General features: G+C 31.8%; 3 protein-coding genes across 18 annotated transcripts; all 3 read right to left on the bottom strand.

Moving 5' to 3' along the window:
* Nucleotides 1-13,620: 13,620 nt before the first annotated feature.
* On the bottom strand, nt 13,621-14,532 carry LOC124360978. The gene has a single exon (XM_046815014.1). It carries the CDS (start codon nt 14,530-14,532, stop codon nt 13,621-13,623), a length of 912 nt encoding a protein of 303 aa, XP_046670970.1.
* Nucleotides 14,533-26,817: 12,285 nt separating this feature from the next.
* LOC124361421 lies at nt 26,818-27,466 on the bottom strand. Its single transcript, XM_046815471.1, has one exon. It carries the CDS (start codon nt 27,396-27,398, stop codon nt 27,012-27,014), a length of 387 nt encoding a protein of 128 aa, XP_046671427.1. The 5' UTR covers nt 27,399-27,466; the 3' UTR covers nt 26,818-27,011.
* A 29,405-nt stretch (nt 27,467-56,871) lies between these two features.
* On the bottom strand, nt 56,872-70,518 carry LOC124359096. 16 transcript variants are annotated; one of them, XR_006922110.1, is made up of 5 exons: nt 70,235-70,518; nt 62,446-62,544; nt 60,077-60,235; nt 58,989-59,218; nt 56,872-57,172 (listed from the first exon to the last, which is right to left on the bottom strand). XR_006922110.1 is itself a non-coding variant. In XM_046811535.1 (4 exons), exons 2-4 carry the CDS (start codon nt 62,528-62,530, stop codon nt 57,097-57,099), a joined length of 426 nt encoding a protein of 141 aa, XP_046667491.1. In that variant the 5' UTR covers nt 62,531-62,544; nt 70,235-70,518; the 3' UTR covers nt 56,872-57,096. The 16 variants fall into 16 exon arrangements, 9 of the variants coding, with proteins under 9 accessions (XP_046667491.1, XP_046667496.1, XP_046667489.1 ...); XR_006922109.1 differs by lacking the exon at nt 70,235-70,518 and adding an exon at nt 67,438-67,539; XR_006922108.1 differs by lacking the exon at nt 70,235-70,518 and adding an exon at nt 64,194-66,551.
* Between the last annotated feature and the right edge of the window lie 1,571 nt (nt 70,519-72,089).

The raw sequence follows: 72,089 nt of genomic DNA, 5'->3' as shown, positions 1-72,089 counted from the left end.
AACATTTTTGAAAAAATGTTGTTACATTTAAGGGTTTAAAAATATCCTAGTACATGTTATTATAACAACCACGTCTATATTTCCATTCCTCAACAATTAATGTATGAACTCAAATTTCTGTTGTATGTAATACGAGCTCGATTTTATGTACTATCTCGAGGGATGTTTTTTCTCTTTTCGCCAAAAAAGAGGAGTAGCTGCAAAGGCGTCACTAATTACGCAATAACGGCCAGGAGAAATTCTGATCGATAGGTTATTACTTATCATTAACAAATGCTTCCATGGCACATGAAATGTAGCGACACGAAAGTGCACTTAACAACGACGCACCGTCAAGACTGTTGCAACACGATACACTTACAGTAATTGACCGCTCGACGTTAACCAAGCACTGATGAGAGGGTTTTCTGCCATGGGATAATTCTTGATATTTATAGAATAAAGATTGTTTTATACACTGTAGGCAGTAGATCACAAAGCGTTTATTTCCAGGTGCTGGTCGGTATGATATTAAAGTAATAATATCCTAGAGCTCTTACAGTACTAATAAAATTATAAAAAAAACAAATAGATTTTTAAAACGTACTAAAACTTTAACATATCGTTGATTGAATTGTTTAGACTCTACCCTGTGGTACATTTTGTTTAATGTCCAAATAAAAAAAAAATTTAAAAGGCAATCCCAAATTGTTTCACATAAAAATTGCGACGCTTAAGTAGTTACTTCAGGAATGTGTAATGTAGAAATAATAATCATAGTATTTATAATAGGATAGTTATTTACTTAAGAAACAATAGAAATTTCCTAGTTATGCATTAATTGTTTGTGATTTAAAAACAACTTTAACTATGCATTTATTTGAAGGTTGCTGAACAGTTTAATAATTAAACTATTCGTTTTGTACTTCCTGTTCTAATGAATTACAGGAACGTCATAAGCCCATTTCAGAATAATTGGATTTTAAGTTAAAGAACAATGTGTTATAGCTCTGGAGCCTGAAAATGAAACCAGTCACGGGTTTTTGTTAATACCCGTGAAATGAAGAGGATTAGGAAGAAAAATCAGTCGGTAATAATATTTGTAATATTTGTTAAAGCACTTATGATGTAGAAATAATCTAGTTTAAGTATATATTTTTTTTAATATACTTGGATCGAGATGCCTACAAGCCACAAATGCTGCTTTGGGTAAAAAGTGTGTACTTTCGGTACTTTTAATCCGGTAAACTTAAACTTCTTCCGGTTGGGGTTATTCTTAGTACCCTAGTAGCGTTTACCGATCCAGAAATAATATGCACAAATACGTTGCCCTGCAAAGTCTACTAAAGTTAGAAAGCGTCTAATTCCGGTCATTGCGCTCGAATTCCGATTTCAGTTATTTCCGGAGCCGTAGTAGAGTCTGAAAGATTTACTTTTTTCAAAAAGCGTACAGTTATTATGATTCAATTCTAAGACATTTTGGTGGCATGAGAACACATTACGGTGTTGCCCCAATCAAGATTATACACACATATAATAGGCCTGAAATATTTTTTGTTCAATAAAGCGTTTAATAAATATAATATTTACAACTTCCAGTCATTGAAGTATACTTCCGGTGCCGTAGTAGCGTTTCAAATAGTGCATTGCTTAAGAAAATATGTAATATTTTAGTTTGAAAAGTTTACTTTAGTCAAAAGGTGGCTTTCCTTTTATTGAAATTTACTCCTGGTCTAAGGGGTTTTTTGGTGCTGTAGTGGCGTTTGCCTTGATGTCCTGACCAAGCAAATACATACATACATATGGGCTGAAAAGTCAAATATCGTCAAAAAGCTTCTGGCCATTGTATCTCATTCCAGTCTAAGGTATTTACAGTTCCAGTAGTCTGTTTATGGCATAATACACATATGGGACAACAAAAATATCACATTTATAGGACAATGAGGATTTGAAAAAGAAATAATAATATTTTAGAGGTTGCAACCGTAATAATTCCCTATGTATGGTTAGTTTTCATGAAAATGACTTCTAACTATGCAATGAGGAATATGTGAGTAAAATGTTTAGAACAGCAGGAAGTTGCAAAATGTTTTATCAGTTAATCATGTTAGAGAAAATTATTATTATGATTCAGTAGACGCTACGCTGGAAATAAGGAACTTGAGTATAATTTCTAATTTAATAATACTCTGATGGGGCCAGAGCCAAGATGAATTGTGAGGAGCAGGTGAACTGTCGTACGATGTAGGTCAGCCTCACCGAGATGATTCACTGTGATCATCTGTTACATTAAAGCTTTGATAACACAACGCACCCCTGGAGGCGCAATTTATCCCCAACACCAGTCATCTTTGTGCTCGTAGCCTATATTCTCAGTTGCTAAGTAGTTTTAATAATATTCTTTGTGATACTCAGGTTACTTCTTACCATTAGTTTGTATAAGTACAAATATTGCGATTTTTTTCTTATATAGAGAATGTGATGAAAGCAGATTTAAATCAATTAAAAGAGATTAACTACACATATAAAGCTAGTACCTGAGAGACAATTTAAATTGTCATATGCGCACGCTCTTGCTTTTCATGAAATCAAAAGAGACATTTACCTCAGCCATGTCAAGTTTTCAAAAGAAAGATTCTCAGCCATGTCAGGTTTGGTGAAAGTAAAAATGGGAGAGTATAGGGGTCATTTATATTATACAATAGCATTCCTCAAACAAATTTTATACAAACACAATGTTTATGAATTTTAAATTTTTAAGTAAATCGGACCATTAATTAACCACTATGATACGTTATCAACGTTACGAATTATTTTTATCACTTGCTTCGCTAAGGTTTTTCTCTTAGCGCCCACCACAGTCGATTTATTAAGTTACTTTGCTCAGAAATAAGCTATAGTGGACTTTTTATCCTCTGAAACATAATTGGTTAAAAACCATTTTTTTTTTTGTAAAAAGTCGTCATTGGATTGTCCAAAAGAAGTAAAGCATATGCACAAGTAGTCTCCTGAGAGTTACTTACCATACACACTCTGGCATTGGCTTTCAACGGTATTTTTACTTAATAATTTTTTGACAGTGACTCTTGGAGTTGTTTATATGTAATCAACGAGTGACTTGCTCACCTCTAAAAAACCGACCCTAAGTTTCGAATGGAAGTGAGATTTTAATTTGACAGAAAATTAGTTGTGCGTCTATCCAAAGATGTTTTGGAATCCTTGCAATACAGGCGTTGACAGCAAAAGCCTTTTCTCTCACAAGCCTTAGTAACGTGCAAAATCGGATTTTTCCAAACAAAATAAAATTATCTTTTTTTGGAAGTAAGTATATTTTTATGTAATTCATTAACATTCTTCACCCAATTAATTAATAATAATTGTATCAGGATCTGGGACAGACCTAGAGCGGTCACATCGACAAATGTTTGGGCGTTTGCTCAGTTTTCCTCAACATTTATGTCTTACAGAAACTAGCAAAATTCTGCTCGTTGTATGTATTAAAACAGCTTAATTTAGCCTAATAAATCAAAATTTGGTTTGCGGTTTGAGACTATGAAACAGTTCTTCTAAATGCAATATTTATAGAGTATTTAGAACATAAAATATAGGTGTCGAAATCATTCCGCAATTTACACCCAGAGAGTCGTATAAATTTTCTTCAAGCAGCTTGGATACTTGTCCTTACCTTACTGATTATACAAACGTTCGGGGCAGAGACGTCCACCAATATGAGGCCAGAGCCACGGACAGCTTCAGAACCGAACAGAATAGAAAGACTGTACTCGAAAATTTGCTGTCTCAAGTTGTAACCAAAATATTCAGTAAGTTCCCTGAAGACCTTAAACGAATCAATAAACTCGAACAATTGAAATCTCGACTCTTTTTGTTTTCAAAGACATCTTACTACCTTTATGAGTTTACGATAGGCTTCTGCGATGAAGATTAGCACCTTGTAATTATTTCGTTTTTCCTTTTCTGATACAATAATTATAATACAAAATACAAATGTATCGTAAGTTTCACACATTAACGTGTGGAATTAACTGTGCGTATGATAAAATGAGGTGGGCTAGATTTCAATATCGCATCCAATATCTAATAACCAGTATTGCAAAATGTGTGTGAAACAATTTTGTAAATTCTTTTATACAATACAGAATTATTATTATTATTATTATATATTGGTAGAAAATATAGTTTACCCGGATAGGTATCAGATGTTTATACTCGGTCCTGCAAGCTGCGGTTTCTGAAGGATTAAACGAGAATCCGTTTATTTTATTACATCATACATCAACCAACTGAATAGCGTAGAAATAAAACCTAGTATATTTACCTTATAGCGTTTTAAACAGTCATATAACGTGATTTAGTCCATGAAAAATAAGGAAAGAGAGTTTTAAAACCTCATAAGTTCAGTACGGTAAACTAGTGGAATTTCTAAACATTAGGGCTACAGTACTAGACTACGTAGAGTGACATATAAGGGTTTAGTCTACTTTTCAATTTATCACCTCACTTCTATCATGCAAGACTACACAAAACACTTTTAAACACTTTACTTACGTAAAGAGGACGCTTTTTTATTGTAGGCGTTAAACAAAACTGGATTTCTGAATTTGTGTTTGTTTACTAATAGTAGATATATATTCATGGAAACCGGTAAAATGATGGAATTGTAGAATTTTGACCAATGCTTTACACAACGAAATAAGTTACATTTAGGACTGCATTAAAAACTAGGTGGAATATTGCGAAATATATTTTTTTAAGTTTGTTATTGACGATGGCATAGTTCTGTTTTTTTTTTTTTAATTTTTATATGTATTGTTACCTCCCCCACATGACGAAGTGAATAGATTCCAATCCTCGAAACGTTGTGTTGTACCTTATTATAATCTATATTGGTGGTAAATGTCCTAAATCATTTTATAAATTGTTTGTTTATTAGTTATTCAGATTTTTTTTATAAGAGACTCTTGTAGTAAAATGACCTTGTGTGGCAGAAGTTTCAATATCAGTATAAATGGGCTGGAATCATCTTATTTTCAGAAATGCATGTTCTTCTGAAGGCGATTAAGTTGTCCACCTTCCTACATGTTGAGGTCTTTAACATATAAAAAAGTGTATGTTTTTGGTCTTATAGCCCATCATAGATTGTTCTATCTACATTTAAATCTCATTTCCAACCTTTCGCAGTTAATTTAGTAAAAAGAATAAATCAAATGAAACAAGTAGTATGTTTAAAACAAGTAATATAAGTTTCAATTTATTGTGGTAATAAAGTGAGTGTTTTAATATAAATGTGTTTGTACGTACGACAGATAAAGTGTATTCTAACTGACCCTAAAACACCGTTAAAGACTAATGTAAACGCACCCTTTTACCCTCTCTCTGTTACTGTATTCAGAGAGTTTTATGCACCAATACAATCGAGATAATGGGGAGAACAAGAATGAACGTGATCGCTGCCGGGGCACGTTCCCAGGGTGTTAATCACGTCGGCGAAGCTACGTGCTCAAGAGTCGGTTGGTCTATCTTGGAACAATCTGACTCCACTATCTGATCCAATTCTCCGCTACTCCTCCTTCTCTTGGTTCTACTTGGTAAGGACGTAGAGGGCGCGGTTTATTAACTGGATAACACAATATAGTTTCTGGTGTAGAGTTTCTCTAAACTAGACGCATATCATAATAGTAAATAGTCCATCCAGCTCAGTCTGGAGAAATAGGTAATTTTGTTTACAACTGAAACATTACTAATTCATTCTTATGGGTTTACATGTAATCATTAACTTGAAAACAGTTAGAGTATGTATTATAAGCATATACGTTTTAGTGTTTTCTTTTATCACTAAAACCGTTCGGTCGGCTGATTTTTCTACAACAATTTGTACTCAAATGGATTGATGAACACATTCATACAAAATAGAGATTTAGACTACAAGGATGAGATTTACTCTTTCGAGCATGTCTCCTGGTTTCACCTAAATCCTTGCATTCATAATCTATCAAAAGCTTGCTATGAAAAGCTCCTTTCTACCAGATTTACATTGAGAACATCTAAGAAACTCTTTCTCCATTTTTAAATACAGAATATCGTTCACTTTGATGTGGTGAAAATTTCCAAGTTGAGGTTAAAGCAATATGAGGAATTATAAAGTAGTAGCAGTATAAAGTTCTGATTATAATTTAAACAGGAAAATCGTTATTTACCTCATGCTTAATTCTTCAAACATTATCTTTACCACTGAAATAGCACGTCAGCTATTTCAACTGTAATATCAATAAGGAACTATGACGGTCTCAGTATGTTATTTTCACAACAACGTTGGGACAAATAGATTAAATTCGCCTCCCGAAAATCCCATGCTTGTATACTCATGTTGATCGGTTGAAAATCGGATGGCTGACATACTTGGACCTTTTAGCAAATTGCAATTTGACTGATTAGCAAATAATGTTAGTTAGGCAGCGAAAAAATACCTAATAAATCATTTAAAACAAGTTATAGTACAGTATTTATTGGTTACGGTAATAAGTCCTGCTATAGACGATGGAAGATACGTAATTACTAGAAGTTACTTACAGAACAAAGAAGAAAGGATCCCAGAGAAAGAACAAAATACGACTCGATTGATTTATCCGTTTAAACATGGTGTGTTGGTTAGGCAACGAATGCACGACTGGTCAGCCATCGCGTGTACTATAATGGGCTCTCTCTATCCAGTAATCTCTCAGATATTGTCATATGTTTCCGTCACACTTTTTTGAATCGTCCCTATAAACATCAACATCTCAACATCTTCTTGGGAAGTTAGTAATTGAATATGACTTTTTATGAAGTTTCCAGTGTAGAGCTATCATGAGGATGAGGAATTCTGGAGTTGAGTATGTATTATGACCACAATGTATGTTCCAGGAATCCTGAAGCTAGGTAACCTACATCTTTACAACCCTAAGAATATTATTTGGTTAGGGAATAAACGGTAGCGAGATTCGGCCCAGTACCAGATACTCTAAGATGAAAAGAAGGCTGTGTTTTGACAGAAAATAAACTCTGACTAGAAATACAGAGAGGTTTAACTGATCTCAGAGTCGCTAATGGAAATTTTTGGGTTAATGTAAATTTACCCAATGATGATAATCTAAGAGGTAACACTGTTTAAAAATTTGTAGTAATGACATCAAGGTGGCTTGGATTTGTTGGTTCCTCTTTTGACCAATATGGATACTAAGAAGTAAGAAAACAAAAAGTTTTAGAGATCTCAGTATTTTCCAACGCACCAAAAAGAAGACTACGAAAAGAGTATTTCCCTTTGTATAATTACCTAAAATCTCTAAACTTTAGTGCAAAATATAATATCGCGTTTTTTAAGTTACTTATTCGAGAAATGGGAAACGTAAAATATACCCATCCCTTACATAAGCGTAGGCCTAAACGAGATTTGGAAAAGTACTTAACGTTCAATGTACATTTTCTGAATTTACTGTGTTATTTATTACGAAACGTATGAATTATTTAACGAATAATTCATTTTTGGGAATACATTTATTTTGCCTTACCGAATACGTATGGTATTCCATCTTAATATTGGATTTAATAGGTTTGTACTATAAATATCAAATAAGTGTTTTATGACTGAATAAATTAACAAACCTTAATGCTTTAATCTTGTTCGATGATTCTTTTATCTGTAAAACACCTTGCATTATCCTATCGATTTTATAAAAAAGATCTCAATAGTCTATTCATTAAAGATATATGTAAAAATGTGTTGCTACAGTTCGAGTAAAGAACAAAACTTTACAAATATGTTTCCATTTCGAATGAACAAAAGCAACGCCTATTTACTGAAGGGAGCCGTGAAAAATATAGGTACAATGGTACAAAGGAATTAATTAGAGTACCAGCCTGTCTGCTTCGATACCGACAGAGACAGCTCAGAGCTCTCTACTCTTACCTTGGTTTTTCCCGATAATTTTTTGTACCAATGATGTGTTTGCAGACCTGATCGTTTATTTTAAATCTATTAGATTTAATCATATTATCAATTAAGTTCTATATGCTGTAGTAACTTCCAAATAAAAAAGCCAAATTATAAATTAAAGAATCAAAGGGATGAAAATTTTCCGTATTAATCTCTCTAAGTTCGTCCTTGCCTTTGATGTAGTTCTTTAGAGTGTCTTTTGATATTAAGAGATGAGATCTTTTTAATTTTAACGGATAACATTTAGTGGCACGTGGCCTTTCTTACTTTTGATCTTTGCTAGATTAGCTGGTATAAACAATAATGTATGTATAAGAAAGGTGCAGCAAAACTGAAAGTGAATATTAAAACCACTCACCTATTGCTTTGCATAAAGGATGAAGTGGGACAGAAATAATTACCCTCATTCCAGGCCTTTCTAGAACAAGGAGCGGCCCATAAATGAATCAATTGTAAATAAGAGGTGCATAAATTGGTCATGTATGCTAAATAGTTCCTGTTCTAAATTCATAACATTGACACGTTGAACCAGGTCAACATGGTAGATTAACGCTAATATCATAGTTTGCCTTCAAAAAAACTGTCCAAGCTGCATTTTCAGTTATGTTTCACCATGATTTTGAATATTTCATTTATGATGGGAGTTTACGTTTACTGAAGTATTAATAAAGAGCATAAAACTATAAAATAACAGCACACTATACATTTTTATAACTTTCAATTTATTGCAAATACTTTTATTATATTTCAACAGATTTTAAATGACAGCGTATATAAGGACAATACCACAAAATAAAAAATCTTTTTTAAACAGGAGTGACTAATCACAAAATAGTTTAGCTATATAGGTGATCTATGCTACTTTAAATTGTTTCACTACTATTATTATTAGAAATTATATTTAGTCTATAAGAAGATTGTAGATTTTAAGCTGATTAAGTAACAAATATGTTAGCAAAATGTTTTATAGTCATTCATGAGTTAGGTTATTAAACCAATCCAGTAACATATGTTTTTAATTATTTTATATGAACGATTCCTTATTTCTCATAAGTTTTGAAATAATTGACGTTATATTCTTGTCTCAAAAATAGTTTAAGTGTGCTCATCCTACATTTTGACAGTAACATCATCATTCTTCAAAAACAATCAGATTTTTCCTGTTGCTCATTATGTATCAAAAGCCACATTTCCACGCCGACTGTGATCGAATATTTTTGGGTTATAATTTAATGTTTTTTTTCTATTTATTAAATAGGAAGTATGCCAAATATGATGCAATTACATAAATTTGCTGTTCTACATTTCAAATCGAAAGATGCTGATGAACTTCCTCACGGAATAAATCTTTGCTATAATTTATCACTTTTGCTGCAGGTCTTTAAAGGAATATTTGCCTGCCAGGCCATGCTATTATAGTTCTTTTGAAAGTTTCGGCACATTGTTCAAGGGTTTTCTTTTTTTGTGAAGACAAAGACTTTTTGTTTACTTTGGTTACAAAATATCACTTATTTGAACAATACAAACACCGTGTTAAAACAGGAATTAGGTTTTCAAGATCAGAACGTTCACATTCACAATACGATATCTCGTTATTATATGCTGTATAATTAACTACCGACTTCAACTCAACGTAATAGATAAAACATTATATAATAGTTCTCTACTACCAGACATAGAGCAAGACGTTACAACTCACTATATAATAGCTTATTACTACGTGATGTATAATTAACTACCGAGTTCCGCTCATCGTAATATCTAAAGCCTTCTATAACAGATCTCTACTACCAAACATAAAAGCAAGACATTAGAACTCACCGTTCAATAATTTTTTACTAAATGCTGTATAATTAATAATAATAAATAATAATAATAATGATTTATTTTCTCAAAATACATTACAGAATTGTACAGAAACCATGTTTACATCCAATATTACCATAATATCTACTAATGTACAATAGAAATACAAATATAAAATATACGTTCTAATAGAGAAAATAACTAACCTCCAAGGCAAAGCCTGTGTGGAGGAAATTAACACACAATTTTTCCTAGAGTGATGGCTAAATCTTCTATTTAACATAAAATATATAGATCCAAACTTTAACTACTATATGTATAATACATTAACTAATATATAAATTTCACAAAGTTGTTACTAGTGGAAAATTAGGAGCCTATAAGTTTCATATAATACAATTTAATTATGCAATAAGCCAACAAAAAGCATAAAATGTTACAGAAAAAGAAAAGAATCTCTACAGAATTTAAAAATGATTACTTAAAAGATTTTCTTGAAACTTAAACATAAACACACAAGAGGAATACAAAAAGTCCTTGAATTTCCATATACAATTTCGTTATGACATACACAAAAACCTGAACAAAAAATCCAAAATTGGCAACTTATTGAAATATGGCATCGCTGTACATATAACTAATCTATTAATTAATTCTATTGCAACTTAAATACATGGAAAAAACACATGGTAAAATACACACACATCATAACCGAACCAATTTACTATTTACTAGCAAAATAGAAAAATAAAAAGCTATGTTACCTTTCTAGCTATTTACAAGTAATAATTCATCAATTTTTTCTATGCTTAAAAGCCAAGACCTCAATCTAGAATTGAAGAAGGTTAAAGAGTTGGCATTACGAATTGAAATGGGTAATTGGTTAAAAATTCTTGGAGCTAGGAAGCTATAAGTTTTAGTAAAATAGGTATTAGCTGGTCTAGGCACATACACATCTCTTGCATTACGTAATTTAGTCTTATACACATTCAAGTGCGTATTGTTTCTACTACGATTAAAAAACAACCTTAGTACTTTATAAACATACATATGTCTCAAGGGTAAAATTTTTAATTGACAAAATAACGGAAAGGTCGGATCTGTTTTGTTTTTTTTCAAAATTAATCTGATGAATTGTTTTTGAGAAATAAATAATGTTTTAGTACTTGTTACATAAGTTCCCCCCCCCAGCAAGAGATTCCGTACTCTAATCGGCTGTGTACCAATGAAAAATACAACATTCTCAACAGATCATCATTACATATATTTCTTAGGAAAAAGAAAAGCCGCAGGACATTATTAAGTTTTTGTTTTAGATTAAAAATATGGGTTTTCCATGTTAGTTCTGAATCCAAAGTTAGACCTAAATACTTGACACTCTCTGCAGGTTTTACCTCTACACAGTTAGTGCTGCACGTTCTACAGCAGCAAATACAAGTAATGCATTTTGAAATAATTTTAATTGGAAAATCTACTTTCCCCCGTAAATTAAAATTTATGTAATTTGTTTTCGTAGGACTTAAAACCAAATTGTTTTTTGTAAACCACCATTGAATAGCTTGCATATCCAAATTAATATTTTCCTGAATATCACTCCACTTATCATCAATGTAACATAAAGCAGTATCATCTGCAAATGATGTGACTTGTCCATGAAATTCTGCGTTACAAAGGTCATTTATATATATCAAAAAGAGAACTGCCCCTAACACCGATCCTTGTGGAACACCGTATTTAATTTTGCCCATTTCACTAAATACCCCATTTATTCTGACACACTGTTTTCTATTTGATATATAACTCTCAAACCATTTATAAATCACTCCCCTTAAACCACAATTGTATAGTTTAGTAAGCAAAATTTGGTGATCTACCATGTCAAAAGCCTTTGTGATATCTAGGAAAAGACCACAGACTTTTTTTCCATCATTAATACCTTCTGAGACTTTTCCCATAAATTTTAATAGCGCACTTTCAGTATCCATGCCTTGTCGAAACCCAAATTGATTATCACTGAAAAATTTAATTTTTTCAAGAAAACCGGTCAATTGCTTCTTCATTAATTTTTCAATTATCTTGGAAAATGATGATAATAAAGATATTGGCCTGTAGTTTCCACTTATCAGTTTGGAATCTTTCTTGTGAATTGGAATTACAACTGCTTCCTTCATTTTATCTGGAAAAACGCCCGTTTCAAAACTTAGGTTAATTATGTATACTAATACATGAATAATTTTGTTAGAATATCTTTTAATTATTTGTGAGCTAATTCCATCTATTCCTGGCGTTCCGTTTTTAAGCGAATTTATTGCATTATATACATCTTGTTCTAAAACCGGATATAAGAACATTGATCGAGTTGGAGATCTCTCTGTAAAATAGTTTTTTAAATTCATAGTATAAAAATTGTGAGGCTTATATTGTTTTGTACTAAGCTTTTCAGCAACCGATAAAAAATAGTTATTAAACTCATTAGCGACAACATATGGATCATTTTCATAGGTGTTGTTAATATTTAACGCAATGTTGGAATTAGTGATGGATTTTTGTCCAGTGATTTCATTTAAAAACTTTCCACGTCTCTCTAGAGTTACCTTTGTTTGTTTCAAAACGTCGGCGATAATAATTACTTTTTAGCAATCGAATATCTAACTGTAGCTTGTTTCTATATTCTTTGAAGTTTCGTTTAAGTAATTCATTATCAGGTTCCTTATTAAGCCTTTTAAGTAAAAGGTTTCTTATTTTAATACGCCTACAAGTAGATTCATAGATCCACGGTTTTAGTTTAACTATTTTAGTGTTTTTATTTTTAATTAAATCTTTGCTTTTATTCAATATATCTTGAAAAATACTATAAAATGTGTCAAATGCATTTGATGCGTTCTGTTCATTATATACTGCACTCCAGTCAGCATTATCAAGCAATGAATTTAGATAGTTATGATTTACGCGATAAGAGGAGTTGGCCAGTTGTGCGACCTTGACCGAATTATCCTTCTCTCCACGCACCCAAACAGCTGATAAACAATGATCAGTTATAGCACAGTCAATCACAGCTGCTTCGACTGTAACTTTATTTTTGTTTCTTATTCTAACAAGTAAGTGATCAATGCATGTTTGTGACTTATCTGTGATTCTTGTAGGAATATTTACTAAAGATTCTAATCCATTACAAGCTAAGGTAATTTTATATTCTTCAATTATACAATTGTCATCCAATAAGTTTAAGTTTATGTCTCCTATAATAATTAAGTTATTGCATGATTTTACATCTTGAGTAGATGTGTAGGCTTTAAGTTCATCAATAAATATATCCGCAGACTGCTGTTGCAACCTATAAATACTAAGTAACTTAAAATAGCATTCATACATTTTAAAAGATAACTCTATCACATCAGCTGAATGAAATACAACATCAGACATATTTATAACAGTAAAACTATTGTGTACAAATACAACCACTCCTCCAGCTCTATATTTTTCATTAGTTTTGTAGTAAGATTTATAATTTGGAATTTGATAAAAAATTTTCTCAGAGCTATTTATCCATATTTCTGTCAGAACAATTAATTTTGGAACATTATTTAAAGTTGACAATTCAGCTAAAAATGTGTCAAAATTCGCCCTCAAACTCCTTATATTCTGGTGGATTAAAACAAACCCAGAGTCTTTGTTAACAAAATCTATGTCTTCATAACATTGAGAACTACTTTGCATTTAATATAAAGAAAACAAAACAGTACTTCTAAGTATGTAGCTAATAAGTAGTTTAAAACACAATAGCAACATAAAATAACTATAACATATTAACTAATATTTGAACAGAAAAAGTCCAATTACATTACTCACAGTTTCACCAGGTCTGCTTGGCATGTCACAGTTGACACTGGGCCATTGTCTTCTTTTCTTAAAAATATTTTTCCACCCCTCACCCATAACCACTTGTAATGTTTCTGGAGCTTTACCTCTCTCGCCATGGCAAGCAATCTCCTTCTAGCCGGTGATAAGGATTCATTAATATAGACTGGGATATCTGACTGCATTCCCAGATGCCTAGTAGAAAGCTTCTTCCCTTTCCTCTTTTGCAACATATTTTCAGCATCTATTTTTCTCACAAACTTAATTATGATGCCTGGGGGCCTATCTGAACCTGGCCTTTTGCGTAACAAATGACAGTTGTCAATCATTTGGTCAGTTATCTCCATACCAAGAGCTTGGCCTACAGATTTTACATGATCCATAACATTATTATCAGTTTCAGGTATCCCATGAATTTCAACACAGTTTTTTCTAGAGTATTGTTCCATTTCATCGACTTTATTTTCTAAAATAGAGACTCTATCCTTTAGTTTACTGTTTTCTGCTGCAAGAGTGTCAATTAGTTTCAAATAGTCATCTACTTTCTTATTGTTTTGTTTTACTGCCTCTGTGTTGTCATCAATCTTACTGTTCAATAATTCATAGGAGACATTTAAATCATTAAGCGAATTTTTGTACTCACTTTTAAGATCTTCAATAGCTTTGATAACATCTTGCAGTGAAAGATTTCCTTCTGTAGCCTGAGACTCCAGCCGTAGACTGCTGCGCCTAGTTACTGCACAAGGCTCACACCTCCACACTATATTTTCACTTGCTAGATATTCAATGTCTGCTTTGCTTAGCCTGACACAAGACCCATGAAAGTCTTGAGTACAATCAGCACACGAAACTTTGAGCCTTTTTCCTAGCGGATGGTTGCAAACTTTACAATTGGACATTGTAGGTTAGCTTGTATAGGTTAGGTTTATAGGTTAGGTTGTAAGGCACAAGCAGGTTATGTGATTTACACAAGTTGAAAGTATCTTTCACTTCAAAAACTTTATAAATACTTAGATATAGGCTCCTAAAGCTATTATTACTCACTATGTATCATTAAAATGTAATATATCCACAACAAACATGAAAGTTTGGAAGAGCCAAATCACAGTACGTCTGCACTGCTCAGCCACTGCCATCTGAATTGACTACCGAGTTCCGCTCAATCGTAATAACTGAAGCCTTCTATAATAGATCTCTACTACCAAACATAAAAGCAAGTCATTAGAACTCACCGTTCAATAATTTTCTACTAAATGCTGTATACTTGACTACTCGACTACTCATCGTAATATCTGAAGCCTTCTATAATAGATCTCTACTACCAAACATAAAAGCAAGATATTAGAACTCACCATTCAATAGTTTTTTACTAAATGCTGTATAATTGACTACCGAAGTCCACTCATCGTAATATCTAAAGCCTTCTATAACAGATCTCTACTACCAAACAGAAAAGCAAGACATTAGAACTCACCATTCAATAATTTTTACTAAATGCTGTATAATTGACTACCGAAGTCCACTCATCGTAATATCTGAAGCCTTCTATAATAGATCTCTACTACCAAACATAAAAGCAAGATATTAGAACTCACCATTCAATAATTTTTTACTAAATGCTGTATACTTGACTACCGAAGTCCACTCATCGTAATATCTGAAGCCTTCTATAATAGATCTCTACTACCAGGTAAATAAAAAAATATGGTGAGTAAAATATGAATATTAAAACTTCTTAGTTTGTTAATAATAATGTAAAATATTTTTGCATTTTAATCTACTGTTGATATAAATTTTACTTATATAATCAGTCAATCACAATGAAAATTCTCTAAAAAAATGTAATGACAACATTTTTCATTTAAATCAATAATTTGTAACTTTTTATGCGAAAATACCCGTAGTTGGCATTGGTCTTCATAAAAAACACAAATATTTCCTAGTACATTTTCTTGAATATTTCGTGGGCTGTTTGGACTGATGATTCAATGTTAATTAGAATATGTAAATAAGATGAGGCCCACGAAACATTGAAGGGTATACAATAAATTCTGCTTTTTTGTAGTTAGTAACAGCCCAATCTGTTCTAACCTTTATCATATACGCTGTCACATTAGCATGTATCTTTTTGTTTCTAAAATATCTAATGCTTTAGGCTCTAAATTATGTTTACACTATACAGAACAATCATTAGTAAAGACTATGAAAAGTCGACTTTTAATCCCGGTATCTGAACAGTATTGATTGGCGATACTCTTCACCCCATTGGTAGGTAGTGAACATATAGATAACCATATCAGGTTTGTTGTACCCTGTTTAGGTTTTTGTGAACAGATATTGTGAACATACAAATTATAATTAATTATCGTTTTCCTAACAATATACAGTATGGCTAATTACACTCGCTACTGTCAAATGTTCTTAACAAATAAAATATTCCCTTAAAGACGCTCTGAATCATGTGGTTATTATTATATTACATTATTTTAATGATAAGAACTCATTTTACGAAAATATCGCTTTAAGCACCGACGGATAAATCATTCCTCAAATTTATGAGCATGTGAGAAAATGTTAAAAGTTTTCCGCAACAGTAGAAAGCCCATTTGATATTCTGTCGCACATTTCCATCGAGATCCTTCCGATAAGATGATGTAGGTGTGAATAAATCAGCTTTACGTATTTGTGTAAACTACGTAGCAGTTGACTGTTCAGAACGAGAACGTTTAACTCAGTATGGGTCTTTTACGATGCCGTTTTCTAAAGCACATATACATGGTAATAATCAGTATTTATCCCATTTTTAAACTTTTAAGTCCTAAATATAATGGTACTAAGAGGTATATATAAAATCTTTCATTGTCTTTGAGCTGAAAATAATTTAATATCCTTAGAACAATTTCAAACTAGTTCATATTCTTTTAACGATTTTTTGACAATTGAAGGATTTTGAAGGAAACATGATTTTTCTAACATTACATTTTGTTCAGTGATACAAAAAATCAGTAACATTACGTTTCGGGTCTGCAATATGATATCTTCTTCAGGTAAATAACTAACTTAAAACATAATTACAAACTAAGGTTAAAATAAAGAAATCATAACAGAGCGTTGTACCACGCGTAAATCAGTCGTAGGTAGTGTTTATTAAGTGCATGTTGAGTTAGTGAATTATATGAACAACACGCAACACGGTGGTTGTTCATATAGTATTTCAAAATTCAATTAATAACTTTAAAACTGTGTTTCTGGTAACAGTTTCGATAATATTCCGGGCTCTGAGCTGCCCTGTTTTCTCTCTCGGGCTATCACAATGATATAAGTTAATCCTGAGGAACCATATATTAGCAGGAGATTATCAGTGCCAGGCCGATGAGGCTGACGAAGATGAGGTAATAATCCAAATCTTGTGTTCTAATATTCATATTAGCGGTACCAGATTGTCTAATAAATACAGCCACTACTTAAAACCTCTAGGAAACCCAAACGAAAGTCCTCTTCCTGAAATATCGTTTCCACAGATTTCTAGACTACTGGAACGGCTGTTAAAGCCCAGGCTTGTGGAAACTGTCAAACTGATGGTGTACTTTATAATCATCAATATTTTTATCATCTAATAATTTCAATAAAAATTAATTTTTTAATATACACTTGATAATTTTCGTCTTTTGTTTAGTGTGGGAAATAAATGACAAATTTTTATGAGATAGTTCAATAAAAATGTTTGATAACAATTTTTATTTTTTATTTTTATTTGTAAGAAACATCCATACATAAAATACGTCTTTCAAAAGCAAATAAATTACTAAATTACTATGCATCGAAAGAAGAATTTCGTTTTAAAAGTACAGTTGGTAATATTACTTAAATATTAGGTAAATGAATGTAAATTCAGTTATTTTTCTATTTCTATAAACAATGAAACTTTAATATAATCTAACCAAATAATGGCTTTGATTAAATTTTTATTGATATTAAATTCGGCTATTGCCATTTACACAAATGTAATGAATGTAAACAAAAGTCGTTTGACTGGTCTTCCGATCAAATGTTAGATTGATTGTATAAATGCGTATGTAACAGAAACGGCCAAACACAAAATAATTTAATCATAAGAATTATAGGCTGTGTGGTGTAGTGGTAGTACACTCACCCAACAAGTGAGAGGTCCGGGTTTGAGTCCCGTCAGAGCAAGTACATCTTTTGATTCAATGTTTATATACAAGGTGAAAAGTCTGGGTACGGCTTAATATTTTACAAATCATAGCAGATAACATCTATAAACTTTGCACAGTGTCATATGGCTATATAAACTATTTTTCCTTGCTATTACAATGACATGGGGGACGGCCCACAGAGGAAAACATGGAAATCTTAAATTAAAGCATGGGTCGAGTGATACCTCATTTGAAAGAGCTCACTTAGTAGAGTTGAATGCCGCAAACCGCATCTCAAAAGGTTTATCTAATCAGAAATTGCGGTTTGTTTTAGGTACACATTGTGAAGTACATTATGCGCTGTCATTTCTGACTGGATCGTCGTATTTTGATGCGGTAGGCGGCGTTTCATAGAATAAAAGGTTGTAAATAAAAGGTTAGTTGCAAATTATGAATAAGTAAGTACTTTGTTCTAAGATTGTATTTTCACATAGTGAATAAAATAGCATTGCTAGTGTGTAACTATGTTAATTCATAAACATAAAGACGACGAATTCATTTTAGTTTTATTTATTGTGTTATAAATTTATGACATAATTTGTTAATTAAAAAAGTCAGTGAAAACACATCGGTTAGTAGAGTATATATATATATATATATATATATATATATATATATATATATATATATATATATATATAATTCTATTATATTGTATTTGGCCGTATCTGTCACATATGCGTTTAAATAACCAAACTAACATATGATCGGAAGACCAAATACCTGTAAATGACTTTTGATTACATTTATTAAATTTTTATAAGTGCCAATAGCCTAATTTAATTTCAATAAACATTGAATCACAAAAAGTACTAGCTCCGCCGGGACGACACGTAATTGTAAACAAAAGTCATTTGACAGGTATTTGGTCTTCCGATCATATGTTAGTTTGGTAATTTAAACACATATGTGACAGACACGGCCAAATACAATAATAATTGAATCGTAAAAAGTAAGGGCTCTGTGGTGTAATGGTAGCACATTCACCCGGCAAGTGAGAGATCCGGGTTCGAGTCCCGGCGGAGCAAGTACTTTTTGCGATTCAATGTTTATTAAATTAAATTAGGCTATTGCCACTTTTACAATTTTATAAATATATATATATAATATATATATATATATATATATATATATATATATATTATGTAAATATTTGAATTTGTATTAACCCAAATCAACTTATTCGGTAGAACATGCCTTAAACTGATTATTTCTTTGTACTTGGAAATGGGTAGGCTACAATTATATACTCAAAATCATTTCATTATATTTAGGTTTGCTTCAACATCGGTCTGTATAATTCCGTTAATCTAAAACGTATAGGAAACAGTCAGGTTTAACAAATTTCGGTCTAAAGTTATGTAAGACCTTTGATGTAGAAGAATTCACAATTGTTAGTTATTCCTTTAGTTACAAAGTATTTAGTTTAGTTTCAAAGTCACGTTGAATTATTAATTGAATAAATTATTGCTTCATTAATTCATATGCATAAACAGTACAAACAAGTATTTCTGTTCAACCAACATTATGTGGAGGTAGACTATAATTTTAATTGGATGAGCGTTAGCGAATCCTATCACTAAATTGGCTCAAAACTTTCCATTTCTTTCTGCCTGTATGATACCTCAAACACAGATTGACCTGTAGACTAAATTTTGCATTAAGCTTCACTTATGTAAAAGTAACTCGATTATAACCGTCTGAACTTTATGGCAAAGTTTTATATTTTTCTTACGGGAAACTCTAGGGATAACGGAAAACTAGCAGAATAAATCTGAATAAAATGAATAAATCTTTAAACAACTAATCTCAATCATACGATGTTTCAACGCGTGATATTAACTCATGTGGTCCTAACTATATTTATTAATATGTATATCATACGTGACTACGATCACCTTCTGAAATAACATATTCCAATCATGGGAGTTCATATAGTAAAAGGTTAGATATCGCTACCTGGTAGTGTCCAAATCAGCTGTTTTAATGGTAAAAGCGATTCCATCGATCTGCTCGCTTTTAAGACAAATCGTGTTTATACCAGTGTGTGAAACCTGAACACGCGTAATAAAGAACGGAAAGAACAATGGTGGTTTACACGGAAAGATAAAACATGAGCAGGCTAGTATCAGTGGCTTTTCACGAATTATGAAAACAAAAAGTGTAGTTAAACCGACAAATGAGGGACAATATAAGGACTTGAAAGACGCCTTTTTGTAATATCGAGAGAGATCCTGAGATAAAAATAAATCTGAGTCAAATAATGCTAATACATTACCATTTACATAAATAAAAACTACTAAAAAAGTCTCCATTACGGAGTTTATAACTTGTTTTGAGTTTCCATAGACTTTTAAATACATATATTTATAACGCGTATGAAAAATATAATTAAAACTAAAAATAAATTTTTATTAATTAATATTCATGCAAATAGATTAAAAAAATAATATTTTAACTATTTAAAAGATGACAAACTTTAATACATTACCTATTACGGTATACTTTCACTTTCAAAGTGTGTCATTTTTTAATTATTGGTATGGAAAATGTGAGCTCCGAAGGTTTGTTAGTTAAATTTAATAATTTATATAATATCCTAAGAACATTTTTAACTCTTACATATTTTATAAATGTATAAGTTGATTAATAACCTTTATAGGAGTTGACATATAACTTTATTTAATTTTAATTTCCCAAAACATGAACCAGTTACATAAATAATCAATATTGCTTTTAACTACTGTTTTGATACCTCCAAAATTGTTTATCCAATTTTCAAAGGGATATTTTTCTGGTGACTACCGCATTTCCGACAATTTTGATACGTTCCATGTCAAACTATGCCACATTTCAGTGTAATTTAATTTAATATTTGCATACACAAATAATACAGTATTGTAATATTAGGTGAATAAATATAAGTTTTATTAGCTGTCATATTTATTGAAACCCATACTTCTCATTTCAGACAATTTATAACCTGAATTTAAGTTTTAATCTCAGGATTCCTTATAAAAAACGTGAAGATTGCCAATTAACTTCGACGAAGGCTTGAATTTTATTTACCGTGTTCGACAGATTAAACTCTGTAAAACTTGTCAACTTTAAACGGATTGCAGCGTTTAATAAACTCATATTCCGCTACTTCTTTGGTGCCAATTATAGAATATTAAACAGGGCAGTAGTTCTCCTTACATTATAAGCCAACAGTATGTTTTTACCTAGGGATTCGTTTATGTATAATAGCGTAGTAGGCGTTTCAATACTAACTAAATAGCATGAAAAATGTATTAAAAGTAAATATTAAGAATACGTAGAATGCTAAGTCATTAAATATTTAGTGTTTTGTTCAATGAACTGGGTTATTTTTATAAAATTTGTGTGAAGTCATCACACAATGCCTTGTAGCTTTTCTAGGAATAAATAGATACAGATATCCATTAGTTGTGTAAACAGCTGATAAGACTGGTAAGAGCTATCTTTGCGGGCTGAGGGCTAGAAACATTATACTTTTGCCGCATAAATTATCGTTGGTTATTTTTATGTCTTAGAAATTTTCGCCCTTCGATTTGAATGTTTAGCGTCTGCGTGTACGTTGAAAATTGGAGCTAAAACATGAGTTATTTTGTAATAGTATTTTCCAGCATAGAAGTAATACATGGACATACGACAATACTCAGAATACTCCACAGACAGCCTTTTGAAATAGTTGGAAAGTAGCCTTGTCAGAGACATATGTCTGGATAAGTAGGGTTGTAATGGTTGAGCGCTCTGCTGTTGATACTATTATGGTTTCCCCGTGAGTCAAACAATTTATAGATATATCATGGTAGCAATTACACAATTATTATCAGGATGTGTTTTGCTGTCCCTGGTTTGTAGGTTGTTCTGTGTACGTTAAGAGAGAGATAGCAGAGAGACATATATTATTAAAATTATATATTAAAATAATATATGTCAATAGAATACGCTCGTTTTTAGTTAAACCCTTGGAATAATCGGAAAGTAACCAGGTAGAAACATGTCTGGATAAGGAGGCACGTTATTGTTGGCATTATTATGAGTTTTCCGTGAATACGAATAATTAAAATAGCATTGTGATGTGCGGCCCTGCGTCATTGTTGGAATCGTCCATGTAAGTTTAAATTGTAATTAGAGGATAACTCAGTAGAAGAGTCTAACAGACCTCCATATTCATGGTAAAACGAATACCAAATCTGGTATAAATTTAATATAAATCATAAATACATGAATGTTCATTAACGTAGTTACGTCAATCGATACAGTTGTTGGTTTTTAAAAATAGTCCTCTCTCATTATTATGTACCAAATTCTTTCTTTGCACCTTTCATACTATAGATATTTTCTTTTGGAATAGAAAGGTAGTAGTTTTTTGGAACAATATTTTTAATTCATTTCTCATATCATATTTATGAGTGAAATACAAAGACAAATGAATAAGTCACTAAGACCCATTTGATCAGTATGACTTTTGAAATAAGTCTGACATATGTACCTTTGGTTCCAGGTCTGTCCAGATTAGCCAGATAAAATGTTATGACCAACTTCCAGCTTCAGAAACAATACACTTTGCTTTGTGCATTTACCATTTCTGCTGGATTAATCCAGCAGTTAACTATTTCTAAATGCTACACATGCTTGTATATCCCAAAAGTTCAACTATTAGATCCTATCGTCGTGGTCTTTGAACTTGACGTCGAAAAAAGTAATAGTTACAAAGGGTTTTTAGTGAATAAAGAGAGAACTGAGAGTTTAAAAATTAAAAATTGAAATACGTAGGTTGGGCGTAAAGGATTGTGAGAAGATTGGAAATTTTGTAAACACATTAATGTAGTAGAATAAGTCCCGTACTCTAGTGCCTGTACTTAGGTTTAAAGCTATCTTTACTGATTAACTATCGTTAACATGTGTTATATCATGGCAATGCATTAAATTTATGGGTAAAGAAGAGTATAAGGCTTTCGAATTATTGACATTATTCGATGCATTTAGCTATGCTTTCATATTATACTGAATCAACTGTTTGATAATATAGAATAATACTAATACAAGTGTTATTAAATATATTAATAAACATAAATATATATATTTCATTTACTAAAATAAACATATGATTTTAAAAGTTCATTTTAAATAAATCAAACTACTAAGAACGTATGTTATGGGATGAAAACTTCCTCCAACCCCCATCCACCCTACTAAGTATAAAAGCGTGTAATAGCTTCCTCTAATTATAGAGGTCGAAAGCAGAGAAAGTTATTGGGAGTTAACTGGAAGGAACTGCCCTGCGGTTACTTTGTTCCGAACTTCAACTTTCTGATAAGAAACCATCGTCAGTGAAATTGAATTTCCCGTCAGGATAACCCCACAATTTATAAATCATAACTTTGCTTGAATACAGCAATTATAATAATAACTAATTGCTTATGTTATTAGCAAATTTATTACATCCATACGTTTACAAATGGAATTTGTTAACTATAGTTAGTAAATTGATTGCTTAAAATATCGTACTTTTTGTTAGTGACGAATCTTATTTCAAACCTACCATTACATTAAATATCATAAACTATTATTATATCATTTAATCGCTAGATTGAAATTATACAAACCAATATTAATAATTTCTTGTTTTGTGAGGCATTTTAATAGCAACGCTATCTCCTTCAGCCCCACCTCAAAATGCAAAGTTATAAATATTGGTTGTTGTAATTTCAATGTAGTGATTGAATTAAGAATAGACACTACAAGCTGCATCTTCAACATTTATTATTACATAGTCTTAATTCAATATATATATATATCGTCAGAATTGCAATATATATCGCAACAGAAATACGGATTAGTTTATCTGCAACACGCTTGACGTTCACATTATAATAACAAAGTGTGCTTTTGAATTGATCCATTCACTTCCAATCCCTCTCCCAACCAAAAATTTAAATAAGTAATGTCTCATATTGTTCAGGGATAAATTTCCAACGATTGTATAAAGTTATAATAAGACTTAAAAAGTTATATTTCAAAATGTTAAGTACGTATACACATAAGAGATTTTAGGAATATGTTGCCAGTTACATGATAGACTAAATATTCCCTCTCCATAGCAACAACATCGCTTTATTATGGAGACATATTGCAAAAGTTTAAAATAAGGGGTTTGACCGTAGTTATAAGATTTATAACATACTTTTTTTAATTTTTATGTAAAGCAGAAGTCAACTTATAAAGTACATAAAAGGAATCTTCTAAAAGCTTTAAAGTTAAGTTTTATTAAATTAGCAAGGCGACTGTTGTCTTGACCATTATAGAAGTTTTAAGCAATTTAAATAAATGGCTCTTTAACAAGATTTAAATATCTCACTGTCTAGTGATGATAAGTTTGAAGATAGTTTATAAAACTGCCACACAAGCAAAAGCACTCTGGCATATAGTACCGTAATTAGAATATTCCCATTAGTAAAGTCACTGAAATAGGATTGGGAAATTAAGTAATGTAATTACAATAATACCCAATGCTGATATCCATATAAATATATGGTGCTAAAGTTTAAGGTGGCCAAACTTTTTATGCTACGCAGGTGAAATCGAAGTTGGCCTGTATCTTAGTGAATGCAATTCATATCTATTCTTATTTGTCCGTGAACAGTATTATTAATTAGGTTCATGTTTTTACAGAAATTAAGTTGGTTCTTGTAAGAAAAACAATTTACATTTACATTTGTCATGAAGAACAACACAAATTTTAGAGCAACAACAAGTGTTGGTGCAAACCAGATCCTCTTTATTAGTACTGCTGTGTATACTATAGAAATTATTGTTTTAGTTTACTTTACTTTAAAACTAACACGCATATAGAAATATACTCCAAAACGTGAGAGAACATGTACCGTCAACTGTAGAAAGTTATGTAAATTTATTTAACACTAGTACGTACTGAAAACTATGCAATTATTAAATATGTACTCAATTAGTACACTGCATATAAAAACTTTGTTTAAAAAAAAAAAATTTTAATACATAGGTCATAATATTGTCAGATCTAAATAATTGTGAAATTTTTGAACAAAATATTTTCAGATTAAATACTCAAATACCTCTACATAGTACCAATAGTTTACAATCTAACAGGATTTTAAAATTTGATCCATCTGCATTACATAGACTGGTTGTAATGTGGAGTACACATTGATAATCAATAACAAGGATATCAATAATGTGGGAGAATTTATATTACAAACATTTAATTTCGATTAGAATATATTATTAGTAATTGAGAATCGTCCATTAACAACTTAGTTTTAGGAGTTTTCCCTTGTTTTGGTTTGATTATGCTCTAAATGTAACACTAACTAATAATTATAAAGAATAATTTAAATAATCCGAAAATAATACTGCACTATAAGGAATTAACTTTTCAAAGGAGCAAACTAAAGCAAATACCAACAAGAAATAATAATGTAGATCAGACAGAAAGTCAGAACAGAATTTCTACTGAAAGCGGGAAATCTTGTCAGCTAGTGCTTACGAAGTCAAAGCATAAGTCAAGTCAGGTAATGTAATTAATGCGGGAGGTGTCAGTAGAATCTGCGCCACCTGCAGGCTAGTATCCAACACTCCCCTTTTAAATGAAAATGTATGTCTTGTCTTATTTTGTTGTAAGGATAATCGTAAATATATGTGTTACAAAGTATTGACTAGTAGAGTCAATATAGTTTTTATGATCATTGAGATAGATGTTCAACACCTTGGACCACCGATCTTGCAGGTCAAACAACAGGCGTAAAAATATACTATGGTTACAGAAAAAAAACATTTAATGTACACGCTTAAACTCTACATATTACCATAAACAAAATATGAGACTATTTTAAAAAATCTGCATTTATCTAAACCCTTTTAAAATTATTTTATAGCTTACTTTTGTAACTTGCTGATGAAAAATCGATATAATATGTAACGCACCTTTATAGAATATTAATCCACATTGTACTACCAAGTACTGATATGCTACAATTCCATAACCAAGTATTTCCCATTTTTTTCACAGAATCTCTATCGCTTACTATGTTTCTCAGTTCATAAAATACACCAAAATTCATATACTAATATGCATATTGTACTTACTATTTATTTTTCCCATCACAGCCATGAATCCTGAATTACCTCTTGATACTGAGTTTAAGCGCTTTAACCATAGTTATTTATACAAGAAGTTTTCACTTCAAAAAAAAAATATAATGTTGATGAAGCAATCTTTGAAATATTTTTAGTTACTTATTTTTAAGTTTCTTTATTAGCCTGTATAAACTGGACTGCTGACTGAAATGGCAAACTGATGCAGAAAAGTCCCTGCGTAGATGGCTTCATTTTACTGTTGTAGTTAAGTAAAACAAGCCAGTTTCCACTATATTTCTGAGATTATAAATATAATGAATTTTAAGTATTGTTTTCGTGTTTTCAATTCTAAGAATATATATTTTAAAACATTTTAAACGTTGATTTTAAAATTTACTCAGGAGCTAAAGTTACTTTATTATTGCCTGAAGTTATACGTTAAATGGTTTAGGTTTTATGTAGCGTATAATTAAAAGTTTTTGATACCCTCAGCCGTGATTCAGGCAAATTCTCTTTCGATTGTTATCTTTCTACACCTATATAGTGCTATACTTTGTTTAAAAGCATCGTAAGTATTGTTATCTTTATGCTATTAGATTAGTTACTTCTGCCTTTTCGTGTACATGGTTGGCCAATAATCCTTAAAATATAAGACGTGAAAAGATATAACTGCTTTAATTGATAATGGAGTTATTAGAAGTTAAGTATTTAACAGGTATTTTACTAAATCCTTTTTACTATGTGTTAAAATTTTACTTTTATTTCTTGAAATACTAAATACAATACGAATATTATGATTTCATTAGAAACTAGCTGACCCGACAGACTTCGTCCTGTCAAAAAGATTTGTAATGTGGCAGTTTTTTTGCCTACGTATTTAAAAAAATTCTCCTGAACAGAACCGTCACCCTGGTGATAGGGCGTTGTGAATAAAAAATAATTAAATAAAACATATATAAGGATTTAAAAGTAAGTAATCGCTTTATTGTTAATCATGTGAATCATAATTATTATTATTATCATTGTAGTGCTTTGTGGTATACGATGTTTTTTGTTTGATTACCTGGCGCATAGATAAACAAATCTGATGGTTTTCCAACACGGGAACAGGCAACATACAATTGACCATGTGAGAAACATGGGTTTTCTAGATTAATACCACAAACACTTAATGATTGCCCCTGGGACTTGTTTATAGTCATAGCAAAAGCAAGCCGCACTGGAAACTGTAGTCGTTTAAACTCAAATGGCACATCAGTCGGAATCATTGGGATGCGCGGTATGAGAACATCCTCTCCTTTATACTTTCCTTTGAGTATAGTTGCTTCTATCACATTGTTTAGTAAATTTTTTATCGCTAACTGTGTACCGTTGCAAAGACGCGGTTGGTTGATATTTCGCAACATTATAACCACCGATCCAACCTTTAATTGAAGATTGTGAGGTGGCAATCCTGGCAAATCCAGCGAGTTTAATAATTCCGGTGGATAGTTGACTACATCATCTTGATTAGTAGCCGAATCAACTGATTTATATATCCTCAATTCGCCTGTAATTTGTTCTTGAATTTTGAAATTTAATTCATTTACATCTATGTTTTTTGCAGCCAGTATAGCTCGTTCGCTCAACCAATCATGGTTTCTGTAATTTTGAGAAACATCTGGAAACACCTTCTGAATAAGTTCATCTTTTGATCGAGTTAACTGACAAAAACTTTGAGGAAAGTTAATGCAGCCAGTCAACATGTCTATAGGAAATTTGCCATTACCAATGTCATGAGTTGTTTAGAGAATATGTTTCCAGATTGGTCATTTTGCAACTCGACACGCATATTCTTGCTTAAATGAAGTACTTTGACATGTTTCCACAAATTGGAGGACTTTAGACATGCATTGAGTTCATCAGCTGGCGTTGATCGTGGAATCACTGGCAATGTTTGACGAAAATCTCTTGCTAATAAAATCATTGCACCACCAAATCGGTTATTATTGCTCCGTAGATCTTTTAAGGTTCTGTCTAAAGCCTCCAAAGATTTTTTATGTGCCATCGTGCATTCATCCCAAACAATCAATTTACATTGCTGCAAAACCTTTGCCATTGCAGAGTTCTTCGAAACGTTGCAGGTTGGAGTTTCATTGCTTTGCATATTTAATGGCAATTTTAGTGCTGAATGGGCTGTTCGACCACCTTCAAGCAAAGTTGCTGCGATTCCCGACGAAGCGAGTGCAAGTGCAATTTTATTTTGTGAGCGAATTGTTGCTAATATTAATGAAATCAAAAAAGTTTTTCCTGTACCACCAGGTGCATCTAAGAAGTAAATCCCTCCAGTTTCATCATTTGTTACTTTCATAAGAGTTTCAAATACATACTTCTGTTGTTCATTTAACAGTGGAAGATTTGTTTGAATTAATTCTTTCAACGCGTTGAAATCATACAGTTTTTCTCGATGCAACTCTTGGTTAAAAGCGTCATGCATTGGACGATTGGGCGCGGTCAGGCCTAATTGAATTAATAGTTTGTTTGACATTATAAAGCACATGTCCTCAATTGAAATCAATGCTTCATTGTAAATTTCTTCACTGATTTGTATATTTGGATTTCCCATTCTATTCCGTATTTGATACAAAATATCATCACACATATAATCTTTGTACTTGATCCACAAATCAATTGGGTTTGATGGGAAGCATGTAGATATGATTATAGAAAACAATGTTCGTATTTGATGAGCGTGTGATGATATTACAGCATCATTGAGAGTTTGATCCCAATGAGCGTCATTTTCAAGCAATTGCAAACGTTGACAGGCTTCTCTGTAGGATCCACACAATTCACCATCAACAGTTCGTAACTGTTGGAATGATGTTGGGCCACGTACATTGACTAATAGCAGTCGTAAATAAAAACATTCATCATTGCTTGGATGTACTGAATAAATCCGGCCAATCGCATCGGTGGAATATACATCTGTATATCCTGGAACTGGTTTTCCTTGTTTCCGTCGTATAAATCTCCTTGAGGATTGATTCCAGGTATAATATTTTGGCATTTCAGAATATAGCAATGTTTGTGCGAAATCATCGTTTTGGCATGTCTCAAAAAAACTGGTTAATGTAGTAGATGGTGGCTGAGCAGCTCTTTGTACTGCGTTCTGTGCTGTAAAATACACTCTTTGTCCATTTTCTAAATGCACAGCTAAGTGAACAACAGAAGGGTGTCTCTCATGAATAGGAAAAGAAAATATTCGCCAAACTGCTTCATTACTACTGACATAGCGGCCCATTTGGTATTGGGTAACTTCATCATTGGAATTCTCTGCACCAATTCCAATCACAGCCATATCACTCCCTTTGGTTACATATTTGAAAATGTATTTAATAGATTTCACTGAACGGCAAGATTTAACGTTGATGTGTGCTTTGAATGTCTTTGATAAAATGGGTGAATATGGAACAATCCAACGATTATCTATTTCAATATCTTGTTGATTTAATTTGACAATTGTTGATTTTCCATTGTCTGCTGTCGATCTGCGACGATACAATGGATAACCGTCATTACCAGTAATTGTTTCCGATATTAATGTCCGTGGATATCGTTTTGAACATTTACCATCCATCATACACGGTGAATTTTGATTAAGAGTTCCACAGGGACCATGTATCATGTTTTTGATAACTACCTCATGCAATCCAGGATCTACTTGTACATTAGGGATTTCAGCTGATATCACTGCATCAACTTCATTTGGCCTTATCTTTTCAACCAACCAAATCAAAATGTGTGCATGTGGCAATCCTCGTTTCTGCCACTCCACAGAATACATCCAGCAGCGTGTCTCACCAAACACATTATGTTTTACGATGAAATCCATTAAAGATTTCAATTTTTGTCTAAAGACTCTGGCTGTAATATCATGACGATTAATGGGTGATTGCCCAGGGAATAACTCCTGCTTGATTTCTATCCATTGCGGATTGCATGTAAATGTGATGAACAAATCTGCTGTACCATAATGACGAACATACGACATGGCATCTTGAGCATATTCGTGCATATGCCGAGGGCTTCCGATGTATGTTGCTGGAAGAATAGTCATCCGACCGACATTCTGTGCATTTCCATCAGTATTAATCGCATCTCGAAGGTGAATATACTCTTCAGATCGGAGTTTGGTTTGATTCAACCTGATGAGTGTTAATCTATCCGTTTCAATTTTAACATACATGTCAACAACATATTTGTGATATAATCGCCGACATTTCAATATGTGATTTTCTTCATTTTCCCGAATCATTAGGCGGTATGAATAATAGTTCATTGAACTTACTTTTTTGTTGGTTTCAGAACCTGTAAATATATTTTGTTTTAATAACATTCAAATATAAAATTAAAATATATATAATATAATGACTGAGATATTATCGCCATAGCTAAACTAATATTTTAGTTACCTGTAATGGGATTTATCATTTTTATTGAGAAATCGTAGCCATCTTCACCTTGCCAAAATATAATGGGATATTGCAGTGCATCATATGAGCGGTGTGTTTCCTTTATACGTTGTAATTGATCATTCCGACGATGTAAAACAATATCACGGGATTCCAAGTTTTCTCCAACTACAACGATAGCAACTTCATCAATAGTTGGTGCATTAAAACGTCTTGTATGTTGACCTGCAGGTGTTTTATCAGCTCTGATTACAATTTTGTGATTATCGGATGGCATCAGATCCAGGGCAGTTTTAAACAATATAATCAATTGATTGTGTTGATGAAATAAAGTTTGTAATTGTTCTACAATAGACCTCTTTACTAAATTGTTATGTGCACAACGCAGATCAATTTCTTGTGGTGAATTGCCCATAAAATAAATTTGCAGGAATTTGTTGTCGCTATCTGACACTGGTAACAGTGAACCTGCTCTGTGATATATTTGCCCTTGTATCTGTAAATAAAAAAAAATATTATGGTGTGGTATAAATTAATGGATTGTCAGTGATCAAACTTAAATAATATTTTATCTTAAAAAGTATATATTTAGTTTTAACTAATATCTATCAAATATAAAATATAATAAAAGTGTCACTGAAACTGAATCACCATATAATATGATGACTAAGTGATATATAAGTGATTAAGAAATTAAAGATTAGTGACACATCTTAACTTTGGTGACAGAAAATTTTGTTCGCTAAAATAATTATGAGTAACTGCTATAATACATACCTTGAAAGTTGGCATAAAATTTTCCCGAACTACATTTGTTGTCCCAAATGAAGTCATTTGAAAGCAATTGTTATATTGTTGGATATGTGTCAAAAAGTGTATAGAATCTGTTCCTATTCCTGAAACCAATGAGTACAATGGTTCTGGTGGTGGATCCAATGGTATCAATTTTACTTTACCATTTGCGCAACACAATCCATTGGCTTCGTTTTTGTATTTTAATGCCTTACAGTGTGAGCAAACCGAGTTCATAGAACCAATAACAACACATTGGTAGTTACTGTAGTCAATTGACACATCGTAACTGAAAGCAGCTCGATTCAAACTTGCGCGATTATTAGTTGAATGTCGCGCTCGCGATATACGCGTTTGTAATATCCGAATTCTTTCACGTTCATTTCCGTCGTCACGTTCTTGTGCAGTACGATTAGATCGGTAATTAGCTTGGTTTGTAGCATTTCTGGTTCTTCTACCTAAATTGCTTCGTCTTATAGGAGGCATATCAAATATAAATTATTTTTTCACTAATCACGAACTAAACAAACACTAACTAAGTAAACACTCTGCACAAAACACGATATACGAATTTGTTTCGTGTATCAGTTGACAAAAGCAAACTCAATAGATTAGGTCACAGATATATTAATGTTTTATTTACTATCTGCATTACACGATCACGCACTGTTTATTTATTATTGGTAACATTTAAATGTAAGCAGATGTTTCAGAAAGTTTGTCGAACTATAGCTGTCAACAGCTGTTTAGTGCCAGTTTAATTTTAATTATGAAACGTACAAACTACAATTTTTCCTGAATTCCAAAATATTCCAGATATATTTTCTTAACTTTTTCTTCATAAAAACCTTCCTCGGATTTCAATGAACATTTTACAAAAAGAATTAACCGAATCCGTCCACCCGTTATCGAGTTTAGCGCTTACCAACACATTTCGACATTCATTTTTATTTATAAGATGTCTTACGATATAAGCAGTTATAGGTTGAAAACAAGTTTTAACACTATTTAACTAAAATATTGAAATAACCGGAGAAGCGGGGAATGATCAGTAATGTTACGTGGATTATTAGTGTGATATTCTCATGTAAAATCATTTAGAAAGTACTTTCAATTCTGAAGCAATAAACTTTATTGCGTGAAACCGATTGTAATATTCGTAACACAAAATATAACTTTAGGTGTTGTTAAATTTGTACTGAGATATACAAGAAAGATTTCTGAATCAAAATACATTTATAACGTTTATCTAAAATAATATTATAACATATACCATTATATTTGTCTGTTTATTTACAACAACAAAAAATATTTTATAATAAAATATGGAAACAGTTACATCACCTGTCAATATCAAATCCAATTATTTGTAATCCACATGCCTGTTCCAATGTTATCTGTTTAGCAACAGTACAATATTTCATGGTTTTTTTGTAAACGAAAATTCCTGTTGAAGAGATTATAAATGTTGAAACTTGATAACGATCCGTTTCATGTACGAAGCTGATCCGCCTGTCATCAATGCGATTGTATTCCATTATTTTGGTGTCAAATATCATTTCTATTACAAGCTTATTTAGCAGAATGGATTTACAAATCTAGTGGAAGTATTTATAGAAGCTTAACAATTTAGAAGAATGAATTTAGAGCCATTAACTCAGAAATTGTTTTATGATGTCCATGCATAAAAATTGTGTTATTTTTAAACAAAATAAAAAAGCATTATTGAACAACAAGAGTACTGATATTTTAAGCAAAATTAGGTTAAGATAAAATTGATAAGCAAATTCATTATTCAATAAATTTTTTTTAATTATATACAATATTCAAATAAAGTATATTAGTCACTTAATCACTTGATAAAACTTTAAAATGACTTCCCTTTATGTGTATGTCGACGCTCTCACCACGACATCAGCTACTTGGCTCGAAATTACAGATGTAGTCACAAAAGAAAGATTGAAGGATAGTAGTCCTCAAAGAAGAATCATTATAGGACTCAAGAACTCGACGAAGAATCCAAATTTAGAATTAAATATGAAAGTAAAGTACTTGAATTTGCCTAATACCAAAATCTTGATGGTATTTGTAAACCAACAAATATCTGTATTTATCTGGCAAATAAAATATCATCGTAGGTAAATTACTTTACTATTTACAAAATTACTTATATTACATTTAAATTGATGTCTCCCATTAAAGGACAAATTTACAATACGAAAATGTAAATTTAACTCACGGACAAGGCACACGAGGCCATAACCGGTAAGGTGTCGAAAGGCTACAAAGTTCAAGAGAGAAAAAAATTACCAGACTATACCTATAGTTATATCTGGACTGACTGAAGGAGACTGTATTGTCCTATTTTAAGACCTGATGAAAATCTTAGCTGGATTTAGAATATGTCTGTTTCCTCAGCAATGTCTCGTCAGTCTTAAGGTGGTATTGGAAATACTCTTTCTTAACAGGTAATACAGCCTTAGGACGTGGCAAGAGATGTTCCGGAGTAAGTCAGATTCGTCTAAGAACTGTATTAAACTTTTTTACCGTGGTATATTTGTTATTAGAAAACTGTTACACATAACTCCTCCCATTTTTTATCGTGGCTGAGTTAAATACCCTTTTGCGGTAAAAGTGTGGTGGTATCCATTAGACTAAATTGGCATGTCTCGGCCACAGACACAAATTGCTGTGAGTTGTGTCCGTAGGTATTAAGTTTGCCTTACATAATATTTATAAGCCCGAGAAATTATTGTAAATAACAATATTAACGTATTTTACAGAAAATTATTTAAGTTATGGAGTTCTTAACTTTTGTTTTGTTTATTAAAACCAGCCATGGAGTTGCGCCTAGTTAAACTTTCTGGTGCTAATTATTATGCTAATTATTTTTGGAATATTTAGGCTGGTTCGTGGTTAAGGATTTAGTGATTAGCTTACAGGGCAGAAACAATTTCGTGGTCGTTAACACGTCGTTCTATTCACCTAACAATAGGTGACATGAACGTGATAAGAACGCCTCTTCTTAGAGGCAAGACATGTAGTCGACAAGTTAAAAGGAAATACTTTCATTAGGAAATTTCTGTATTAACTTAGCGTAGATATAAAAAAATTGAAATTGTATAAAATTTTCAGTCAAATATTATTCCCAGTAATAGAGTCACTAAGTTACAGCAGGCTTTTACCATAAATGATTATTGTCAAATATGAAAGCTCTGTTTTATTTATTGGAGAACATCGCACCGTACTTCAATATAGTTTCTTATGGATGTCTATATTACATGCCAATCTTATTTGTTACTTATGAAATAAAAATATAAGTCTAATAATGATAAAGATGCAGATGGTTGGTGAATTAAGCATTTCGGAATCATCATTAGAATACATTTTTCTTTTCCTTGACCCTGAGAACAAATTTACCAAATATCTCAAGAGAGTTCTTAAACACCCTGTATATGTAAAGCTGCTGCATACTAAATACTGATTTAAGGCTTGTTATAGAGGGTTTTTGGCCTGAAATGTATTTTGAATATTAGTGCCATGAGCTATAAGGTATCTTGAAAAGATGTGTTACGAATCAATCAGTATATTTTCATATCGTACATTTTGATACACAAATAATACAAGGAATTGATTCAGTAAACTTGTGGACAACGACAATTAATTTTGCCATGGAATATATTATATCAATGTCATATAGCTATACTCGTATTATTTTCCGACTAGTGATGATGTTCTAGGTGTCAACATGTTGGTAACTGCGATGATAATCTTTTATTATTTTCAAAAATCTTTGAAACCTAATCCTATTAATTCTTTGTTTCTTGGTTTTTTGGTTACCATCTGAAATCCTCAAACAGAATAGATTAATATTATATTTCTTTCCTTTTAATTTGAGAATGCAAAACTATTTGTTTCAGTCAGAAATATTTGTCTTTAATAGTTGATAGAAATTCAAAAAATACCTAAAAACACAAACAGGCAGACCGCACACTAAGCACAACCGATTTAAGCTTATATAATATTATGCTCTATTTGCCTTGACCCAAATAACATATCATCAACAGATGCCAGTAGAATCCTTAAAACTTTATATATATACAGAGTAAGTTTTATGTCCAAAAAATTTTCAAAATTTTCAACAACTTGAAAAGTTAAAAAAAATATGTTATAATAGGTAGGGTCAAGGTTTCACATAGATATCTCGGGCCGTTTAAATTATATCCAGGTGTGCCGGGACATAAAACTCACTCTGTATATCAACTTTCTCAAGGCGATATTGGTAACATTATTTAGTTGCAGATAAATTTTATTTAACTCGCCTAACAGGACAATTAGAAAGACATCGATTTGGGATAGTATTAGAAATAAGCGCTTTAGCATAACATTTTAAGTTTATTATATCACAGAGTCCAATATATTAAGATACGTTTTAAATTAAACATGGTTACTGCGATAGTACAAAATATAGCTGAATTATTTTAGTTTGTATTAAATTTGTGTTATATAACTGGTTAGAAGTGACGTAAATATTTAGTTATAGTTTGATAAACTTTGCTGTAATGACTAAACACGTATTTCCTGACTAATATATGGTAGATCTACTTTATAAATGTAAATATTCATAATATTAGAAAGTTATGGAGGTTGTGGAGATATTCATAATATACAACATACACTTACATAATTTTCTCTAGAATTGTATAATCGTTTAGGAATTGGGATTTAGTTTAGGCATTTCACAACAAATCCTTCATAAGAGTTGAACTAAAATTGTGTGAATGCGGTTCTGCAAAAAATAAAACTGCAGTTGGCAATAAAGATAAATATTTGATTGTTTATCATTTATTATCGGGTAAAATGAAATGTTTGGACTAAAACTGTACTCTTGAGACATGAAATAATCTACGTAGTAATCAAAACTTAAATTTGATTTATTTACATCTTTACTAACTCTAAACTACTACTAAAACTCTATACTTTTAATAAAAGAAGGTTTCAATCCTATTACCTTTTTAAGAAGTTTGGTAAATATACTTTCCAAAACTTTATTTGCAAACCCTGCACACAAAGTTTAAATAACTTTGTGTGCAAATAACTTGATGTTTCTGAGTTATCAGCGTTACCAAAAATTCCAATAAATAAAATATGTAGATTATATAGACCACTCTGTCAATATAAATTTCATATTTAATTTAATAAATAAATAAATTTCACAAATATTTATATAAATATCTTAAACAACAATATCAAAGTGGAACGATATTACACAAAACTTTGAAAAGTTTTTAAACTCCTACGGGAAAAACGAAATGCCATGTTAAAGCAATTATTATGCAAATCCCATCGAGGGTGTAGTATCATTGCTAAACAAATCCTATAATCCCAAACACATGCACTCAGTGGCAACCCCCTCGAGGTACAAGTTTATCGTTAACATTTATCGTTTATGCATTAATTCACCAAAGCTTATGATGTATGGTATGAAAATACCCCTACAGGACAAACCTGATTTTTAAACCCACACAAAAGATATCGGATCATTTGATAAGAGAACACGACCTGCAACAATTATATTTGAGTGTATTAGTTTATCTTCGTAAAATACGGACGAACAAACTTTGATTTTGTAGACAGTAAAATCAACTATGTTTTTACATGCACACACCAAACCTTAAAACTTCACTTGTAAAAAACATAGTTTCATTAAAACGCTTCATCTTCCTTCTGTGATTCCATGAATGTTGGAGATGTTTCATTTTAAACATATTAATACGTATTAAATTTCCTGTATTTTTTAATTGCGACATCTCTCATTTCTCAAAGACTATGGTATCGCTCTTTTAGTACGTGACAGTGTTTACTGATTATCAATTCAAGATCACTTCCTTTTAAACTCACCTTTCTCCTTTTAACCTTTTGGTATTTTATACTTATTTGTCTGGATAAATTATCAATACGTTCTGATGCAGCATGACCCATTATTCTCTAGGTATCACTCTATGACAAAGGTAAGTAATTCAGCGCGTTGGGCCAATCTTTTTTGTAAACATAAAGACTATTAGGCAATATAAAAATAGTTCAGCAATACGTATAATCTGAAAAGTTACTAAAGTTTCATAACATTCTTAAAATGTTGTAATATAGATTTTATTTTTAAGAAGCCTAAATAAAAATCCATCCCACTTTTAGACAAAAAAAACTTTTTACCATTACTTTGTGAGAAAATCACAATAAATATTTTATGTTTAGTAGTATACTGATGATTGAATATCTATTTATTTGAAGCGATCTGGGCTTTGAGGGTTCACAATTATAATAAAATTTAAGAATAGTAATGATTTTAGTCAACACATTATAAATAATTTATTCTGAATATAAAATAATGAGACAATTACATAAAAATAGCTTCTATATTAATTTTATTGTAGTAATGTTTACAGATTTTACAGTAGTTTAAATTTAAAATGTAGTTTGATTCCCAATATAATTAATTAAGTGCTACATACTTGTATTTTAATGAAATATTTGTTTCAGAAATATTCATATATTAATGTATACTGATAAAAAAACTCGTTAAAAGATATTTGTCATTACCGCTCAATAATTACCACCGCATTGAACAGTTAAAAAACTTGAAAGCACAAGCTATTTTATATATTTTTCAAATTAAGAGTTAAGTAACTTCTAACAGTCAATACCATTTATGGCAGTGAGTTTTGATTGCAAAAAGGCCATCTTTTAAACAAAGTAACACATATCCAAACCACAATTTTGATATGTACAGGTTACATCTTACCACCTTTTTTACTCAGACTACTTGAAATGAAACTATATGCGACATAATATTGATTAAGTGCCAAAGTTAATTTAAAATGCCCAAATATAGATTTTCTCCAGAGTGTAAGAATATTTATATAATGGTGATCCTGAATAGGCACTACTTTCTGGGCATCTACAGACATCTTGGCGTTAATACAGAGTTCTTGTGTTAATATTTATAATGTAATATTTAGAAGTAATACAATATTTTTGAGACGAAAAACCTTAGAAGTCATAAAATATTTTTGAGAAGAAAACCATTTATCTATATACAATACCCAAATGATACTGGCTGGCAACCTATATTTGTGTGTATTAATGATTATTTTGTGGTTATGTTTGTTATCATTAATATATGATCTTATCCAAAACTTACTTTTTAAAAAGTTAAACTGATCACGTAAACCTTATGTCTCGCCAAATAATTTTAGCTTTTAGATTGGACACAGAAATATCGCTACTTTATTCGAGAGGTCTGAAGTGCTATTTAGAAGGCGTGCATGCCCAAGTATCCGATGAACTATCTTTATAGTGAAAGGGTCCTTATGAATAGTTCTTAAAATATTCCAGTAGAGATAATCTGATGAAACCTTTAAGCTCAAAGTAAAACGAACATTGATTCAAAATTTATAAAGTTTCTCGTTTTGTATTATTAGTTTACTACTATCTTTCCTCCCCAATTTTGTCACACAACAAATAACTAGAAATGTCTTCAAGATAAGAGCATTTTCTTAAATAATTATTGAGTTAATGATATTCTAGTACTTTTTTCCCTTATGTCTAGTACAATTCCTATAAAGGATAACACTGTTGGAGAAGGTGGGGATCTCTTAATGTCGAAAGTTGTGACTAACCTGAACATGAGAGAGTGACTGGAAAGGCCTGAGCAGGGCTACCCTCCACTTCTTCCAAGGTGACATGATCGACAATCTCTTCTCATGGGACCTCGACAGCAAATGGTCCTTACCACTAACCTTAGCCAAACTAAGAATCCCATCAATCGGGAATCAAAAACAAGTACCCTTTTAGGACAAAATTCGATGAGGGGTTTACCACAACTTTTTATTCTCAGAGAAAAACACAAGTTGAAAACTTGCTCTTTCACAGATACAGAGCTATCACACAACTAAAAAATGTGATGTGCAATTTCTGTCGGTGTCGTTTTTTGCAAAGAAAACTCACTTAAGTGGGAAAAGTAGAGAAAAATAACTTTGTGTAGGTATCTCGAGAAGCACAAAGAGACTCACTTAGTATTAAAAAAAACTTCATGAAATCCCCTCTAAAACACTCTTACATTAAAAATTGAACCGTTATATAATGTTTAAACATTCCAAGTGGAATGCAAAAAGTGGTTTGACAGTTAAAAGGTTATTTATTACAAGAAAAACCCATGGATTTAACAACTAATATTAGTTTAGCTAATAATGTATATCAATATCCATTAAAAGTGCTGCAGGTCACCAAAAAAAGTCTTTTAAATATTTGTCAAATGCTGAGATTCCGATGCACTGAAATAAGCTAGGGATATCACTGATGCTTGACCTATCAATAAGATCTTGTCCAATCGTAAATACATAAATATCATATTCATATAATAAATAATATACATATAATTTATATTATATTCAATGTTTATTGAAATTAGACTAAGCTATTGCCATTTATACAAATTTAATGGATGTAATTAAAAGTCATTTGAAAGGTATTTGGTCTGCCGATCATATGTTAGTTTGATTATATAAACACATATGTGAAAGAAACGGCCAAATGCGAAATAATTGAATAGAAAAAGGTAAGGGCTCTGTGGTGTAATGGTAGCGCATGCACCCGGCAAGTGAGAGATCCGGGTTCGAGTCCCGGCGGAGCAATTACTTTTTGTGATTCAATGTTTATTGAAATTAATATACATATAAAATATATATAACCGACTTCTTTCTAACCAAATATATTTTTTATACTCCGTATTCCTACGAAATTTTTATGCACGGCTCCATAGGTTATTTATATATTTTCTGTAACACATTTATTGCTTTGGAATTATAACAACGGATACAAAAAATATAATTTACAAATTACAATACAACGAAAATGCATGTATTACTAGTATTAATTACCGAAAAATTGAATGTTTTGCCTTACTTATGGATTTAATAAGTAGGAATGAATTCGTGAACGGTTAACAAATTCTGGCAGCAAACCTTATCTTCAACGATTCTTTAAGGCTTTAAATTTTTATTTATTCTTATGTTAAAGAAAAATTAGTTAAATAGAGAAAATATTAATCATTACCACACTTTTATTGAGTTCCTAAAGCTTTTGGAAAGAATAATCCTATAGTCCATGAAATTTGATCAACAGAATACATTTATTTTTCAATATAAACCAATGGAAATGTTAGTATTCAAACAGATTGACATTTTAAAATATCCAAGAGAATCTAAATACAGTATTGTGAATTAACTTAAAAAGTAATCAAGATATTTTGAGGTATATCTCAACCCGTTCCGAGCGACTCTTTCCTGCCACCTTTTTATGGTGAACACTATTGTATTAGATGTATACAATATTTTACCAGTGCGTGTCTAAACATACTAAGTTTAATTTGTTAGTATACAACAAGTAAATATTATGAAACTAAAAACATCCACGAGCGTTAGTCTATCATTTACGATATAACAGGAAATTTTAGTATAAATACTATTTAAATGGTTTGTTTTTGGTTTTTGGTCTATTTATTTATCCAAATTTGCATAAAATACTATTTTTATTTTGTGTTGTAGAAATGAATTAAAACTATTACTTTCAATTAATATAACTGTCAGACGATTAGAACACAAGCTTTGAAAGATAACGTTAAGACATTAAAATAATGTTAAAAGTTAGATTATTTGTTACTGATTTCAAAAAAAAAAATTTATTACTTGCAATATTGTTTATGAGATTTATTAGTACAATCGCTAAAGGTGGGTGCATATAAACTTATAAAGTCATTATTTTCAAAGCTGACTATATTCTTCATTCTGTTCACAAATACCTATAATGTAACTGAAATACGTATTAACTTTGCTTTGATACTGCTGCTTTAAGCTTACCTGGATGGCTAAAAGCAGCAGCGCCCCCTCACAGGTGCTGCAGCAGACCCCCCACTAGCTGATATGCCATCCACTCACAGGACTGGTGCACGTGACAGTATCCGTGATCAAAGCTAAATACTTTATCGGCTCTTCACGATCCTTTGTTGGTGTATAGGTTCGTTATTTTTAGTTCACTCTAAAATGAGTTATAACCGTTTAAAATATCTGTTGGAGGTAGTCATATATAATTATAATATAATACGATATTAACGAACAAATTTAACTGCCCTATTCCAAACGGAACCTTATTCGTTTGACCTTCACGCAAAGCACCTGAATTTTATTTTAATAGGGGTAGTAAGGAGCAACCGAAAATGTATTGTTAAATATGAATTGTAATATTGCAGATACTCAAATTAAATATTTTAATTTATGAGAACAAAACAGCAACACGAAGGAAAACAAAACGCGTTTACCTATTAAAAATAGAAATAAATTTATTCTACGAATTTTATCAATAATATTATAATAAACAATAAATAGCTATAGTTTGTGACAAGACAGTCGAAGTCGAATTTCATGGTTTTACTGAGTTTGATTTTTTAAGGCACTTTATGGTGAATTAGTTAGTAGTTTCAAAATTTTAATTGTTCCTATTATTTAGATTATTTTCGATTCATATATAAATTAAAAAGCTGTTTTATTTTAGTTAGATTTCATAGAAACGTATGCTTACGAGTATGAAATTGCCCTCATAATGGAATTCCGAGTTAATATTTTGGATTTTCTTGAACAATTTTTATTCAACTTGTTTCAATGAAATCCATAAACGCATAAACAGCGTTGGAATTTTAATAAACATTGCAAAATAGTTGGTATCTTATAAATATTTTACAAGTATACTAAGTTTTTGTAATTTGATTAAAATAATTATTGGCAAGCACCACTTTGTAATATTCAAGCAAATTACGTTATGAAGTTTTTTAGTTTTCCTCTTATTTGTAATAACCAATATGTAATGTTTGATATCTGTAGCTTTACTAGTTGTAGAGATTATGATTTTTTTTATAAATACTAAATGGCGGCTAGTAGTTGAACGACACATTTTTCTGAACATACTCTCACAAGACATTTTTTTTTAAATCATGAAAACTTGTAGCTACAGAAATATGTGACATACTTTTGTGAACACTGTGTATAAAGTTACCATCTTAACGGATTAAGGAAATTATATATTTCAATTCAATATTATTAAAAACATATTACACGTATTAGATAATTTTGTAACTAAAGTCACTCATAAATATTAAAAGTATCGAATTATACAATAAGTTATCAAATAAATTCAGTTCTAACCTTTTGTTTTTGTTGGTTGAAACCAGGAGTGCAGTTGCACAAGCTTAAACCTACTGGTGAATCAGTTTGTATTCTGTTAATTTATATTAAAGCTAATTATTGCAGGATTGATATCGCAGGATTGATAGCAGAATTGAAGTGGATCGTGGTCAAAGTTCGTGGAAGCATCATTCCGTGGTTGACAACATTCATGATAATCGCATTACCCCGTGGAGCAAAGATGTGGGGTTGTTGAATTACAGAGAAAATTATTGCTTTGTTATAACAATTATTTTGAAACTTTGCGTTATAATAAAGGAAGTGTTTAGAACTATATTTCATAATGTCAGTCATAGATACTTTTCCCATGAAACAATATCAAAACGTAACTATGTTATAATTAATTATTACTATCACCTCTCATTTTTAATTATAGTAGACACACTTGTACTTTGGTACAGTACATTTGTAAATGTAATAGAAGTAAAAACTTCAAAATGGGAACTGATACGAATATGATAAATAATCCGTGTACAATCAGCATCCTTCTTCCTATATGAGTGATAACTATTAGAAGTCTGCCAGTTTAGCTTTAAAATAAAACTTCGTTCTGTGTATACGAAAATGGATTATTATTTTCTTTTTATGCTACTATGAACTAAGACTACTGTTATATATCGCCAAATATAAATCACCAATAACTGTCGTATTTAACTATAACAAGCCTTATAAAGCAACTGTTTATACTCAATAACTTAAAATCCATTTAAATTTGTATTCTTTGTTAAGTTTGATAAACATTTAAACACGTCATAACGTTACAATATTTTATTACCTAAAGGTTTAAGACTCTTTTATTTTATTACTAAGACTGCATACCTAATACTCGTAAAATACATTAAAGAGCCTCCGTTACATAAAGCTGTCTCCAGTTTTATACGGGTAGCGTAAAACTGTAACTTTTCTAAACGGCACTTACTTTTAAAGGCATACTTTAATACACCTAAAGCATTTGTAAATGAGCAGGAAATACATGCAGATATCTATTGTAGTTTCCAGCAAACAAATCACTATTTTATTATTGATATTTCACACAATTTGCATGTTTTAATATGTTATTTATCAATTAAGAAATTCATGGTGCTGTGGATTTTTTAAAAGGGCGATTAAGGTTGCTTGGGAGTTTTCCATCATACAGAATCCCACGATAGAACGAAATTTATCAGCAGCGTCTATTTCAGTAGACATTATCTTGTCTTTGGTTCATAAGACTATTGGGATTTATGAGATGCTGGTTATTTCAGTGAGAGATTTAGACTTTTTGGATGTTATTTTAGGTAAGGATTTATGAGAAGGTTGGCTGTTTCTATGAGATTCTGTATAGCCTGTGTCACAGTATGAGCTGCTTTACCCCGAGGAACAACGTACACCACCATAGTCTGCAAAAGAAGTTACTTTTGAGTCCATTAATGAAGTCCATTAATACATTAATAGAGTCCATTAATACATTAATGGAGTCCATTAATACATTTGAAGTCTATTAATGATGGTTATATGGGTGGAGTTATTAAGTCGAGTGCAATACACGCCACGAAGGTAGGTGAGACTTCTCATTCCTGAAGGACACACTGTGTTTGTACGTACGCGACGCGACGTACGCGATCGATTAGTGCGGAATTGAGTCGTATCACAGAGTTCCTAATATTTTTGCGTGTAACATCTCGGTTTTTTGGAGGAACTGATGTGACGCAAATCTCACTGTATTAAGAAACTTTCTTAATATTTAGACTAGATTTCTTAAAAATTAACTCTATTTATTCCGTATGTAGAAGAAAAATCCAAATCTATAGTTTCAATGTTTTTAAATTATTTTTCATAATTTAAACCTATCAACGAGTCATACTGTGGATACAGTACAGTATCCATACAGTGGATTGTGAGCAAAGTTGCAGATAACAGCTAATATCAGTAAAAGAACTTTGGAAAATAAAAATACTAATTTGAGTTTCTTAATTGATTTTTTTAATTGAAATACACATAAATTTAAAGTAGAATGAAAAAATAACTATAATAATATAATAAATAATTCTGATTTTTTTATTTCCTCCCACTTTTCTAACTCGCGTTTTTCATATTGTTCTGCTCGTACTAATATATTTAGTTAATTAAGTTTTGATTAACCAATAAACATATTAGGTTAGCTTATAGACACGCTTAAATTAGACTAGCAAATGAGCGTGTGTACTGATTGATCCTAATTTGACTGCAATGACTTGATATCTGCAGTTTGATATAGACCATTAAGCCCATTAGCTAACCACTACAGATGCAATCTCACTTATCACTGCCACCCATATCAGACAGTGAATTATAGCTTCGGTCTTTATCTCTCTTGGGATAAAGTTCTTTGTTAAGTCATTTATAACAAATTATTATGATTAAATGTGTAAAATTAATAAACTACCCTGTGATTTTTAGAAAGATCATTGTTTATAGTTACAATGCTTATTAACAAGTATATTCCTGACTTAAATCTAGATATAAACTAACCAATATTAAATTTAGTTGTTGATCAATAGTTTACATACTAGATACTCATAAAAATTTACCTAAGCTTATCGACTGAATCCCTACAGGGAAAGTAATTTAAAAATTTGTATTACATATCAATGTTATCAGCCATATAAGAGTTTATAGAGAATATGTTAAATACAGTTATTTATTTAACTATGTTTGTTGAAATATTTTATGTTTTAAAATACCGGAAAGTAATCTTTAACACCAAAATAAACGTAATTTGAAAATACAAATTGTAGGTATTACAGTAGCTCACGACCAACTGTTTATCCATTCATCTAACACAGTACAACAGCTTTAGATACGTACAACAACTTAAGAGAAACATGAAATTATCATATCTGAAACAATTATAAAATTAATAAGAATGTGTAGTGGTCTTAAAAATTCCTACCCCATACGAATTTTGTTTAATTGTTTCAAACATCGCATGATGGATCAGTAGCTTTTTACATCTAACTTCCTATACGTATTAATAAATTATAGCTGTTTAGATTTCTCATTCCTACATATTTGAAAAACGTTATATTCGTATTTATTACATGTTTTTTTGCAACAAATAAATATCATAACGTACATGTATCGCTCAATTATTATCTTTTAATTCAGTAAAAAAAATCAAAAACGAATGTCAAAAGCATTTTTATAAAGATTACTTAGATCAAATTAGGAATCCAGGTGGGATGCGACATAACATGTCGCTGTACTACTCTCGGAACCTTGAGCATGGATATCAATTGGTTCCTTCACAAGGATGGTAAGACGTGTACAGGCATACCTGAGGGCAGTGATCGTACAATAAAACAGTAAGATAGTATACACATTTCTGAATCAAGCGCTCTGTCCTTATAGAAAAATACATTCAATCGTCCAACGTATCTGTTGTTAACCCATTCCCTTCCATTGAGATCCTATAATTTCCAATAGTCTTATTTATACTCTGAAGCTGGTTATTCAGTAGCGTTCGTGGCAATGACAGCGATTATTCTTTATCAGATTTGACTATTGTAAACCATATAACTATGCAAGAACATATATCTACTTCAACCACTTTATTAACTTGAAAATGTAATACTGATAGTATAAGCAAATATATGAACAGAGAATAGTAGGATTCTGATTGTAATTTGTAATTTTGGACTGGACAAACCAACAAAGCGTTTTCCTTAGTATTTTGGGTTCGTCTATCGTATCAGTATATGTCAATAGATTGTTCTGTATCTCTATGTCAGAGATACTTTTATGGGCAATTTTGATGCTCCATGAGAATGTCTTATATTGGATTTCTCTTTGCTCCAGAAATAATACTTGCAACGGTAGGTAGAGAGTTCTGGGATGCCCTGTATTTCTTTGGTAGGTTCTCATTGATATCTGAATAGCAATATTTAGCAAAAAATTCTATACACACCGGTTTCGGCTTTCATGTTTCTTCTGGGTATTATAGGTCCCTTAAGTAACATTAATTAAATTAATTCATTAGGTTGAATTTCACGCTGATGCCCTATCTTGCAAGAACTTAGCGACGAACCATTTTCTGCTGGTTTTTGGGGATGAGTTTATTTAAGCTGACTTATTATAACTGACTTTTATAAAACTGCTGGAGATGACAACTATTAATTTGTCAGCTTTCATCAACGTAAAACCTTGTCAAATATTCCAGGAGTCATGTTCGTCTGAAAAGATCCAAAAAAGTAGGCGACGAAGAAGCTCAAAACGAACTCTGCACGTTTCAACATAAGAGACACATTGAAAAATATAATGTAATCTAGGTGTAGACGTATTCTCATTGTCTCATCGTGTGCACAGTCGAGTGCACTACGTTGTTTTATACAGTATCCCAAAGCACGGTTAGAGCGTAAGGTATATCAATTCTCGAAACGGTATAAAAAGAATTCTGAATTTCTTATCGTCTACTTTATTTGGACCTCTTTCGATGATCGTGTCTCCAGATTCCAGGATTCACGTCTATGACAGCGTCAGTTCCAGACGCTGCACTGAGAGAAGGGTGAACTGGAGCTCAAGTCACATTGAATTAACGCTCCCACCACAATGTGTGTAAGATATTTTGTTGGTGTTATATGCAGCCTTTGCATTGCCCATTTAGTTTCGTAGCTTGTTTATAAACTATATAGAGAATGAAGAATAGGTCTGAGCAAAGAAGACATGAAAACTTCGCCTGGTCACTAGAAGTGACCGAAAATCAGGTGACATGTTGACAATAGGACAGGTGGGTAGATTTATCTGACGACACATCTGCCAACACGCGCCCCCACTGTGTAGGCTTGCCGCCGCCACCACACTCTGTCACTGCCCGCTGGATTACCGAGGTTTGTTTGGCTCCTCCAATAGCAGCCTGCACAATGTTTTGAAATCGTCTATCATGAACTGTTATGTTTGGAAAAAACAAGAAATAATTGCCATGGGTATAACATGCTGGGGCATGCAAAGATTCACCTCCTTCCAAGTTTCTGGTACAGCTACACTAGAAGGTTTCATATTGAACCTGATCGCCCAGCGACTTTGTCACATTTGTACCATCATTATACATGGCGTTAATAAAGTTTCGCACGGGGTTGATAGTTCCCAAAAGATTGTAGGTAAAGTAATAAAACTTGGTACATCATTACTGAACATCTAAATCTACTTTTTGAAGTAACCACAATATTTTTGTCATGACAGTATGATGGCCAGCAAGGGGTCAGAATGAAATCATCAATGAGAAAATAGATCGAGTAGTACATCAAACAAAAGGTCTTTACAATGCCACAAATTCGACTTCAAAAGGTTCACTCTTTAAAAAAACTTTACGCTGGTTTAAATTTTTTTAATTTACATTGTAGCCGTACTGTTCTTGTTGGTTTGATATTCTTGTCTTGGCTTAGTTTTTTAAAGTTAAGCTTAATTGAATACAGCATATAAGAAATAGTTTTTAAGGTAGTTAGTAACTCATCACACCCAATGGAGGATGGTGTACAATGCGTTCTATAAGATGTACGTAAAGGGGTGTTTAGCAGAGATTAATACAGCAAACAACACTTATAAAGGTTAATCCAGTACAAAATTGCAGATGTACCTGTATAAAGTACGAATTTTTTATGAGGAATCGTCGTTCTTCCTTCATAAACACGCTTATTCCCAGAAGAAGTAAATCATAGTGTGTTAGAAATGGTTCCAAGATGACGCTGGTTCAGACACGTCTAATACACATCCTGCAATCCTGGACTCTTCTGCAATTATGAAATACTTGTAAAGTTCTAACTGAAGTATATTCGCCAATAAGTCACACCCTCTCGGAGCACAGATGGAAGGCCCTAGTTTGCTTATCCACAGATTTCCTGATTTTCCGTCAAACATTTCGAATAAGCAGATTCCATTAAATCTTTGAACCGAGCTCCGATGGTGAGACCTTGATTTATGCCAAGAAAAGTAATTCCATTAGTCTATCCTGTTTCCGTTGTCCTCCAGGATTGGTACAAATAAGTTAACCACTGCAAATCATGAATTTGGTACCGCGCGTCCCACCAATGTTATCCATCAAAGAATTTTTTTTTCAATGCCCATTTGAATTTCAAAGTTTCTAAGCACGAACGGCTCTAATGCATTCGGGTCAGGAATACCCGGACGACACGCAGCGATTTAACCTCGGTATTTTTAAAATTGTTAAATAAGTCTTAGATCGACCAAATGTATAAAATACCACAGTGTTTCATTAAAATTTCCACAATAATAAGTGCAGCCGATGCTATCTACTTATTCCTTAAGGAATCGATATCCAGATATCTCTACACAGACGATATTATCGTATACGATATTGCATTGATCCGGATCAAGGGTCTAGATCCAATCCGCCATGATTACCTTCCTAACCAATGTAAGCCGGTGGCTATTACGTATTACGTTATATATAGTTTAAAACACTGTAATATATGACATCTAGTTACTGTCATAATAAGATTTAATAATCATCACATGGAGTTGTATAAAAGTATATAATTATCATCCACTTTGTTAGAAACATTGTAACGCATTACAACGCTACAAACACGTAAAGCTATTGAATAAGTTAATGAAAAAGTAAAACAAGTCACAATCCTTTGAGTAGTGCTTCTTGTGAAAAAGGATATACCTTTGATCTTAAAGTTTTGCTAATTAGTTTACAAACTTTACTTCAACGACGTTGTTTATGTAGTAATTCCGTCGTCATATTTGTGAAATTAGTAGTATAATTTTACATAATACTGTCAAAATTTTATATTTATAAATTAAAGTACTAGCTGTGCATGAAACAGAATTTCCTGGTTAGGAAGCGTATTTGTATTAGATAAGTCATATTAGATGTTCATATTATATTGTTTATGTATAGTTTTAAAATATAAACATACATGGTTCATGTACTTGAAAACTGTTACTAATACTAAATCATGCTACTTAGTTTTTATTATTATATTAAAGTATACTGAAAATACAATCTTCCAGCTTAAATCGTTAAAAAATAATTACAGAACTAAATTTATGTGTTTAATTAGATGAGAAAAAATGTATTACGTTTTATTGTTGTCAATCAGCACGAAAGAGTATATAATTTACTTATCCTCCTCTCAAATTATGAGCCTAGACGAATAATCATCTCGGACCAGCAATATTTATTATTTTTAAATGAGTTTATTTGAATATTTTCTCAAGAAAATTGTACTACGTTTAAATGTTTTGACGTAGTTTAAACGACAATAGTAGAGGATTCAGTTTATTAGTCAGATCGGTGTGTGAAGTATGACACCTTTTTATTAGCTGATACTTTTATGTTTCTACAATCACCATAGTTTAGGTCGGGATCCAATGGCTAGCCAGTGTATATCACAGCTGGTTGAATGGAATATTACTCCTATTTTATTATTAATAATAAATATCTTTGACTGTATTGTGAGTTGAGAAGTGAGATAAGTATTTTTAAAGAACGCGTGGTCTACTATAATAACGTATCATATGCCGTACTTTGTGAGTATATTAACGTCAGAAACCGTTACTAACTGAACAACTGTATTTTCCGAGAGCTGTCGTAACAACGGGAACATAATTAGCGCACAGCTGATCAGTATACGCCGTTCGCTGGTCTGCTCGGCTGCTGTACCAACGTAACAGCATTGGTAGTCCCGCACAGGAATAAATCCAGCCGATTCCATACCGCCCACTACGCCCGTACCTTCCTGACCACTACACGCAATACTGCCTTAAACGCTTGACTGCTGCTGATATCCTGCAGGCGTCTTGACTGCCCCACATATCAACTCGTCGACGCTGCCTGGGCGGTATCATTTTAAGTAGTTTAGAACATTATTAGTTACAACATTTAACATTAAAATTTTCAAACATTATTTATTGAAAAATTTGAATACATGTATTGGCTGTTAACTGTTATTTATTTATGATCTGTTGGTTTTTTACTGGCTGTTATTAATTCGTATATTTGCATTTAGCCTGTTTTTATTTATTATCAGTTATATATTCCTTACCTACCTATTGAAGTATTGATCAATTTGTATATAATTATTGACTGCTCACTTATTTGAATGTATTTATTATCTGTATTTAAATCGATCTTCTGAGCTGCTAAGTATGATTGGCGACCTATATTTTGTTGATAATGTAGTGATTGGCCTACATCTCATCTTCATATTGAACTATAGGCCATCTCCCCTAATTGTGGTGAAAATTCTATAAAAACTATTATCCCCCATGATGCTAAAATAATGAACCACCTTAAAGTAAAGTGTAAGCAAATTAGTGATCTAGAAAAGGAACTGAGTTCTCTTATAATAGGAACTTTATTTAGGTTCAGACAGGATTCTGATCTGTGTTGCTTCTAACCAAGGAATATCACTATCTCTAGCATGGAATCAGAGTGTGTCAGAATAGAATATAGCCTAGACTCTCAACTGCAGTTTTAGAGAAAAATCTGTGGGTTCCAATATATTGGAGGGCGAGTCAACTGAGATCATCATGGGTCTTAAACAGTGTAAAGAAATGACGGAACAAAATCTAGTCTAAGTTATAGAATTAAGAAGAATGTACAATTAGATGTAGGAATTGTAGATAAGTTTTTAGTAGGCAATAAAGCACTTGCTTTAGGTGAAGAAATAAAGTGTTCGTTGACTACCATAAATGTGCTCGAGGCGGAGCGGGTTTGTTTGAGGGCTGAGATTGCAGAGTTAGAGGTGCAAGTCAAACATTTAGCTGGTCCAACACTGACACCTTCTCCTACCACGCCCTCTGAGACCCTTCTGATGGATCTCAGCGTTGGCACTGACGATATTTGTAGTGGTGATGTCTCAGGTTGTTATCGTGTCCAAAGCACATTCAACTTAGCGGCCCCGTTAATGTTTATAAATAAAAAATATTTTCCAACTTAAAAAACTGTTGTGAACATCATTCTTATTGGATCAGATATTGGTTACAACACTTTTTTTAGTTTAAAAATCAGCTTGAATAATGTGTACCATTTTCGGTGAAGGAAATCTGCTGGGTTGAGGCGGGATCTTGGCCGGGATTGCAGGATCCTGAACAGGAGAAGTGTAGCACGCCTGACTGCACTCTTTGAGGATTTCATTGACTGTGGTCACAGGCTCGAGACTGATATAACCCCCCCCCCAAACTCAAACTACAACTCTTCCAATTCCGAGAAACGGGCAGTGAGAAGGTGCTATGTTAGATCGGCTAGTGTCAGTATATGTTCTATTATCACTGGGTTTGATGCACTGTATGCCCTTGTGTAAGGTATCGATTTTGAGGTAATTGGTGTAACTGAAACATGGCTTCAACCTCGTACTCCGTATCTCAGATACGAGAAGTTGAGTTATACTTTGTTGAGAGTTGACCGCAGTTTGCAGTTTGGTGGTGGCGTTGTCGTTTACATCAAGGACGTTAATTGTCAAAATGAGAGAGTTTAAACTAGGGGTTGCCATTGTTTATAAACCACCTGATGTGAACTACACCTGCCTCCAGTCTTTGTTTGTGGACATCAAGGTTGTTCTGAGGTGCAATAACTTTGACGTCGTTGTACAATGATCATCTGATTGCTCACAAAGCTACAAAAAATGGTGTTAAGCTATAAATACATAACATATTATTGATCATATATGATTGAGGATAACAGATCACCTACTAATATATTGTGGCTAAAGATTCCAACAAGATGGTTCAGAAATTACTCCAAGTGTAAGTGGACTCAGGTAAAGCATGTGATCTCAGCAGTGTTGTTGATATACTACATTTGAAACTTCCAACATTAAAAGCATTTTTGACAAACCTGTTTCAACAGTTAGTAAAATAGTAACAAAAAAGAAGGTCCCCTAGAGAACTTGAGAAGTAATATAACTCACAAAAATTAGTGAGTTATAAATACACTGATTAATAATGTCAGATCGGCAAAGCAAAGATATTTTGAAGATAAACTGGTTAACTGTAGAGACTCTGGTAAATGTTGTAAATGTTTACAACAGAATGGTATAGTTGGATCAAAAGATCAAACATTGCCTTCAAACTTGAATGTTAATAACATAAGCAAGTCACAGGAACGTCAAGCGAATATGATAAATCATTGCAGCAGTATTATGTTATAAACAGTAGGAAACTAACCATAGATTTTAATTTTAGGAGGGAGTAGAGCATTTGACTGGGAGAAGCGTTCCATATCATTCTTTCAAATTTCTATTTATATGCCAAATATTTAAAAATATACATCCACTTTTCATCTGATAATAAATACTCTTGTCTTTCACTATTGAGTTTATGTATTAAATCACTTATTTCTTGGATAACACGGAATGGGTTGGAGCTAAATGAAAGCAGAAATAATCCACACTTATAGGTGCCAAAACATTCTCAACTCGCTTAGGTTATATACCAATACTTATAATAAACAATCACTAACCCAAACACATTGACAAAATATCGGCATAGTTATGAAAACATATTTGAAATAAACTGATTATTGATCAAAGAACTGAAACGTATAACATACTTTTTGCTAGCATCGACAGTTTAAAACGTTTGGCACTCAACGACAGATTTACTTAAAATCTTGGACGTTTTCCAGTATTTTCAGAATCTATTCCTTCTCAAGTCTCGAGCTTTGTGATTATCATTCTTAATCCTCTTATACTAAATAGCCTAGTAATATCCCCTAGTTACCTTTCTGACTGTTATAACTTTGTATCTGATATCAGTGGACGACCTTCACGCCGTGGAGTTTACCTGCTTGCTATTCATATCCGCCATTCATAAGTCTTCAATAGGTCGTATTGACCATAGAGCTCGCTCCCTGACGATATCAGAAATATCGAGGGCCGTGGTCGCTTAGTGGTGGTGGTCAAGAACTTGCTGCGGGCGTTGGCGGTTTGTGGAGCTTCCGGGGTTATGTGGACTGGTGGCTTGAATGGTTGAATTCGTAAGATTTTACGATGTTTTATAATATAGTATAATATCTAGTTGTAATGTATTGGTTAACTGAAAATGTTTAAGTTTTTAGTATATTTTGTTTTATATTAATGTTTCAGAATTTATATCTCAGTGTAAAATAAGTTCTTAATTGCTTATTATTATTTGTACCTTCTAAGTATATGTTATTAGTTCTGTTTATGTATATTATCACTCTCATGTTGTCAATAACTACACTTCTAATAAATAGATATTTTTCCATTTCATTTTCGTTTCAAATGGCACTGCAATTTTTTTATCCAATACCAAACTGAGGAATAGATGAACACTAAATGGTTGAACTTGTGCTAAGGCATGTAGAAGTTACCGAATTGTTTACATAATAGGCTTTACGAATTTACTTTTTGATTAAAATTGCATCGCCACCAGAAGGAACTGTGTAAGAGTTGGAAAGGCGATAACATATGGAATGAAAGATAGAGAGTGTGAAGGGGGGAGTGGAATGTGATTTTATCTGTGTACCCAATTCCACAAAATTCTAATTACTTATATAAAACTACAATTACTTAACGTATTACGAATTTGTATTTTAAGATATCACGAATCTCATTATCTATTCTGGAAAAGTTGCACTTCACATTTGTACAAAGCATACTAACATAGTATAATTTTCTATTTGAAACTGGATGTATTGTTTTATTATATCATAGCTTTTCACCAAATTGAATGGCGAGAAAACGATCTCATCCTGTTGAACGAAGCCAGTTTTATAAAAGGAAGCCTTACAGAATAGTCGACTCCATTGCAACGAGCAGTGGCGCGCCTCGCCGCAGGCACACAAGGGCTCTTACACTCAGACCTGTTGTTTATGTCAAAAGCCTCTTGTTGTGAAGCTTCTACCTGCTGTTGCCAACGGCTTTTTATACAAATAAAAGCAAAATATGTTGCAACTTATAGTAGTTTTATAATCAATGAAAACTTATCACACTTTAAGCATACTTAAACCAAGGTTAAACCGAACCTAAAAATTTAACACTGTAATATCAAGTTAATTTTATTATTTATTTCGAAATGCAATTAATATTGAAAATATAACGTACGTTTTATAATGCAACCTATTATTCAAGATATTGCCACATATAAGAGCGGAATAAACAACTTGCGTGGGAAAGGAGGGCGATGTATTAAGTTCAATATTTGATGTAACAACAAAGCTCCTTTCATATGTGTAACTCATGTTTTATGCTAAATGCTTGGCATAATATTTAGTCTCATAAACAGATAATAGGAATGTCTTTTTTCAATAGCTTTATGACATTGTACCTGGAAATATAACATGTGTAAATTAAGTGACCTGTTTTATTAAAACACAATAAACTTGAAATATTTAATCGTTCCGGTACTTTTAGGACACCTTGTATAATGTTGAAGTTTTAAATGTAAAATCAAATAGAACTGATGCGAAGATCTTTCAGTTATTACCACCATAAATGAAACGTATTCTAGATATATACAACACAATTGATACTCAATTTCTGTAGGCTATACAAATCTTGTAATGGAAAATAGCTATGGTTTTCAAAACCCTTAGAAAAAACAAAGGGCAAAATCACATCTAAACTCGTCCACTATCACTCCCTACAACCTCTATAGGCATGTTCCCACTTCTTGTAAGAGGCACTATGGCATGTTCAACGTCAGTTGATCGATCGGTTCTATGAAGAAAACCATCCTCGTACCTTTAGAGTAGACTATTGCCCTTAACTCACTGATGAGAATGTTTTAGTACCACTTGGATTATCGACATTTGGAGTATATCACTTCTAGGACCCTTGAGTTCAACAGGTTGAATTTCAAACTCAAATGAAGTTAGAGAGTTTAAACATAATACGTGACTTTATGCACTGGTTTCCAAGTGCTTTTATTATTTTAGTATTAACACTTCTTATTTTTAAAGGGATGAAATTTTAGTCTATTTTGGTGTATATTGATATCGAAACAAGTTAATTGCATCAGTGACATTTGGTGACCTGTAACTTTATACATTTAAATACTGCATCTTACATTTACATTCGTAAAATCTTGTATTTCTCGTTTCATTACTATTGGTAAGGACTATATCGTATTGTACAACACACCTGCTGATTATGCAATATTATGCAACATGGCTCATTTGGTTGCCAAATGCCCCTGAATCCGGAACCAGAGCAGATACCGGTTACCAAAGGCACCTCTTTTGGAATCATTGCAACTAAAACCTCTGCTAACCTAACACAACGTCTGCAGTATAATTATTAAGGGAGATATATCTCAACGCAGGTGCAATGCATGGAGGAGATACACCGATTTAAGGGTAAGTTGTCTGTTGTCTTGGTTAGTGGTCTCCAATGTACGGACAGCAGACCACATCTGGCCAGTAAAAATTAATCCGTCAGACACAAAGCGACGATATATGTTAGTGAGTGTTATAGATATTGACTACAGGTAAGCTCATTTAAATATTAGTAAGAGTTATTCATATGACAGTAGTATCTGTTATATATTAAAATATTATCAAAGTATCAAAGTGTATTTTACTTATATATTGAGAATGGCAAACAGCTCAATGGTTACAAAATCTTAGCTTTTTTTGGTTCAGTTTGTCATGATATTTTAAACTATTAGTTTACCGCAATAGAAAGACAATTTGACTCGTATACATAGGAATGCAAAGAAAGTTGTCTTTTGCGTGTGTCGAATGAATCGGAAGAGCGCAACGAAAACTTTATCACACGGACAGACATAGGACTGCCCTTTGACCTTTTCGCTCCAAGATGAATAGCGTTATTTGTCTGACCAAGAGGAACCAACGTGCTAATTTTCAAAATCTGATACATTAATATCAAGAGTTGTTATATAGGCGGACAAAAAGAAAAACGGACATTCGGACTGTCCATTAACTACTGTTTGGAGTTTTCTTGGATCAAAATAAACTACGTACTTAGTTTAAGTCTTCAGGACTTTACTTTTAAGAGTTATCGTGCAGACAGACAGACTAAACAATTTTAATAAAGCCCTGTTCAGTCCTTAGTTTAATCACATCATTTTTAGGTCACTGCTCTGAGGCCAGAGAGTGTGGTAAAGTGTTAAAAAGTAATTTTGGCAATTTCATACCTAGTTCCCAGGATTGTTTATGCCGTGTATGCAGTAGTACGTGTATACAGTCTTATTTCATATAGTTATAACGTGTATAATCTTATTGAGTATAGTCTTGTATAGAAAAGGTTTTACACACCTATTCTAATTGAAGCACACAAAATACTACACCTTAATCAACTATAATATATCTGTTTGAATCTTAAACTCAGTGGTCATAATTTCCATGTTTTGCTTTGAAATAAAAACGAGCCATACATTTTATAAATATTTTATTTTAAAATAACTTACATTTTCAGTTCCACTTTGAATAAAAATACATGTTATTTTAGACGGTTCATAAAACCTATAAAAGTCTTATAAAGACAAAAATAGTAATCATGTATAATTAATTTATAGTTAAAATTACCAGCCCTAATATTAAATTAGTGGTGGTGGGTTTCTTTACTCAGTAAAATATGGCTTGACAAATATGAATCTTTTTACTTTCTTGCCTTGACTCTCCGTAAAGGACCCAAAAGCGAATATATCGCCCTGTTGAATATACCAAGCAGGTTCCTGAAATAGTATTTAAAACATTTATATAAAGAATATTCTATTATATACAAAAATTTAAGTAATAAAAACTACTGAGTTAGACATAAAACATTACAAACTTAGTTTAAATATACGAATTTTAGAATCTAGGCGTGATTTAGGTTTAAAAAGGAAGTAAAAACTAAATTATTTATTTTAAAAAACTTTCATAATAATTTTATTATTATTTTTGGTTACCAAATATTTTAATAATATGTCTTTTTAAAGTTTCATTAAATATAGAATTGTCAAATTTAACACCGCTTCATTGTTTTAGATAACATATTTAAATGAGTTTAGATTACCTAGACTGACGAACAGTTGAACTCCCGCCTGTAAAAGTATTATAAATTCGTATTTTTCTTTACACATTATTGAGTAAGATATTGAAATAACAAGATATCAGTACGCCACTCTACGTGACCTGAAACATTTTAGGCCGCATGCAAACTGTCTTGTTCATAAGCCATGTCATTAGGCTACATGTTTTATTACTTCTAAGGTTTAAGTGGCATATTAGTATACTAAATAAAAACTATATTATTAGGATAACTAAACACATATGTAAGACCTATGTAAAAATAATTGCTAATGCTCAGCCAAATACCATGGAGTGGCATGGAGCATCATCAATCTCAATACTTGTAAGTAAAGCTTAATACAAAATTGTAATTATTTATATCGCGTAGGTAGACAGATGATATTTAGTATAACTTTTCGAGTGATAGACTTCACTAAAGCTTAGCTAATTAACATTATGTTCTATAAAATTTTAAATAATAATTGTAGTTCGTTGAAACTGTTCTACAACATTCTTCAATGGAACGCGTTTCCATCATAATTTAAACAAACAGTTGTTTCAAGCATCTTGAAATTCGCTATTTGATATGCCACTTTATTTTTAAATTTAATTTTATAAGGAAGGAATTTAATACCTTTCCAAGTTTGTTTAAGAATTTGATTTTGCCTGATAACTTGAAATGAGTAAAAATTTTGTTTAATGCATTCTATTTGTATATTAAAATTGGCTGAAATAAGTAAAATGTTAAGGCAGTTTTTGTATTATATGTAGCACTTATCGTATAGAGTAATATATTATGCACGTAACTGTATGCCTATAGTGCTCATAGTGACAATAAAAACAGTGCTATAGAGAATGCCATCAGAGCGTACACTTACATGAAGAGGGCAGCTGTGACAGATTATCCGATACAGGAGTGCGAACTCTGGACTCACAGACCGGTAGGAGTATTAAGTACCAGACCCCTTCACATTGAAAGATTCCATCGTTTTAGTAGGTTTACTAACACTTAGAAAGCCGATATTAATTTCACTAATTAATTTAAAATGGAGTAAACGTATGCAATGATGTTTATATGAAATAGTCATACATTAGCTTGCTAGTGTTTTTGTTACTGTTAAGTATTTAGAACAAGAAGGAATGAATTTTATGAAGTAATGTAACAGTTTTTAAAAGATAAAAATAAGGAGCTACCTTCTTGTAGGTTCTTTTTAGCCTGGTTTTATTAGGAATTGGTCTTAATGTTCGATTTTATCAAGATTATCTATGAATACAGTATCATTAGTCAGACTAATGCCCATATCATAGGCATTACGTTGTATTTAAAACTTAATAATGGGTAGAAATTATATTTTACACTACTTCACCCATTGAAATAATAGTTGAGTCAGCGGGAGCAGCTGGCATAAGATCTCAAAATGCAAATAAGTAATTTGTGTGATTTCAATTATTTACTACATCGGTATAACTATTAGGATTCTGAACAGTGAAACTTACGTGACAGAGTATGTATCGAAGAACTTCAACACATAGTAAGGCAGGTACATGAATATGTATAGCATGATGTCTGGGTTTATGATTGCATTGTTTGTTTCATTTTCTTCCGCCTTTCCCTTAAGGATAAGTCTATCAAACCGTCTCATCCAGGGCTTGAAGCCACAGAAGTAAACGACAACCATTCCAACAATTAGGACACTCATTACGGTTCCAAAGCAAAAAAGGAACCACTGTAACATAAAACTTTGTAAAATAACATAACGTGTTGAAGACGGAGCTTGTATTGGCTATTCTTAATTTATTCACTACATTGAAAACACACCAACCAATATTAATAACTTTTTATTTTGTGCGGCATTTCGATAGCAAGGCTATATTCTTCAGACACATCACTAAAGTGAAAGAAATAACATAACAAGTGTAATTTCAGCTGGCTATACATGTCTCTTATCAACTTGAAGATTTTCTCATCTGGTGAAGTTCTAGTAGTTGTGAAATTTATGTTTCTATAAATATGTTTCTGTAAGCCTTTCTTTTAAAACCTATAATACAAATAAATCTGGATTAGTATTTTACTACTTTATTTCCCATAACTTTAATTATTTGGACCATTAATTTGACGAATGTTAATTTTTGTTGGAATATAGTAAAACGATCTATATATTTTGACTGAAACATTTAATACGTTTAATCCTATGTTACATCGTGTAATGATTTAAAACATCGTGCTAAATAAAATTGCAATTATCAAAATTTTATTTAGGTAAGATAAACTGGTGTGAGAAGAATAAGTCACCAATTTTAAGACCTCATGGGAACACGCTTATCATAGAAACTTAAAACGTAAAATACACAACATAAGACTGGCTGAACTGCCCGATCATTATTGAACTCCATATTACGGGCAAAATTAACTGCTTAGAGAAAGCTAACATCATAATTACTCTATATGAAGGTTTTATTACTACTTTTTTATTTGAAATAATTCCTTTACTTCCTGTATGTTGTGTGAAATATGGATTTGCTAAATACTTAAAGAATATAAGAAAAATATGGGTTATGTCACTTCTAAACTCTTTTAGTACTACCGTTTGGAGGGAATGCAGATTTTATTTGAGTTTCCATGTAGTTTCCATGTCCTGGGATCGCACGTTATCTGATAACTCTTGCCATTTTAGCTCCTGCCATCAAGCCCGTAGCTTTTGGGATCTCCAGTCTCTCACAATTGCCAGGTTTACCCAAGACGTCTAGGATAGAAATTATATTAGTGTTTCATCACAAACAGAAGCTCTTAGCTTCTGAAAGACATCTTTATCTCAAACATTCCGATCTAGAATTGAAAAATAGCAGCATTTATCTGCTACCTATTGCTATTTTATTAACAAAAATTGTTTTGAGAACTGGTATCTGCCCTATACATCGTCTGCATAAGTTTATTAACCTAAAACATAAGGTTATTATTGTACAGAATAACATAAACTAAAATGAAAATGATATGAGGATATACGCGCTTGATTGCCATAGACGTTTTACACACGTTGAGGTCAATAAATTGTGTTTCCCAAGGGTTTCAAGTTTGTATATACAACTTTTCAATCCCTATACCCTTTGAAATTACCCATATTCAATAACGAGGCGTAACATCTAATATTCTTGTGTTGTTAAAAGTCCAGCTTCTCGGCTCCGAGATTCTTCCAAGCCTATTCCGATTTAAATCCATACAAACCCAATGTCTACTGCAGTTGTTAGAAAACGGTTTTGATCTTAGGGGACTCACGCCTCTTTGGATTAATAGCATTAAAATCCTTTTTAAAAACATCAACCCCAATTTTAATAAACAGCCCTTAAATATATCACGCACAACCTTACACGTAGACGTAAATTCGTGTCATTATATAAGAAATATGTTAAAATCTGCATTATCATATGAATTGTAAAAGTGTAATGAATACAAATTTATGTACCAATTTAAAACAGTTCATATTTTAAGGCAAATGTTGGAATATGTACTTAGAATTATACAAAGTTATATGTAAATAGTCAAAATTATACGATTTTCACAAATATTTCACACTTTGCTTGAAAAGAGCATCATTATCACATAATCACAGCTGGCATTGAAGTCTAACAATACTTCTAAATTCTCAGCTCTCTGCTGCTGTTTATTTAGTTTCTACATACTTATGAATTTGCATAAGAATTTATTCACCAGCTAAAATATAATTTTTTTATAAGATAATTAATTTATATGCCAAATTTTTTTAAACGCAAAAAGTCCAAATGGACTGTAAATTAACTTGAAACTTATATTTTTAAATAACAAGTAAAACATAATTTACTTGCTTCATTTTTATGTCATCCAGGTTTCTAGACTATTTCAATCTTGAAGTAGTCACATTTATTGAAATTAGTACTATGATACGGTTACTACTTGTTGTTACTATTCAAATATAATTCTGAATTATAACAGATCACATGATGAGATTTTCAATACAAAACTCAAAAATCTGTTATTCACCAAATGACAGAATTGAAAATCGTACACATTTTAATGTTTACGTTTACGTAAATTTTTAGGTAGATTTCATATAAATCTGCTCATACGCAATAATTCTCATGACAAATCTTTCTGGGAACGTCTCTGTTAAGAACATAATGCCACAAACTTGACCGCAAATGCTTTCCTTTAAAAATTTGTACCATTTAACTGCTTGAACATGTAACAATGTAGACAGGTGTGCGTCTTTTCTTAGTGCACAAGGAAAAATGCATACTAAATCAAAGAAATAATTTGTTAGTGAATATTTACGTCCAATGAAAAATAGTCCACAAGGACTTGAACAAAAGTATTAAACTTAAGCATATCATTTGAACGGGTTTAACTAGCAGAGATGCATACAGAACATAGTACTTTAAAACGTTAATCCAGTACAAAGTGGTAGATTTTTAAATCTTTTACGGAAAAAAGTGACGTTTCTTATCATATGTTTTATAGTGAATATTCAAATAAATTGTTCACCTTCGGTTATTTGACAGTTTGAAAGACGCGCGGAAAAACAGTTTACAGAATTTTACGGGAAATCGGGAAGAACTAATTAACATTGTTAAAGTAATCTCAGTTCATCTAAATTATTTTGATGTGTTTTCTAGACTTTGTCCTGGTTGTAACCCTAAGCAAAATAGTCTAATGAATACAGATCTGATGAATACTCCAATCCCCCGCCTACCAATCCACCGTTGTGGTGAAACTGTGTTTAAATAGTCTCTTACTAGTACGCCTTAACGTGGTTACGCTCCGTTCTGTTGAAATTAGATAATGTGATGGTTTACAAACATGTTATGAGGTAATGACATAATATGATTTTGAAGTAAATATTGTTATATACCACATTTTAAATGGCTTCTGTAAAAAAATCACCTACCAACTGGGTACTATCATACCATGCAATACATTTACCATTTGTTGATACTGCGTGTGTACCAGTGAGTATTTTGTTACTCCAGTAACGACAATTGCGCTTTTTTATGCTTCCATTTAGCATAAATGGACACTCACCTGAAAACGAAATATTGTTTACAACAATTTCTCTGTTATCAAAGTCATCTTCATTGACCTCGTGCAAAAAAAAAAAAAGATTTAGAAGGCTTAAAATATTATTTTCCAGAATCTATTTTACAGCGATCTCATGATTTTAAACTGCAGAGCGTAGGGACTCTGAATTCTTAGTAAAATGTCTGCAATCAATCTAAAGATTTTTCTTAGTTTGTTGCAATAGCTGACCTTTCAATCGATAGAACACACCTCCCAATTCTATAAAGCAATAAAGTTTCTTCTTATAGCTTTTCTATAAATTGGCTCCCTCTCGGGAAGGTACCTATTAAATAAACGATACGCCTCCTTGTGTAATCGTCTTTGGTTTCCCCAAACAACCATCATTTAAAGTGTCATTCGTTCACGTTTGTCAAGAGACATTGTTGGAAAATTACAACCTGTACAACAAACTCCTTTAAATAATGAAATGTAAGAAAAATTGGATATTACAACTTAATATAAAAAACTAGAATGTTATGAACAGACTGTGTAATTAGAAAGTCACAGAGGTGACCTAAATACAAGAATTGCTATTTTTACTAGTTTTCCCACTATCAATAAATTAAGACCGATTAAGGAACCCTTGTTGAAAACTAATTTAATAATTTATTTTTGTCCTTGTGGAAAATACTCTGTTGAATGTGAAAATACCATAAAAATTATTTATTACGTCTAGTAAGCATTTACAAAGTATAACATTCTTAACTTGAGCCAAGAAAAACCATTAAACCGTCTACAACAGGACAAATATTGTACCTTTTTTAAATTTTAATCAGCGCTACTTTTAGAGAGCGAACCTTTTTAAGTCCAATTTGCAGAATTGATTTTTCTTTATAGGTCCTTTAAAATGATGTACTACTACTCGACCTGCGCTATCTTTTTTTATTTTCGTATGACTGCTTGCGTGCCGCCCCCCTGACACAAAAAACCGATCGTAACTTAAAAAATTAGATTTTTATGTGTAGTAACCGCAATATTAAATTTGTTTATTAATAAATGTATATCTGTACATGTAGTAAAGCTACATATATTTTTGCACATAAGTATTTATAAATTATAGAAAATAAAAGAGAACATATTTGTGTGTTTTGCTTTAATTTAAACAAAATGCCGCTTGTTACAAATGTTTAAAGTCAAATAACCTAAAAACCACTATAGACAAGTTTTTAGTTATTTGTATAAGAACTCTAACGGTGCTATTCTCTATGAAATCTGTTAACGTATATCCAGCAGGATCACTTTATAAAGATGCTTGCACATGCCTGATTAAAGATTTTGTCAGTTAAAAGGTTTTATCTCTTTTACATCAGTTACAAGAAAACTATCAAATACTAAGTATTTTACAATATTTATAACAATTCTAAGGGTAATTTTTGTTAGGAAATCTTTAAATAGCATACTTAAAATGTGGATAAAATAAGATAAAACTAAACTAATTAGCTCTTGGATTAATAGTAATATACTTAATCATATTGTAATGATACGTAAATTAAACAGTCGAAAAATAGAAAACATTACGAAACATAATAGTTTACCAACTGTTAAGTAAACTTTTATTCTAAGTCCAAACAAAATATAAATCTAGCTAAACATTGTTATTCCTAAATACTCACGGATTATAACAGTTACATGTCACAACCAAGGGCAATAATTTATAGTCTAACAGGTAGAATAATTAAGAAAACAACAATAAGAGTCAATTTTAAGTGACAGCGAAATATGAAGTGATTCCACTGTGGTTGCAGACACAGTAAACAAAATACTAGTCGCTATTCTATCAGCTGGTATTCCCGATCAATTGCAAGGTCAACCGCTATCATGGGCAGTGCAGCCAACACATAAAACCCAATGCGTACTTCCTTCTTCATCTACCCTATGTCTAAAAAGGAGGTGTCAGGAATCAAAAAAACATTACAAATAAATGTTTTACTGTACATAATTTCTTTGGAATAAAACTTTTTAAGAAGATTTTTGATTACATTTTGCCAGCTGTTACTCACATAATTAAGTTAAATTTTTTCGGAGGCGTTTTTCCGGAAAAGTTAAAACATTGAATGTTTTTCCAAAAATGAACAACGATTGCCTCTAGCGCACACTTGCTGTCCGTTTCTCAAGTTATCTTTCTATTTGCTAAATATGGTTTAGGTCGTATCTCAATCATTTATCTTTAAAACACTGCTAAATATAGTTTAGGTCGTATCTCAATCATTTATCTTTAAAACACTGCTAAATATGGTTTAGGTCGTATCTCAATCGTAACAATGTAATTCAGAAACGGTTCACAGCATGGGTTTCAAAAGGGCAAGTCTACAGAAGATGCTCGTGTCAATACACAATTACAATATATTCTGTTTTAATTTTTTATAAAAGTTTTTTTTTTTTTATTTTTTTTTATAAAAGTTTTTATTGACTTCAACGAAGCTTTTTATCTCATTCACCGAAACATTCTCCAAGCAAGAAATACTTAATATAGGTTGGTGTGTTACTTCGCAATTAAACATGTACCTGACTCATGAGACAATCACAACGAGAAAGCATGATATACTTTAAACTTATTAAGTATGAGTGTGAGTACATTCTTGTATGTTTTTGTTGAGAAAAATACATATAAACTGGTATTTGGAGGCTCGAAGAACCCGACAGAATGTAATAACAGAGGTCACCGGCGGGCGAACTGCCCTTCCTATTTTAAACTCATATACCAATTTAGCTAGCTCTTTCCTTGGATCTATTTACCAAATTTTACGTCTCTAGGAACTTCCTATAAACAGAAATATCGTTCGGTCGGCTAAACTGATAGACGGAGTGGTCTTTGACTATTTGACCTCAAATTTAATAGCGTTCTTTCTCTTAACAATAGGAGACCTTTTTTTGAAGTTTTTTTGACGATGGAAGGATTGTGAAGGAAACTGGATTTTCTAGACATTTTCTTTTAGTGATACCAAAAAATCAGTAATACTACGTTTCGAGATCTGCAATCTGATCTCTTCAGCAAGTAAATAACTAGCTTAACACATAATAACATATAACACCTAAGATTGTTTTTGGTGGTTGGTTGGTGAATGCAGATCTATTGCTCCCTGTATTCTGTATTTCAGTTTAAATAATTAGTGTTGTGTTTAGTTTTTTATTAAGTGCATGTTTTAGTAAAGTGTTAGTAAAGTTGTCACACAACATGGTGGTAGTTGTGGTTCCTGACTTACGCATGTCACAACGCTCTGTTAATTTTGTTTAACCTAGTTTGTAATGATGTGCTAGGTTAGAGATCGGATTGCAGATCACGAAAGTTTGTGCTATTGTTTTTGTATCAGTGAACGATGTCAGATGTCTAGAAAATTCCTGTTACCTTCACAATAGGAGCCCATGTACCAAAGTCTCTAGGACCTTCTGAGTATGCTAAGAGTTAATGCACAGACGGACAGACAAACTGTCTACAGATTTCAAAAAGGCCCTATTGGTTTCCTAAAACCAGTAATGTAAAAATGCAAGCAAAGAGTATAAGATTGGTACTAATGTACTGCTACATTTATTGTTACACGTATTATTTCATTAACGGAGAGGTGAACAGTCAGTATGTTACAATTAATCTGTTATAAGTCTTTTTTCACACAGATCTACTAATTTAAAATATGTTAAAGCCATTCGATTTGGCTGCCACAGTGTGTCATTTGGGACACGCCGGCTTTACTAGCTAACCTTTGCGTCAAAGCTGTAAAACGAATTAACCGGCACCACCGGTAGAACTTTGTCATCAGTCTAGAGGCAGCATTTGGAAAACTAGATCGACCGGAAAACTATTTTTCCACCTACCTTGTCATAGCTATCCCGACAATATAAAAGATTCTTTGTTGGTTTGGAATTTGGTTTCCTAACTTGTTTGTGTTAATAAGTATGTTTCTTAGTAATACTCTGTTATAACTTAAAATTCTAATTATTATGGATACGCTATTTTTATTTTATATTTACTTATGTTCAATGCCAAAATGGAAATTGTATTAAATAGAATAACTTTTTATAAAAACGAAATTTTGATAGTTTCTGATCAAAAATGTGGCTTACATAAAGTTTTAATGTTAACGTTGCATACTATTAATAATTGGGATTTATTCAATTAGTTGTAGAACATTTTAATCCGTTCCAATTATTGAAATAGAGGTTTTAACTGTATTATTATCTATGATAAATTATTTTACTTCGTGAATCAGAATCACAATGGAATACAGTTTAATAACTCTCTCTCAAGCTGAGGCTACAAATCGTGGACGTTTTATATTAATTTAAAAAACAATGAGACTATTAGTACCAATATTATTTACAGAGAAATAGACTTTTTATATGCAATCGCTGTTGTACTATAGCAAAAAAGTTTAAAATAAATTTGAAGTATTTTATCAAAATCGATATCCCTTTATCATTATTTAAACTATGAGGTCAATTTAAAAATTTGTTTATTTAAATCTTTTATAACCTTTAAAACATATTTTTAAATAATTGGCTTGTTAATCATTAACTACGTTATATAAAAATTTAAAACATCTCAACCGTTAGATTTTTCTCTGCTAATTCAAGCTGTTCCTTTGGAGGAAATAAAGAATTGCCTGAACGTAGGTACATCCAACCATATCAAAAAAGGACAATATTAAATTTCTTAACAATGAGAAATTACTGAATTTTAGAGAAAATTAGCCAGTAAAAAACATTATTATGAACAAGTAGCAATCATACGTTACTGTATTTTCTTGTGTGAGGTTAAAAACTTGTAACATTAACACTACTCAACCTAGTAATAATAATACGTACGATTACTACATGTCACTAAACATATAATCTTATTTTTAGATAACACGTAAAACTTACAGCAATACTCCAAAGCCACATGTTCAGGCCAGCCATTGCAAACTAATAAGCAGATACGTTTCAGTTCTTATCAGCCAAGGTCTGATAACAGACTGGCTTTTATCAGTTATCCGTTATCTTAACATCCTCCTAGCGTCATCGGTAATACATTAGTCTACGAAACAGTGGCAACTTTGTAAGCACATATTTTGGTTGTATTAGCTCTCACTATAAACAGAAAGCACTGTTTATGTTTTAATACTCCCATTTTCGGTTGCTTTTGTACAGATGAATGAATTAGTTAGGCCAACGACCCTCTTATTTAAAACTAAACCAATGTTTGGGTTGTTGGACAAACGACCGGTAGAGTTATCTAACCAGACCCAATAAAATAGTAAAAGTATTAAATATATTTATTTTTCTATTAAAGTTATAAGGAAAAATACATAAGTATCGGTATCTTTTTATTACAATTTCAGGTCAAATATACTAGATATACCGTGTCTTTCTATTTAAAACGTTTTGTAACATCTTAATTGTACCCAGTAGGGATCACTTCTGGCTGGGAGCGCAAAGGTTCTTACAGGACTAAGTGCAATTTATAAGCTTCTTGTCCTAAGAGAAAAAACCCATACTAATTGAGAGTTGAGATTTTTTTAAACTAGTCCAGAAGCCTTTAGAGTTTAGTTTTCAATAATAGGACTTTTGTGTCTAACGCTATTTTTTTTATTACGCTTACATCATATGTAAAGTTGTATAACCATTAAATAAGATTTTTTTATTTGTGTTTATTTTATAGTTTCCATTTATAAATATTCCATTTCGATCTCCAACAAGAGTATTGTTGCAGATTTATTTCTTGGAGAATTTTCTTACATTGCAAAATGGTTCTTGGATTCTGGACTTGTTTAAGCACAAAGCCTAGTTTTCAAAATATGATTTATTTGTGTGTCTAAGAGTAGGTTTTTATTTGACTAAGCTTATGTTATCTTTAAAAATATATAATCACTCTACCTGATATTTTTTATTTGTGATTGGTTTATAATATTCAATTATAACCAATTGGATTCCCAACAAAAGTTTAGTGTGGCAGATTCTTTTCTTGGGGAATTTTGTACAGTGTAAATTGACTCTTCAAAATGCCAGGACAGAGCTTGCAGCCATTCCAAGGATCTAACTTATTTTAGGAATAAGTATACATGATACTGAGGACTAGTTGATAACTTTTAAACTTCAGCTCTATACTGTAACATGATCAGGAATGTAGTGTGGAATTTAAAAATACTCACTAGGCTATCAATTAAGTTTTTGTTAAGTAGAGGTACCATACAACCTGTTTATTATTTTCCGTACGATGACTCTATCGAGATTTTGTATGCTAAGTTACCACATGAGTACTTTCGACTTGATCCAGTATTGAACCTCGTCAGCGGGATGATTCCTGAGGGGTACATAGAGATAAGAGGCTGATCGATGACAGAACTACTAACTTAGACACCCAATAAATTGTGTACGCAATTTTCTACCACGCATAAGTAAAGTCATGGACATAGAGAATTAAGAGTTGGCTGTAGTTAACAAACTTGTGCCATGCCTCTTTAGTATAAATGTTTGAAGTTATAAATTTGTACTGTACTTATGGTACGGCAACCACGAAAGGCCACCGTTTAAAGGTTCTGTTAAACATTGAAACTCAAAATTTAGGCAATAGGGAAACTGTGTAGACTTGATAAAGAACACTTTAAATAATATGAAATCACATTAAAGTATATTTTATGTCCGTTTTCGTCTAACGAATCACAATAATGTAATCCTAACATACTAAAAATGTCTGCTTACAAATATACAAATAGTGTACATTAGGCTGTGAATTTTCATTCGATTTTGTGAAAACCATTGCAACTGCCTCATGGGGACATTTCGACTAAATTTCACCGAAGATGTTTCCTAGACGTTTCCAAAGTTTATATATACTGTATATATATATATATATATATATATATATATATATATATATATATATATGGCTTGTGGGCACTATATTTGTAGAACAAAAATATTAAAATTTGATCCAAATGTCTTATTGATATCACAGCTAATTTCATTAGCCAGTTTGGTTCGCGATTTTGTTCCAAAATATCGGCTGTTAAATTTGTATAAAATCACATGTACAAGACGTAACACAAATGTTGGATTGGCTGTGCATTTTCTGATTCTATGTGCGATTGTAACCTAAAAATTAAGAAGAATGTTTTTCCAATTTTCCTTTCGTCAGCTACACGACATTTAGTTTTTTTATGAAAACAAATTTAATTTGTTATCTTTACGGTTGTTAAAAAACTTGGTAAACTTGGTAGTACATGTCAGAATGTATTATATTAGGAATGGTATTTTTTGATTAGTTTTAATATTTTCAAAATTGTTGCCATTTAATTTTAGTTTCATGAAGTATCTAATAAACCACTGTTCTTATCGCAATTGTATAATTATTAGTATGTTCAAATTCGCACGTAAATCATACTAGTTTAGTATATCGAACGGATTTTGAAATGTCACTCACATAAATTCCATTAGATTTTTTCGATCACCAAAAAGTGGCAAAATTAATTATGAAACAAGTTCAAACGTAATTTAGGAGTTGGCCTTATAAATATCCGGGCTAAGTTCATTGGCCAGCTTGGTGCGCCATGCCATTACAATGAGGCAGCCGTTGTAGTCTTATAAATTCAGCTATAAATTCGCATATAAAAAATAAATACTATACGATTATTATGGAAACTAAAACATTAATATTTCCAATGTTACCAAATCCACTTACTTGTTTCGATTGAGCCGGATAGATCACACAGTATTTAGCTGGCCAGTTGACTAACGTTTTTAAGACATACTTCTGTTTTAACGAATTGTAAACATAACGGTAGACATCAAAAACGAATAACTAATAGAATATTTGAATGCATAATACTAAAACTTTCAATGTGATTCGAAAATCAAATGAGACTGACAATACTTAGTTATAAATTAAACATAAGTTTGAAAAGTTCTATTTACGTGAAATTCTTTACGAACATAATTTAGTATTTGGATATATTTACAAAATTTATATACATTATTTTGATTTTTTCAATCACAGATTTTTTGAAAAAAAGTCATCTTCCAGGTTATCGGGTATGGAAAAACTAGCAGTGACGTTTTTGTGATTGTCTCCGTCAATCATGGGCTTGATCCAATAAAAGTATGCCGCCGCTCCTCCAGCAACTGCGAGTAGGATGATCAGAAGACAACACACGATACAGTTCTTCTGCAAAATCCAAAACAAAGAGAGTTGTATTAGTATGTGACCTTCCTTGTCTGTCGCGTGCAGTAGGTTATCATTCTTTAACCTTGCCACATGTGTACATTATTACCATCGCAAAAGTAACAACGGACTGTCCTACTTCGCAGGACTCAAATTAAAACCTACGCGAGGCGTTTGAACATTATATGATCGTTATAGATTTAACATTTGTTGTAAGGTTTAGCAACAAATATCCAGTTATCGTTATTTTGTGGCAACTTTCTCATAGATAATAAGAAAACCCCTACAGTAAAACCTCTTCAGGTTCTAGATAATAGAACTGGAACTATTAGTAGATTAATATTTCGATTAGGCAACAGTATTTTAAGCGATGAATTATTATTAGCTTAGATTATGTTTATTTTTTCAAGTCAGTACTGTTGCTTGTTAATAAAGAAAATATGTGTTTAGGCCTAAACGTAAAAGGATTATTTTGTTTAACAGTTAGTTACTAATTACTTTAACAGTTATTCACTGTTTCACTTATTTACTTGAAAAATCTCTTTCATTAATACAGTTTAATATTTGCGAATTTTCCAGATTTTTGGGTAAAGCTAAGAAATGAAATTGAAACAAATAACGAATAATTTCTTGTATATTCTGAACTGTATAATTCGACCTATAAACTAACATACTGATTATTTAAAAGTTTGCACTATAAATGTATCGTTTTCAATGAGAAAAATAATACTAAGCAATCGTTAGAGAAACGAAATATAATTTTTAAGTGACATTAAATGCTTTTATATTTATTGCAATCTCAATGGTACGTAATGTTACAGACATAACACCACACTAGTCAGCATATGCTGCTGAGTGGTGGTGAGCACAGCAGAGGTTTCATGGTCCAGATCATGTTGCCAAACATCACTGTACCCTCTCTCTGGGTCACTGTAACTTGCATTACGGAGGAATCCGAGTCGTGGTGATTCGCGTAGAACATGTATTTGACACTGAGACAACAAAGCATTGGACAATTGATTCTAAACATTTTTAACACCTACGAGTTGCTTGTTTCGCGTCTTTATTACGAAAATCAACACCATACTGGTATAAATTTATTTCACACTTTCAGAAATAAAATGTGTATTAAAAATATCTAAGTTATAAGGCTGATGGTGTTTTATTTTTTTGTTATTGGACGAACCTTAAGTAGGTGGTATTTTAGGGAGGTTTAATTTACAAATATCTTGATTGTTGTTTTTGAACAACGGCCTTAAGTAAATAAATTTTTATTATACCATGATCTATATAACACTTTAAATTAAATCATAACATCATTTGTTTGTTGTAGCAGTGATCTTTCAATGTATTCCATTGTATTTTTCCTTACAAT

Source organism: Homalodisca vitripennis, chromosome 4 (assembly GCF_021130785.1).
Source record: "Homalodisca vitripennis isolate AUS2020 chromosome 4, UT_GWSS_2.1, whole genome shotgun sequence".
NCBI classification, from domain to species: Eukaryota; Metazoa; Arthropoda; class Insecta; order Hemiptera; family Cicadellidae; genus Homalodisca; species Homalodisca vitripennis.
Note: the sequence above shows the minus strand (reverse complement) of the source record. Positions and strands in the feature narration are given on the sequence as shown.

Excerpts from the sequence above, each read along its gene's own strand:
- LOC124361421 (XM_046815471.1), bottom strand. The coding sequence starts at position 27,398 with ATGTTGCGAAATATCAACCAACCGCGTCTTTGCAACGGTACACAGTTA.
- LOC124360978 (XM_046815014.1), bottom strand. The coding sequence starts at position 14,532 with ATGTCCAATTGTAAAGTTTGCAACCATCCGCTAGGAAAAAGGCTCAAA.
- LOC124359096 (XM_046811535.1), bottom strand. The coding sequence starts at position 62,530 with ATGCTAAATGGAAGCATAAAAAAGCGCAATTGTCGTTACTGGAGTAAC. Across the intron at positions 59,219-62,410 it reads GGTATGATAGTACCCAGTTG|TGGTTCCTTTTTTGCTTTGG; the intron begins GTAGGTGATTTT and ends TTTATGTTACAG. Across the intron at positions 57,173-58,988 it reads TTCGATACATACTCTGTCAC|GAACCTGCTTGGTATATTCA; the intron begins GTAAGTTTCACT and ends ATACTATTTCAG.